The sequence below is a fragment of the Nicotiana sylvestris genome, chromosome 2 (genome assembly GCF_000393655.2).
Source record: "Nicotiana sylvestris chromosome 2, ASM39365v2, whole genome shotgun sequence".
Taxonomy (NCBI): domain Eukaryota; kingdom Viridiplantae; phylum Streptophyta; class Magnoliopsida; order Solanales; family Solanaceae; genus Nicotiana; species Nicotiana sylvestris.
Genome location: NC_091058.1, coordinates 4,062,500 through 4,134,588, shown reverse-complemented (window position 1 = coordinate 4,134,588; position 72,089 = coordinate 4,062,500). Strand labels below are relative to the sequence as shown.

Sequence of the window (72,089 nt, the reverse complement as noted above, 5' to 3'; positions counted from 1 at the left end):
ACCTGGATCATGGACAACCATCAATAAAATATGACAGCATGAACATACATAGCAGGGGATGACCAGACAATCAAAAAACTACATATAAGGTATGAGCTACCACGCTACTATGAAAGACTATACAACAAAAACTAGCCGACAAGGCATACCAAACTATACATGAGTCGACACCTGTCTATGAGCCTCTAAAGGAACATAAGTGCTGCAACATAGCCGGAACAGGGCCCCGACATACCCATAATGTCTATAACAAAAATGCATACCAAGACCAAGGCAAGTCCGGAGAAGGGATCTCGCCAATCACCGCTGAACTGGACAGCCTACTGTGGTGGGGGAGCTGCACCTGCCTATCTATCAGGACCTGCAGCATGACATGCAGCGTCCACAAATAAAAGGACGTCAGTACGAATAAAGTACTGAGTATGTAAGGCAAGGAACCATAAATACGATCAGTAATGTAAGCAAGGATAGAGAATATACAACCTGTAACATCTTAGTACCTCTGAGGGCTACTTACATGAAATGCATGATACATATGTATAAATACATAAACCTTTAAAGCATTCGCCTCTGTGGGCATCATCATCATCATATCGTACCCGGCCATAATAGGCTCGGTAGAATCGTACCCGGCCACGTGGAGCTCGGTAAAACCCAACTGATCAGTGGTTGCACAATAGGTGCCGTACCCGGCCAACTATAGCGTGGCTCGGTAGAGTAAAATAGATACATATATATAATGCATGCTCGACTCATGGAATCACATTCTAAACCTTTCAGAGTGACGTAAGGTCGGTATCCTCTGTACACGTTATTAGGACTAACTCTTCACTATGAACCTTATAAGAATCAGGAAGTACCAACAACATTGATAACATAAGAATAAGAGAAGCAACATTAACATCAATCGTTCCATAAGAGGGAAAACAATGTAAGTACTGCTAGCTTCTAAGAGTAGAGTATCTTGGAAGCTCGTTCATTACATTATGTACAATCGGAGTCGTGCAAAAGAAGGAAAGGGATAGCCTCACATACCTTGTATATACTTCCCCAATCTCAAGCTATGCAATTGTCAAAACTCCTTAGTCTACAATAAGAGAAACGATACTATCGTTATCATTTAAGCGTCATAACTATTATGTATCGACCACAACCTATTTTACGATGAAACGGACAGCACCTCCCCTATATATATGACCTCACACCATTCAAAATAGTTACCAAACAGCCCAAACAACATCAATAATAAACATATTGAGCCTCCCAAAATAGTCCACACATAGCCTAATCACTCCATACATACGACGACCACCGTAGTCGTGTCAAACAACCTGGAAATATTACGAATAACTATCAGCCCATAACCCTACATATATATGGTGTTTCTACACACCCTTCCTCCTCCAAAACTCCACAAAACAGTAGTAAAATATGCAGCCCAACAACAACACAAAACAGTCCACAAAACAATAACATTACTACCAAGCCTTTCGATATATATTTCACAAGTTCTAGCTTCAATGGCTTAGCCGTAACTTGGATAATCTTAAATACATATAGAGTAAGAGGTTACTTACCTTTATACAGAAATAACAACTCCAATTTGACCTTACATTTCCATGAAATATCCCTTCAATGCTGCCACAACAACAAAAAAGCGAAACTAGCGATCAATTAGTGTTTTTCGGCACTAGAATCACTTTAGAAGGCTTGAAATCACCTAGGATTAATATTAAGAACATGAGGGAGTATTTACAGAACATAAACCCTTTAAAACAACCTCCCACATGAGCTGGAACGACACAAAAATGAGCAACAACAAGAAGAACAAGAGACTTACTAGCACCACGGAATTCCCGACACTTGATTTGTGTTGTTTGCCCCTTTTTGGGACTTGAATATTGAGAGAACCTTGAGATGATGTTCCTAGGGTTTGAAGGTCTGAAAATAGTGAGAAGAAATGACTTAAAACGAGTTGGAGGCATCCTATATAGGTCCAAATATCTTAAACAGCCTTAGTGGGCCCCATAGAGAGGTACTTGGCGCAGTCTCGCGAATATCTCTATACACCGAGATCGTATCGATGAACGGTTTAATGCGTTGGAAACTAGACTCATAGATCTTTAATTTGGTGGGTAGATCACCCCGTAATTCCTTGTAAATTATGAGAAAAGATTAGAAACATTTGACCTAATGTTTAAGTAAAATTATGAACCTAAGTTGCGACAACTTTTGTCGACTTTTGTTTCATAACTCGTTTGACTTCAAGACTTATGATACGGATATTATATGATTAAAATACCTTAATAAATGAACTCTTGAGTGTATTAAGCACCGCTAGATTACTTGAAAATACGAGTTACAACATCCTTGATTCATTTAACTTCTAATACTTGTTAATCACCCTTATACACTCTTGTATCACTTAAGACCAATAGGATTGACTTCTTATCATCTCAAAGATAATTCCTTCTTGGATTTATGTTAACTAATATATGGCATGAACTAACACATGTGGATATGGGTTGTAACACCCTCCCCCCTTAGGAACATTCGTCCTCGAATGTAAGGGTTTATGGGGAGTTTAAATCATCGTGGATTCCAATGGAAATTTCCGATCAATTTTCCCCTATAAAATGGTCACTAGCAAAACTTGCAAGTAATTAAGCCCAACATATGGCTTCACAAGGCTACACAAAGCATTATGCGTATTTACATTATCTACATATCACCATTTTGTATTAAGGAGGAGTATTCTCAAATTATTGCTTACCTCATAGAGCCGTTTCACCTTCCAATGTATCCTGTCTTCCACCAGCATCCTTGTTATCTTCATTCTGGAATAAGTAAGGGTATTTAGACTTCATCTCCTCTTCTGCTTCCCATGTCATTTCTTCCATATTTTTGTTCCTCCACAATACTTTGACGGAAGCTACATCTTTTGTTCTCAGCTTGCGGACTTGCCAATCTAATATCGCCACTGGCACTTCTACATATGATAGGTCCTCTGTAACTTGTACATCTTTGATAGGGACGACTCGAGAAGGGTCTCCAATATATTTTCTCAACATAGATACATGGAATACCAGGTGGACAAATTCCAATTCGGATGGCAATTCTAACTCATTAAGCAACCTGTCCAATTCGTCGAAGAATTTTATACGGCCCGATATACCTTGGACTCAGCTTACCTTTCTTCCCAAAACGCATAATACCCTTTATTGGTGAGATCCTCAGGAAAACCCAATCACCAACCTCAAACTCTAGATCACGACGTCGGACATCAGAATAAGATTTTTGCCTGCTTTGTGCCGTCCTCAATCGCTCCTGTATCACTTTCACCTTCTCAATAGCTTGGTGAATCAAATCTGGCCCATATAATTCTGTTTCACCGACTTCGAACCATCCAACTGGTGATCTACATCTCCTCCCGTATAGTGCCTCGTATGGGGCCATTTTAATACTGGAATGGTAGCTATTGTTATAGGCGAATTCTATGAGTGGAAGATGATCATCCCAATTCCCCTTAAAATCTAGAACACATGCTCGTAGCATATCTTCCAGTGTCTGAATGGTACGTTCAGCCTGTCCGTCAGTCTGCGGATGAAATGCAGTGCTGAGATTTACTTGTGTGCCTAAACCCTTCTGGAAAGACCTCCAAAAGTTAGCCGTAAATTGAGCTCCTCGGTCTGATATAATAGATACGGGCACACCATGAAGCCTAACAATCTCCTTGATATACAACTTCGCATAATCTTCAGCCGTGTAAGTTGTCTTCACTGGCAGAAAATGGGCACATTTTGTAAGTCGATCAATTATCACCCAGATGGAGTCAAACTTATGATAAGAGCGAGGTAATCCAATAATGAAGTCCATATTAATCACCTCCCACTTCCAGGTCGGAATCTCTATATTTTGAAGCAATCCACCGGGTTTCTGATGTTCTATCTTTACTTGTTGACAATTGGGACACTGGGCTACAAATTCTGCAATAGACTTCTTCATATTATCCCACCAATACTGCTCCTTGACATCATGATACATCTTTGTCGAGCCGGGATGGATGGAATATCGGGATTGATGAATCTCATTCATAATCTTCTCTCGCAACCCTGCCACATTAGGCACACACAATCGGCTCTGGTATCTCAGTGCCCCGTCTTTTCCGATCCCAAAAGCCATACTTTTACACTGTTGAATGCTTTCTCTTAATCGTACTAAGATAGGATCTTCATATTGTCGTGCTTTTACCTCGGCTACCAAAGATGATTCTGATGTATTCTGTACAGTAACACCTCCGTCATCAGAGTCTAACAATCTGATTCTCATATTGGCTAGCTGATGAAGCTCTTTAATCAACCCCCATCTACCTGCCTCAATATGTACTAAGCTTCCCATTGATTTACGGCTGAGAGCGTCTGCCACAACATTGGCTTTACCGGGATGATACAATATCTCGACGTCGTAGTCTTTCAATAATTCAAGCCACCTACGCTGCCTCAAATTCAACTCTTTCTGCTTGAAGATGTATTGTAAACTCTTGTGATCTGTGTAGATGTCAACATGGACGCCGTATAAGTAGTGCCGCCATATCTTCAAAGCATATATTACTGCAGTCAATTCCAAATCATGGGTTGGATAATTCTTTTCATGCTTCTTCAATTGTCTTGATGTATAAGCAATCACATTCTCACGCTGCATCAATACGCACCCCAAACCTATACCTGAGGCATCACAATATACCACATAACCTTCTGTTCCTTCAGGAAGAGTGAGCACTGGTGCAGATGTCAATCGATTCTTCAGCTCCTGAAAACTACGTTCACAAGTGTCAGACCACTGGAATTTGGTAGCTTTTTGTGTTAACTTAGTCAATGGTGATGATATAGAGGAAAATCCTTCTACAAACCGCCTATAATATCCTGCTAGCCCTAGGAAGCTGCGGACTTCTGATGGTGTTGTAGGTCTCGGCCAATTCTTTACTGCATCGATCTTCTGAGTGTCGACACTAATACCCTCATCAGATATCACATGGCCAAGGAATGCTACTGAGTTCAGCCAGAATTCACATTTGGAGAGCTTAGCATATAACTTACGATCCTGAAGCGTCTGTAATACTATCCGCAAGTGGCCCGCATGTTCCGCCTCCGAACGAGAATACACTAGAATGTCATCAATGAATACAATCACGAACACATCAAGATAGGGCCTGAATATAGTATTCATGAGATCCATAAAAGCTGCTGGGGCATTTGTTAGCCCGAACGACATCACCAAGAACTCAAAGTGCCCATATCTTGTCCGGAAGGCCGTCTTTGGAATATCCTTCTCCCTAACCCTCACCTGATGATACCCTGAACGTAAATCAATCTTAGAGAAATACTTGGCACCCTGGAGTTGGTCAAACAGGTCATCAATTCTTGGAAGTGGATACTTGTTCTTTATAGTAGACTTATTCAACTGTCGATAGTCGATACACATCCGTAACGACCCGTCTTTCTTCCGCACGAATAGGACTGGTGCACCCCAAGGTGAAGTGCTAGGCCTAATAAAGCCCTTATCCAGCAAGTCCTTCAACTGCACCTTCAACTCTCGCAACTCTGCCGGGGCCATTCTGTATGGAGGAATAGAGATCGGTTGAGTGTCAGGCAACACATCAATGCAACTCAATCTCCCTTTCAGGAGGAAGGCCTGGGAGTTCATCTGGGAAAACATCTGGGAATTCGTTGACCACAGGGATTGATTGTAAAGTAGGCGGTTTCGCCTCCGCATCCCTAACGCGAACGAGATGATAAATGTAACCTTTTGAGATCATTTTCCTTGCCTTAAGATAGGAAATAAACCTACCTTTCGGTGTAGCAATGTTCCCTTTCCATTCAATGACGGGTTCACCCGGAAATTGGAACCTAACCATCTTCGTACGACAGTCAACATTTGCATAGCATGAGGCCAACCAGTCCATTCCCATTATCACATCAAAATCAACCATTTCTAACTCAAATAAATTTGCCGAGGTTTGACGACTACAAATCATCACAGTGCAACCTCTATATACCCTTCTAGCAATCACAGAATCTCCTATCGGAGTAGATACCGCAAGGGGTTTACTTATCAATTCAGGTTCAATGCCAAACTTATTAGCCACAAAGGGTGTAACATATGATAATGTAGATCCCGGATCAATCAGCGCATATACATCATAAGAAAACACAGATATAATACCTGTAACAACATCTGGAGATGACTCGAGATCCTGTCGACCTACTAGAGCATAGGTTCGATTTTGAGCACCACTCGAACTCGGCACTGCATCTCTACCCCTACTACGACCTGTCGACTGCTGAAAACCCTGTGCTGGAGGTCGAACTGATGAGGAAGAACCAGACACAGATCCAGTCGGCTGAGCCATACCATCACCTCCTCTATTAGGACAATCCCGCATCATATGGCCAGGCTGTCCGCACGAATAGCATGCATCAGAACCTCGACGACACAGTCCAAAGTGGGCCTTGCCGCACTGATCACAATGTGGTGTTGGGGGTCTCATCTGACTAGTATCCCTATGATGTTGCGAGCCAGATGCCCGCGAACTCTGACCTGGACCAGAATAGGATCGATCATATCGAGGCCTCTGAAACTGTGGAGGAGCACTAGCTACAGGTGGCGCCGAACTCCTCGAAAACTGTGGCCTGATGCGGCCTCTGAAGTCATCAGAATACCCTGCAAATCTCGCCCTCTTATGCTGGCCCCTATCCTGCTCCCTAACTGCCCTCTGCTGGCGCTTACGATCCTCTAGGGTCTGGGCATAAGCTTGAATACGGGAAATATCCATGCCCTCCACCAAGGAGGCTGTCGTACACTCATTTATCAGATGTGGTCCCAACCCATTCACGAACATATGCACCCTATCACTCATCTCGGCCACCATATGGGGAGCATACCTTGCCAAAGAATCAAACTGCATATTGTACTCTCGCACACTCATATTACCTTGTCTAAGGTTCAAGAACTTATCAGCTCTAGCTCGTCGTATCTCAACTGGCAAGTAGTGACGAAGAAAGGCCTCAGAAAATTCCTTCCACACAGCTGGAGGAGGGTTTGGACCCCTGGATCTCTCCCAACTATCATACCAGAGAACCGCTAAATCCCGTAGCCGATAAGAAGCCAACTCTACTGCCTCTGTATCACTAACATGCATAAGTGTACGATGAACCTGGTCAATAAAAGTTTGTGGGTCCTCCTTGGGGTCTGATCCGGTAAACACTGGAGGGTCTAAATTAATAAAATCACGAACTCTTGTACTAATTGGTTTCTCAGCAGCACCTGTATTCTGCCTCTGAGCCTGAGCAGCTACCAAGCTAGTCAATAACTGCAAAGCACTCCGCATATCCTGGTTTGGAGTGCCAGACGGAGGAACTGGAGGCGCTGGGTGCCTTCTAATATCCTCTGTAGGAGATGGAGTAGATGAGGTATGAGAGAGCATCTCACTCGGAGCCTCACTTTGTCCTACTCTGACTTGGGGCACCTGACTGGTACCCTCTCCCGCTGCTGTATCAAGCCGTCTACTAATCGTTTGCTTCCTAGTCGAAGGCATCACTGAAAAAAACAAGGTGAATATTAGAGACGAACACTTACGACTCAACTCTACGCACGATCTAGATTCAGGAAGAAGGTAACAACCCTAGATGTCATGTAGCCTCCTGATTATAAATGTGGCGCGCTACACATCCATAATCAAGAATCTACTAGACACGGCTCATAGACAACCCCTAGGACAGACTTGCTCTGATACCAAGTTTGTCACGACCCAAACTGGAGGGCCATGACTAGCACCCGACCACACTTGCCGAGCACCAACGTACATTTCATCTAACCTTCATTATTATCTTTTAGGGCTGACGAGATCAATATAAATGGTAGACCTAGATCATGGACAACCAGCAATAAAATATGACGGCATGAACATACATAGCAGGGGATGACCAGACAATCAAGAAACTACATATAAGGTATGAGCTACCACGCTACTATGAAAGACTATACAACAAAAACTAGCCGACAAGGCATACCAAACTATACATGAGTCGACACCTGTCTATGAGCCTCTAAAGGAACATAAGTGCTGCAACATAGCCGGAACAGGGCCCCGACATACCCATAATGTCTATAACAAAAATGCATACCAAGACCAAGGCAAGTCCGGAGAAGGGATCTCGCCAATCACCGCTGAACTGGACAGCCTACTGTGGTGGGGGAGCTGCACCTGCCTGTCTATCAGGACCTGCAGCACGACATGCAGCGTCCACAAATAAAAGGACGTCAGTACGAATAAAGTACTGAGTATGTAAGGCAGGGAACCATAAATACGATCAGTAATGTAAGCAAGGATAGAGAATATACAACCTGTAACATCTTAGTACCTCTGAGGGCTACTTACATGAAATGCATGATACATATGTATAAATACATAAACCCTTAAAACATTCGCCTCTGTGGGCATCATCATCATCATATCGTACCCGGCCATAATAGGCTCATCATATCGTACCCGGCCATAATAGGCTCGGTAGAATCGTACCCGGCCACGTGGAGCTCGGTAAAACCCAACTGATCAGTGGTTGCACAATAGGTGCCGTACCCGGCCAACTATAGTGTGGCTCGGTAGAGTAAAATAGATACATATATATAATGCATGCTCGACTCATGGAATCACATTCTAAACCTTTCGGAGTGACGTAAGGTCGGTATCCTCTGTACACGTTATTAGGACTAACTCTTCACTATGAACCTTATAAGAATCAGGAAGTACCAACAACATTGATAACATAAGAATAAGAGAAGCAACATTAACATCAATCATTCCATAAGAGGGAAAACAATGTAAGTACTGCTAGCTTCTAAGAGTAGAGTATCTTGGAAGCTCGTTCATTACATTATGTACAATCGGAGTCGTGCAAAAGAAGGAAAGGGATAGCCTCACATACCTTGTATATACTGCCCCAATCTCAAGCTATGCAATTGTCAAAACTCCTTAGTCTACAATAAGAGAAACGATACTATCGTTATCATTTAAGCGTCATAACTATTATGTATCGACCACAACCTATTTTACGATGAAACGGACAGCACCTCCCCTATATATATGACCTCACACCATTCAAAACAGTCACCAAACAGCCCAAACAACATCAATAATAAACATATTGAGCCTCCCAAAATAGTCCACACACAGCCTAATCACTCCATACATACGACGACCACCGTAGTCGTGTCAAACAACCTGGAAATGTTACGAATAACTATCAGCCCATAACCCTACATATATATGGTGTTTCTCCACACCCTTCCTCCTCCAAAACTCCACAAGATAGTAGTAAAATACGCAGCCCAACAACAACGCAAAACAGTCCACAAAACAATAACATTACTACCAAGCCTTTCGATATATATCTCACAAGTTCTAGCTTCAATGGCTTAGCCGCAACTTGGATAATCTTAAATACATATAGAGTAAGAGGTTCCTTACCTTTATACAGAAATAAAAACTCCAATTTTACCTTAAATTTCCATGAAATATCCCTCCAATGCTGCCACAACAACAAAAAAGCGAAACTAGCGATCAATTAGTGTTTTTCGGCACTAGAATCACTTTAGAAGACTTGAAATCACCTAGGATTGATATTAAGAACATGAGGGAGTATTTACAGAACATAAACCCTTTAAAAAAACCTCCCACATGAGCTGGAACGACACAAAAATGAGCAACAACAAGAAGAACAAGAGACTTACTAGCGCCACGGAATTCCCGACACTTGATTTGTGTTGTTTGCCCTTTTTTGGGTCTTGAATCTTGAGAGAACCTTGAGAGGATGTTCCTAGGGTTCTAAGGTCTGAAAATAGTGAGAATAAATGACTTAAAACGGGTTGGAGGCATCCTATATAGGTCCAAATATCTTAAATAGCCTTAGTGGGCCCCATAGAGAGGTGCTTGGCGCAGTCTCGCGAATATCTCTCTACTCTGAGATTGTATCGATGAACGGTTTAATGCGTTGGAAACTAGACTCATAGATATTTAGTTTGGTTGGTATATCACCCATTAATTCCTTGTAGATTAGGAGAAAAGATTAGAAACATTTGACCTAATGTTTAAGTAAAATTATGAACCTAAGTTGCGACAACTTTTGTCGACTTTTGTTTCATAACTCGTTTGACTTCAAGACTTATGATACGGATATTATATGATTAAAATACCTTAATAAATTACCTCTTGAGTGTATTAAGCACCGCTAGATTACCTGAAAATACGAGTTACAACATCCTTGATTCGTTTAACTTCTAATACTGGTTAATCACCCTTATACACTCTTGTATCACTTAAGACCAATAGGATTGACTTCTTATCATCTCAAAGATAATTCCTTATTGGATTTATGTTAACTAATATATGGCATGAACTAACACATGTGGATATGGGTTGTAACAGGCTGGTTCTGATTGATGTTGTGCTCGAGGAGCGGTTTATGATACATATCTTGCCCGAGGGGCTATTAATGATTTTCATCATTTTTACAATAAACTTCATTGAATCTTTGTTGAAACTGCTAGAAAGACATTTTTCAAAAGAATTTTACTGAAATTGGATTTTAACGGGATGATTTGATTTATGTACTATTTCAGAAACATACTATACTTATTGTGGTATTATGACGTGGATTATGTGTTTTCTTACTGCTAAGTCTTTATTTACTTTTATTACTTACTGAGTTAGCGTACTCACATTACTCTCTGCACCTTGTGTTCAGATCCAAGATTTGCGGGTCATGATAGTGAGTGCTGATCTTTCATCTAGTGGGTCATTTGGAGTCGGCAAGGTAGCTGCATGGCCTTCGCAGCCTTGCTCTTCTCCCTCTTATCTTCCTTAGATTATATTAGTGCTTTACAGACTGTGATAGTCTTGGTTGTATTCAAACAGTGCTTAGTAGATGCTCGTAACTTGTGACACCCCGATGTTGGGCTTATGTTTCTTCCGCACTTGTTATTTAGACTCATGTTATGGGATTTTATTTAATTAATAGCTTAAAACATCCTTATTTTGAAATATTGGTTTGATTTGGGATTGTGTCGGCTGGTCTAGTTTCACGATAGGCGCCATTACGACCGAGTTGGTTTTGGGGTCGTGATAAGTTGGTATCAGAGCCTAGGTTACATAGGTCTCACGAGTCATGAGCGGGTTTAGTAGAGTCTTGCGGACCGGTACGGAGACGTCTGTACTTATCTTCGAGAGGCTGCAGAACCTTTAGGAAAAACTTCGCATTTTTGAATTCTTATCGTGCGAATCTGTTGAATTGGTAACTAAACTTCCGTTATTCTATTCTCTCACAGATGGTGAGGACACGTGCTACCGATCAGGATAGACGACTACCAGTACCACCAGTTAGGGCCACTAGAGGCCGTGGTCGCGGTCGAGGCCGTGGTAGAGGCAGGGGTGTAGCCCACGCAGCAGCTAGGGCAGCATCTGCAGATCCACCAGCCGCCCAGTTCATGATCAGGTCCCAGTTGTGCAAGCTCCAGCAGGACTAGCTCAAGCACCGCCACTCGCACACCTGAGCAGGTTGTACAGGGACTTTAGACACTGGGGGCACCTCAAGCCCAGCCGGTTGCAGGTGCTTAGGACTATGTAGCTCCTATTATGCCAGAGGACGAGCAACACAGATTGGAGAGATTTGGGAGACTCCATCCTCCGTCATTTAGTGGTGTTGAGGGTGAGGATGCATAGGGTTTCTTGGATAAGTGTCAGAGGATGCTTCGAACCGTAGGTATTCTGTAGACCAGTGGGGTCTCATTCACTAATTTCCAGTTCTCCGGAGATGCACTTAGTTGGTGGGAGGCTTACGAGAGGCGTAGGCTGGTTGGCGCAGTGCCCCTTTCATGGAAGCAATTCTCCGTTCTCTTCCTGGAGAAGTCTATACCTGAGTCTCGCCGAGAGGAGCTACGCAGGTAGTTCGAGCATCTTCCTCGGAGTGATAGGTCTGTTACACAGTATGAGATGCGGTTCTATGAGTTGCCTCATCATGCGTCTGGTTGGTTCCCACAAACTGAGAGAGGATCAGGAGGTTTATAGATGGCCTTGGTTTTCAGCTTCGGTTGCTTATGACCAGAGAGAGGGTGTCTGGTTCCACTTTTGATAAGGTTGTTGACATAGCTCGATAGATTGAGATGGTTCATGGTCAGGATAGGGTTGAGAGGGAGGCTAAGAGGCCTCATGGCCAGGGTGGATTCAGTGGTGCTCCTTATGAGGGCCAGTTTCAGCACGGTAGAGGTCGTCCATTCAAGCATGCTCAGTCAGCTCGCCCAGTTTATTGTGGGGCTTCATCAGGCCATGGTTCCCACAGTTCTCATCAGGGCCATTCATCAGTTAGTGCCCTTCCAGCCCAGAGTTCGTCTCTTGCTCCATCAGTTCAGGGCTCTTCCATGCCAGGTTCTTCTGCTAGTCATCCCGGTGCTAGGGGTTCCCTTCAGTCCCCGTCTCCAGCACCATGGAGCTGCTATGAGTGTGTAGAGTTAGGTTGGAGGCAGTGTCCTCGTCGTCATAGGGGTCCACCTTAGCATAGGAGTCAACTATCGACTTCAGCACCAGTTACTTCACCACCCACCCAGTTAGCTAGAGGTGGAGGACAGTCAGCTAGGGGTTGCCTTAGAGGGGGAGGTCGATCAGGTGGTATCAGGCCCGTTTCTATGCACTCCCAGCCAGACCAGATGTTATTGCTTAAGATGCTGTGATTATAGGTATTGCCTCAATTTTCCACAGAGATGCCTCTGTGTTATTTGATCCTAGTTCCACTTTTCATATGTGTCATCATATTTTGCTCGTTATTTGGATATGACCCGTGAGTCTCTTGTTTCATCTGTTCGTGTATCTACTCCGGTGGGTGATATTATTATTGTAGACCGCGTATATTGGCCGTGTGTGGTGACTATTAGGGGTTTGGAGACTCGAGTGGACCTTCTGTTACTTTGTATGGTGAATTTTGATGTGATATTGGGCATGGATTGGTTATCTCTATGTCGTGCTATTTTGGACTGTCATGTTAAGATAGTGACGTTGGCTATGTTGGGTATGACACGGATTGAGTGGCGAGGTTCGACTAATTTTGTTCTTAGTAGGGTGATTTCATTTTTGAAGGCCCAGTGGATGGTTAGGAAGGGGTTTTTCTTACTTAGCCTTTGTGAGGGATGGCAATGTAGAGACTCCTAGTATCGATTCTATTCCAATAGTGAGGGGCTTTCTGGATATGTTTCCTGCAGACCTGTCGGGCATGCCACCGGACAGGGATATTGACTTTGGTATTGATTTGGTGTCGGGTACTCAGCCCATTTCTATTCCACCGTATCGTATGGCACCGATAGAGTTAAAGGAATAACTTCAAGAACTCTTCTATAAGGGGTTTATTCGGCCTAGTATGCCGCCTTGGGGTGCGCTTGTTCTATTTCTGAAGAAGAAGGATAGCACGATGAGGATGTGCATTGACTATATGCAGTTGAACAAAGTCACAATCAAGAACAAGTATCCTTTGCCTCGTATTGATAATTTATTTGACTAGCTTCAGGGAGCGAGAGTGTTCTCCAAAATTAATCTCAGGTTAGGGTGTCACCAATTGAAGATCAGGGATTTGGATATTCTTAAGACAGCTATCAAGACACGATATGGTAATTATGAGTTCCTTGTGATGTCTTTTGGGCTGACCATTGCCCCAACATCGTTCATGTATTTAATGAACAACGTGTTTCGGCCTTATCTCGACTCGTTAGTTATTGTATTCATTGATGATATTCTGGTGTACTCACGTAGTCAAGAGGATCACGCTGAGCATTTGAGGGTTGTATTGCAGCGGTTGAGGGAGGAAAAGCTTTATGCAAAGTTCTCCAAATGTGAGTTTTGGTTTAGTTTAGTGGCTTTCTTGGGGCACGTGGTGTCCAATGAGGGTATTCAGGTTGATCCGAAGAAGATAGAGGTGGTTCAGAGTAGGCCCAGACCGTCTTCAGCCACAGAGATTCGTAGCTTTCTTGATTTGGCGGGTTATTACCATCGGTTTGTTCAGGGATTTTCATCTATTGCATTACCCTTGATCAAATTGACTCAAAAGGGTGCTCTTTTCAGCTGGTCGGATGGGTATGAGGCGAGCTTTCAGAAGCTCAAGACTGTCTTGACCACAACTCCAGTGTTAGTGTTGCCATCAGCTTTAGGTTCATATACAATATACTGCAATGCTTCTAGAGTTGGTATTGGGTGTGTGTTGATGCAGGAGGGTAGAGTGATTGCTTATGCTTCTCGTCAGTTGAAGCCCTATGAGAAGAACTACCATGTTCATGATTTGGAGTTGGCTGCGATTGTTCACCCATTGAAGATTTGGAGGCATTATCTCTATGGTGTGTCTTGTGAGGTGTTTACTGATCATCATAGCCTCCAGCACTTGTTCAAGTAGAAGGATCTTAATTTGAGACATCGAAGATGGTTGGAGCTGCTAAAGGATTATGATATCACTATTTTGTACCATCCGGGGAAGGCCAATGTAATGGCCGATGCCTTTAGTAGGAAGGCGGTGAGCATGGGCAGTTTGGCGTATATTCCTATTGGGGAGAGACCTCTCGCAGTTGATGTTCAGGCCTTAGCCAATTGGTTTGTGAAGTTGCATATTTTAGAGCCCAGTCGGATCTTAGCTTGTGTGATTTCTCGGTCTTCCTTACTCGATCGCATTAGAGAGTGCCAGTATGATAATCCACATTTGCTTTCCTCAAGGACATGGTTCAACATGATGATGCCAGAGATATGACTATTGGTGATGATGGGGTATTGAGGATGCAGGGCCGAATATGTGTGCCCAATGTAGATGGGCTTCAGGCGTTGATTCTAGAGGAGGCCCATAGCTCGCGGTATTCCATCCATCCGGGTGCCGTGAAGATGTATCAGGATTTGAGACAACACTATCGGTCAAGAAGAATGAAGAAAGATATAATGGGATTTGTAGCTCGGTGTGTCAATTGCCAGCAGGTGAAATATGAGCATCGGAGACCGGGTGGCTCGCTTCAGCAAATAGATATTCCAGAGTGGAAGTGGGAGCAGATCACCATAGATTTTGCAGTTGGACTCCCACGGACTTTGAGGAAGTTCGATGCTATTTGGGTGATTGTGGATCGACTGACCAAGTCCGCACACTTCATTCATGTGTGTACTACCTATTCTTCATAATAGTTAGCGGAGATTTATATCTGAGAGATTGTTCGCCTGCATGGTGTCCTAATTTTCATCATTTTAGACAGAGGTACTCAGTTTACATCACAGTTTTGGAGGGCCGTGCAACGAGAGTTGGGTACTCAGTTTGAGATGAGCAGAGCTTTTCACCCTCAGATGGACGAGCAGTCCGAGCACACTATTCAGATATTGAAGGACACGTTGCGCGCTTGTCTCATCGATTTTGGGGCTCATGGGATCAGTTTCTACCGCTCGCGGAGTTTGCATATAACAACAGTTATCAATTGAGTATTCAGATGGCTCCATATGAGGCTTTATATGGGAGATGGTATAGATCTCCAGTAGAATGGTTTAAGCCGGGCGAGGCCAGGCTTTTGGGTACAGAATTGGGGCAGGATGCTTTGGACAAGGTGAAAGTGATTCAGGAGCGGCTTCATACAGCACAGTCAAGACAAAAGAGTTATGCTAACAGGAAGGTTCGTGATGTGTCTTACATGGTCGGAGAGAAGGTTCTACTGAAGGTTTCACCCATGAAGGGTGTTATGAGATTTGGAAAGAAGGGTAAATTAAGTTCTCAGTTCATTGGGCCTTTTGAGGTGCTTCAGAGGATTGAGGAGGTGGCTTATGAGCTGGCTTTGCCACCTAGCTTGTTGAGTGTGCATCCAGTATTTCATGTTTCTATGCTTTGGAAGTATATTGGCGACCCGTCTCATGTGTTGGATTTCAGCATGGTTCAGTTAGACGGTGATCTATTTTGGGGCGGCAGGTCCGAAAGTTGAGATCAAAGGATATAGCTTCAGTGAAAGTACAGTGGAGAGGTCGGCCCGTGGAGGAAGCTACTTGGCAGACCGAGCAAGAGATGCGGAACAGATATCCACACTTGTTTAAGGCTTCAGGTATGTTTCTTGACTCGTTTGAGGATGAACGTTTGTTTAAGAGGGGGAGGATGTAACGACCTAGCCGGTAGTTTCCTGAGTTACAACCCCGTTTTCCCCATTTCTGCTTCCTTGTGTGTTGTTCAGCTATATTTTATCATATCGTGTTGGTTGTGTTATGTTCGGAGTGGTCTTAGGATGGAATGAGACACTTAGTCTCTTAAGTTGGTTATTTAGTTGAAAAAGTCATCCGGAAGTTGACTTGTGGGTAAATGATCTCGGAATGGGGATTTTATGGTTCGAATAGCTTCGTTAGGTGATTTGGGACTTAGGAGCATGTTTGGAATGTAATTTAGAGGTCTGTGGTAGATTTAGGCTTGAATTGGCAAAATTGGAAATTTGACATTTTTCGGTCGGCAGTGAAAATCTTGATATCGTGGTCGGAATGGAATTCCGAAAATTTGAGTAGGTCCGTTGTGTCATTTGTGATATGTGTGCAAAATTTTAGGTCATTCGGATGAGTTTTGATATGTTTTGGCATCATTTGTGAAATTCGGAAGTTTGAAAATCCTTAGGCTCGAATCCGAGGGTGATTTGGTGTTTCGATGTTGTTTTGGGTGTTTCAAAGGTTGAAATAAGTTTTAATGGTGTTAGGTGACTTGTTAGCATGTTTTGTTGAGGTCCCGAGGGCCTCGGGATGAATTTGGGTGGTTGACGAAAAGTTTGGCTTTGAGATGATGTTGCTGATTTTTGCTACTTCTATCATTTCCGCACCTGCGGATTGGGACTGCAGGTGCGAAGCCGCAGAAGCGATATGGAGATAGCAGATGCGGAGTTTTGGCCTTCAGGAGAAGAACCGCAGATGCGGTTATTTGGACGCATCTGCGGCATCACAAGTGCGGTGCTTGGGGCGCAGATACGGTCCTGAACGTTTAAGTGGAAACCGCAGGTATGGTTGCTTGGACTGCAGAAACGGTTGCGCAGGTGCGAGATTTGGACCGCGGATGCGGAAGTTCTGGGCAGAAAGTATATAAGCTCCCCTTCGCGAATTTCAGTCATTCTTCCACCATTTTTGAACGATTTTGGAGCTCCAAGCCATGATTTCAAGAGGGAATCGAGGATTTCGGTGAGGTAAGCTACTTGGACCTTGTATTTCGTGTTTATAATGATTTTTCCACTACTTAATCATGAAATCAGTGGGGAATTCGGGGTGAAGTTTAAGGATTAGGGCTTGAGTTTTGGAGAGCTTTGATTGGGGATTTGATGGGCCATTTGAGGTCCGATTTTGATGATTTTGGTATGAATAGAATCGGAAGTGAAAGGAGTTTCTAGTTTTGCGATTTTTGTTGGATTCCGACACGTGAGCCCGGGGACCGGGTTTGAGTCGAATTCAGGATTTTTGATCTAATTTGATTATTTTCATATGGAATTCATTCCTTTAGCGTATATTGATGATAATATATTATTTTTGGTTAGATTCGAAGCATTTGGAAGCTGAGTCGAGAGGCAAGGGCATCGCGGGTTAGAGTTTTTGTCCGGTTTGAGGTAAGTAATGATTATAAATCTTGTCATGAGGGTATGAAACCCCAGATTCACATCGTTTCACTATTTTGAGGTGACGCACACGCTTGATATCGAGCGTGGGGGCGTGAACCGTTAGAGATTGTGACTTGGTTCGTCCCGTAGCGACTATTAAGTTGCGTATTTGACTGAAAATTATTTGATACTATTGTTCTTTGGAAAGTATTACTATGTTTTGGGTTGAATGCCATGTTTGGACCCTTAGGGGCTTTTTACTACTGTTTCCTTACTGTTTTGGTTTAATATCTGTACTCAGACATGCTATATTTTACTGATTTCATAACTCAGCCTTATTTACTCCGTTTTGATACTATAAATGATATTTTGGGCTGGGCACCCTGTTTTACTGTTAGCCCGAGTGGCTTGAGAGGTTTCTGATTGAGTAAGGCCAAGGGCCTGTGTTGTGAGGATATTATGGGATCGGGCTGCACGCCGCAGCATGTTATACTGTTTTATGATATATGAGAGGCCGAGGGCCTGATTTATTATGCCGCGAGATGGCTTGCTGTAGGATCCCCTACGGAGTCTGTACACCTCTAGTGAGTGCGGGTACCAAGAGTGAGTGATATAATGTTGCCCGAGGGGCTGTTCTTGATTCATGTTGTGCCCGAGGGGCTGATTACGAGTTATTGTGAGGTAGCCCGAGGAGCTGGTTCTGATTGATGTTGTGCCCGATGGGCGATTTATGATACATGTCTTGCCCGGGGGGCTATTTATGACTTTCATCATTTTTACGCTAAACTTCATTGAATCTTTGTTGAAACTGCTAGAAAGACATTTTTCAAAGGATTTTTACTGAAACTGGATTTTAACGAGATGATTTGATTTATATACTGTTTTGGAAACATAATGTACTTACTGTGGTGTTATGACATAGATTATGTGTTTTCTTAGTACTCAGTCTTTATTTACTTTTATTACTTACTGAGTTGGCGTACTCACATTATTCCCTGCACTTTTTGCGCAGATCCAGGAGTTGCGGGTCGTGATAGCGAGTGCTGATCTTTCATCTAACGGGTCATTTGGAGTCGGCAAGGTAGCTGCATGGCGTTCGCAGCCTTGCTCTTCTCCCTCTTATCTTTCTTATATTATATTAGTGCTTTCCAGACTGTGATAGTCTTGGTTGTATTCATACAGTCCTTAGTAGATACTCGTGACTTGTGACACCCCGATGTCGGGCTTATGTTTCTTCCGCACTTGTTATTTAGACTTATGTTATGAGATTTTATTTAATTAATAGCTTAAAACGTCCTTATTTTGAAATATTGGTTTGATTTGGGAATGTGTCGGCTGGCCTAGTTTCACGATAGGTGCCATTACGACCGGATTGGTTTTGGGGTCATGACATTCTCGCACCTGCGCTTCTAGCCCAAACCACTCCTGCCCGCATCTGCGAGCCTTTATCCGCTTCTACGGGCCTCACACCTGCGGTTCCCACTCCACAGGTGCGGTTAAGACAGAATCAGCAGCTTCAGCTGCACTTTCCAAATTCCAAACTCTCCTCTAACCATTCGAAATCATCCCGAGCCCGTTGGGATCTCAACCAAACATACTAACAAATCATATATCAACATACGAACTTAGTCGGACCTTCAGAGCACTCAAAACAACATCAAAGCACCAAATTACCCTCGGATTCAAGCATAAGAACTTCTAAACTTCCAAATTCCGCAAACGACGCCGAAACTTATCAAATCATCTTCGAATGACCTGAAATTTTGCACACACGTCAAAAATGACACCACGAACCTACTCCAACTTCCGGAATTCTATTCCGACCGCGATATCAAATTTTTCACTGCCTACCAAAATCGGCAAATTTCCAACTTTCGCCAATTCAAGCCTAATTCTACCACGGACCCCCAAATCACATTCCGGACGCGCTCCTAAGTCCAAAATCACCTAACGGAGCTAATGGAACCATTAGAATTCACATCCGAGATCGTTCACACATAAATCAACATCCGGTCAACTTTTCCGAACTTAAACCTTCACAAAAGAGACTAAGTGTCTCAAATCCTCTCTGAAACCACTCCAGACTCGAACCAACTAACCCAACACATCGTAATATAGTTGAAGAACACAAAAAAAAAGCAGAAGTGGGAAACGGAGCTATAACTCTCGAAACGACCGGCCGGGTCGTTACATCCTCCCCACTCATGAGATCACTGAGTATGTTATTATTGTTGTTGTTGTTGTTGTAGTATAGAGTTTGAGGCTTTAATCCCTTCTATCAGGAAGAAGAAATAATATGGTAATGCTACATCTGTAAATAGTTTTAATTCTTTTTCTTCTATGATAGTAATGTTCGAGTCAACTTGTAATCGCGTACCTTATTTTCCACCGACACAATTAACAAGTAACTTTGTCAAACAAAATTTATGCAGATTAGACTAAATAATCTAGTATTTTGTTGCTTTCGCTAGGAATCTTTAATTGCTTTTCCTTTTTAGAAGAAAAAGATGGATTATTAATTATGGTTAATGAGGTTGACATAAGTGAAAAAGGGTGAGGCGTCAAAGCCTCGAAATCTCACATTCAATTCTATTTTGGAGCTGGTTAATCTTATAAAGCATTTTATCCATTGTTAAAAGGAAACAAAGTTTTAAATAAGAGATTTAATGCATATGACAACATTTCTGAGGTAAAATATTTAAAAGTTTTGCAGTAAACAAAACTTTGTTTAACTCTTCAAATACTTAGGACATAATTAATTTTTTATAACTATGATCTCTTGGTACTCCCTCCGATCTACTTTAATTGATTTTTTAGCATTTTTTTTTGTGGTCCACACTTTTTCAGATATCAAAAATGAATTAGTTTCTCTTTTCTGAAACTTCCCTTGAAGTAAAAAACTAGGAATATTTGTTACATTTCTAATGTTCTAAAGTTAATATAACCAATTTCACTGTTAATTAATGTTAAAAATGTGAATTTCTTAATATGTGAAAATAGTCAAAAAATTAATTAAAGTGGACCGAAGGAGATAGTAGTTAATTAAATCATCAAAGCTTTCCAAAAAAATCCTGAAATTTAAGTTTAAGTTAAAAATAATTTAAGTTGAAGTATAAAATAATGTGGCTTTGGTTAATGATTAGGGCCAATGAAATAGACAGGAGTGAAAAAAATAAAAAATAAAAATAGACAGGAGTGTAGGTGGGTTTATCTACACATGGGGCGGTTGAAATAGACCTCATCATCGATTAGTTGATTTTGGGCTCAAAATTGGAGAAAATTCATGCTACATTTTCCAACAAAAGGTCTTCATAATTTTCAGTTGTGGGGTTGTGAATTTTTTTATATTTTACTCGGATCAGCCTGCGTATATATCGATTATTGCTCATCATTACATGTATCTTATCCCCATTAAGACTTACATGGTATTTTTTTTTACCTAATGTTATTGTTTTCTGCACCCATTTTATTAACGGCTAAGTCACCCTCAAGTGCAGTCGTAAGGTTGTAAAATTAATTTAACTCTTTCTTTTTCTAATATGGCTTCATGCTCCTTTGAACAAACCTTTAAATCTTGTATGAAAAATAAGAATTAATTAGTTGCAACATTCAAGTGGTATGTAAGTCATATGATTTAGCTTTGAATGGTAAATTTTAGATTTTATTAACCTACGAATGAAGAAGATTTTCAACTTAAACTAGCTCAAGAAATTCACCCCTTGAGGGTGTGGTAAAATAGTAAAAATTTATCTGTACTCCATAAAAAGTTCTCGAGCTTGAAAATGAAAAATATTATATTCAGCTTAGTAAGGACATTGCTCTTGATAGGAGGGTATGGAAGTCAAGAATTAGGATAAAACGGTAATAAGTAGTCAAACATTTTTCTGACCCTTGCCGGTTGTTTAGGACTAGTTTGTTAGTATCTTGTCGTTGTTCTTAGATTGCTACAATTATGGCTGTTTTCTTATTATCTCCCACTTCAATTTTCTAATATCTTATCGCGATTACTACTTATTGCTATTACTATCGCTATTGCTAGTGCTATTACTTTCTTTCATTTATTTGTTTGGTTCTTACATTATTATTATTATTATTATTATTATTATTATTATTTTGGCTATTATTGTTGATATTTGATTATTTTTTATTTATACTCTTGAGCTTAGAGTCTTTTAAAAATAGCCTTTTTATAGAAATAAATTTTGCATACTCACTGTACTCATCAGATCCACTTATGTAATTTTATTGGTTTTTGTTGTTGATGTTGTATATGTCAAAATGGAATAAGTAGATATGGCTAGACACTATATTTTGAACCGAAAAAATAAAAAAACAGAAACAAATTCCTTAAACCCTCAAGAACAAGACCACAGAATAACAAAACCCTCCAAATCAAACCTGAAACTCAAAAATCAACAAAAAACATCAAAACTGGTGAAAGATCCTCAAAACCCGTCTTAATCGTCCATTATTATGGCACCTCTATCGTTCTCTTCACGAAATCTACAAACCCTCTTCTACAAACCCAGAGGTTATTTCTCTCTCTTTAGCTCTGTAAACAAATTTTCCATTCTTTTCTATTAATTTTCTTTTTATACTTAGAATTTCTTCAAGATTTTCTGAAACTTACATAATTTTATCCTCAGTGACTCCTTTTGAATTTTTGGGTCAGCACTCTTCAGCTTTGTTCTCTACTCACATTGTTGGGGACACACCAATTCTTGTAATTTCTCTAATTCTCTTTATTACTTTGTTGTTTATAATATATATTTGCATTTGGTATGCTGGAAAATATTTGTTTTTTGGAAAATGGTTTCATTACTCTCACTATATTTGTAAAGAAAATAACTTTGCTAATAAGTGAAAATGTTCATATTTGTAAAAGGAAATGACCTTATTTTGGAGAAATACACGTTTTCAGTGTTCAAGTTAACAAACAGTGGAAAATTATTTCGTCGAGGAATTAAACAACAAAAACAATAACTATGCCTCAGTCCTAAACAAATTGGGTCGGCTATATGAGTCCTCACTTCTTTCTGATTTCGCGAAAGAATTATTTAAAGAAAACATTTTTTCTGGCATACCAAACACACCCTTTAGTTTTATTTATTTATTGGCTTATGTTCATTTCTTGGTGATTTGAAGGTTAGGGATTTTATTCACAAGGCATTGTATGATCCAAATGTAGGGTATTTCTCCCAGAAATCGGCATCAGTTGGAGTGCTTGATAGAAGCATTAAGTTCAATCAGCTCCAAGGTAATTGGTGTTTCTTTTACTTTACTATTTTTTCATCTATTTGTGAATTCATTGGGATTTCTTGAGCAGTACTCCTATGTAAGTTCTCAGTAATACAAGGCAGATGCTGGATGACTGCCTAATATGAAGTGCAGTCAATCAATAACTACACCTTAATCCTAAATTAGTTGGAGTCAGTTATATAAATTCTATGCATCCATTTTGCCCTATTCAAGTGCAACAACAACAACAACAACCCAGTAAAATCTCACAAGTGGGGTATGGGGAGGGTAGTGTGAACACATAACTTACCCCTACCCCAGAGGGGAAGAGAAGGTTGTTTCCGATAGATACTCGGTTCATGAAGACGAAAAGAGACAATAGATCAGTAACAACAACAGAAGCCAGGAAGATAATACGAGCATCGTAAGAGCCAGATGGTAAAGCAATAACAGTAACTAGTAATAATGGCACGGTATTATGAAAATGGAAAAATAGTACGAACACAACATTAATCATTAGCAGTCTAAGACAAAACACTATCAGACTAGCACGAAACTATTCAAGTGCAATGAAGAGATTTTGTCATAGTTTAATTATTTTTTGCACTTTGTCATCCTAGAATACTCCTCCTTTATCCGAGCTTGTACTAGATATGGATGAATCATCTCAGGCTTTTACTGTTATAGCAGTCTAGACTTTGTCTAGCTGAAAAAACATTTCATCATACTTGTGTGCAAACTGAAAATAAGGAAGCAGGAGATATGAAATAGTATGATGCACCCAAGGGTGTGGTTTAGTCGTCAATGAAGTGGGTTGAGAACCTGGAGTCTCAGGTTCAAATCCCAGCGGAGGCGAAACTACTAGGTGTTTTCTTCCTATTGTCGAAGCTTTGGTGGATGGAGTTACCTGGTACCTGTTACTGGAAAGGTAGCGGATATCTCATTTAATTAATCGAGATGCGTATAAGCTGATCCCGACACCATGGTTATAAGAAAAAAAGATATGAAATATTATGATACTTTCAGTGGCATGATTGTAGAATAAAAAAAAAGTTGTCCTTAGAAGATGGAAAATATGATTTTTGAATATTTTAGGTAGGAAAGCATACATGAAGCATTTGGATAAGATTTACAAGCAGAGCGATGTTTCATGGTTTACTCCAGTGGAGCTTTTTAAGGTAATATTACTTTCTTTTGTTCTTCTAAATATAATTGCTCACCATATGTGAGAAAATTATGTAGACTATTTCTTAGGATATTCTTGGAATAATTACTTATCATGATGTAAGCAAAGAATAGTTACTTACCCTTATTACATAGACCTAGACTCCAATGTGAGGAGCCACTCTGTATATTGCCAACAACCGAAGAGTTTTTCTCTCTTTCTTCTTGTTTCACTGTTAAGCAAGTTATGGACTTAAACTCTCTTGTCATGCATTCATTTGTTATGTTCCCCAGAGAACTTTATTTTTATTTTGTAGGCACTTTTAGTTCAAGTAACCAGAAGTCAGAACATTCATCAATATGGTTTTTTTTTTCACCGCCTTTGTATTAGTTTCTATTCTGTATTCCAATTTACTTGTTAGACGCAATCATGTTATATGGAATTCTCTGCAGCCTTGGTATGCTCATGGGATTGCTGAAGCCATTTTGCGTACTACAAACCTATCTGTTCCACTGAAAGTAAGTTCATTAATGCCTAGAGAATGTAGCTTCTTAGCTGCATACAATCTGTTATTGTCCATTGGAACTTATTAATAGTGATTTTCTCTATTTTTCTTCTTAAAGTTTGACTTAGTTGATGAATCATTCACTTGCTTTACATTTTGGCTGTCTTTTGGATGTAGATATATGAGATAGGTGGTGGATCAGGAACCTGTGCGAAAGGCATCCTGGATTACATAAAGTTAAATGCACCGACAAGAGTTTATGATAATATCAGTTACATGTATGTGATAATGCTCGCAGTGCTTTACCTAATTGAGAATGCCGCACATGATGAACTTGTTTGCATGGCCATAGAGCTACAGAGTAAAGCATTTGTGCAAATTAGTTATGAAATAGAGGAACAATAATTTTATTGAGGTACCTTAGCTAATTGATAATGTTTCATATTTGAAGTAAAAGTGCTTATAAAAGTCTTGCACTACTCCATTCACGGTTTTAAGGTTTTGTCGAATGCTCAGATTCTTTCACATGGTGTTAGAGCAGACCTTTAGCAAGCACTTCTACATGTAATTCTAAAATTCAACATTACTTATTTGATTTACTAGGTTTTTTGAAGTAATTATTGCCATTAAAAAAATCCACATTGAAGTTTGCGGATGAATTTTAGAATCGATTTAACACATGCGGGAAGGTGTTGATTACATTATATGATGTCCCACATTGTATAAAAGGGAAATTGAAGGGGTATAATGGTCTTTGTACCACTCCACCTGTTGGCCTTAAGGTGGGGTAGATGCCATATTTTCTCAAAGTTCTCTAGACTAAGGGGAACATAGGGAAAAAGTAGCTCATTGATCTCCGCTTTAATTGTCTAATGCAAGATTTTCTTTTAGACTAAATACATGCATTATTTTCCTGGGCATTTAGTGCCATTCTTTTCTATTTTTTTTGTTTTTTGACAAAGTAATAAAATATTATTAATGGTCATTTTTTCTATTCTTTTCATGAGTACGATTTTATACCCTCTTTCTTCAAAGACACTTTTTTTTTTAATTAAATGGTATTTTGCTTTTTTAAATCAAAATCTCTATGCCATATTTTGTTATTAAAAGTATGCAATGTTGTGTTCTAACTGCTTGGAAGGTCTAAAAAATATAACTTAGAAGTGTAACTCCTTAGATTTTGAGAAGATGATAGCAGGTCCAAGCTTAGGTCCAAGCTTGGGTGCTATCAGTTCATGCCTTTTGTAAAACATATTACAGTCAACTTTAGAGTTAAGCAAGAAATGGCACCCAAGGGTGTAGCCAAATGGTACTGGTCAATAAAGTGGGTTGGAGAACCGTGAGGTCTCAGGTTCAAATCACAATGGAGACAAAAACGCTAGGTTATTTCGTGCCATCTGTCTAAGCCTTGGTAGACAAAGTTATCCGGTACTTGTGTTGGTGGTAGGTAGCAGGTACCTAGTGAAATTGGTCGAGGTATGCTCAAACTGGCCTGGACAGTACCATTATTTAAAAAAAACAATTAAGCAAGAACTGATGCATCTCAAGTACTTGAATATCATATTAAACTGAAAGGTTAAAGTTCTTTCTATTTTCCTGATGTAAGCATGACAGAACAAAGTAAAGTACATGTTATATATGTTTTCATAAATTAAGAAATTTCAAAAACCCCAGTACATTGAATAAGTAATGCTGAATATTTATCAAAAGTGTAAACAAAAAATGATTATGTCTTCTTATCGTTACAACAAGAAATGACTTATAGAAAGTTATAATTCTGATCAATATTAACCTTACACGTTGCTCTAAAGTTTCAAAAGGGTGTCCGTGAGTTTCAAACACATCTTGAGCAAATTGTTTTGCTTCAGAAGTGTCAGATAGCTATTCCTCTTCTTTTATCATTGTTTTCTGTGCAGGCTCTTCATTCAATCATTTCATAAAGAATTACTAAAGCTCTTTTCTCTTGAGTACAGTTCGGTTGAAATCAGTTCCTCACTCGCAGCGAAACAGATTCAAACTGTTGGCGAAGTTGATAGCCACTCATCCAAGTTTAGAGTAGAGTGTCGTGATGCTGCGGACAGGAGTGGATGGGGTCTGATGCTTTTAATTATCTGACCCTGTTCTTTATCTTTGCATTAACGCATAGCAGTTTAATAGATTTTGCACACTGAAGTTTTCTTGTTGAAGCAGGAGATGTGAATGAACAACCTTGTTGGGTTATCATGTTAGAGGTATGGCTACTTTCTCTATTTCTTTTGTCTGTAATGTTCTTCTCTAGGAAGATATGGTGTGCATTGAAAGTGACGACTGGCTTCCTTACTTGGTTAATGAAGTTCAATCATGATGAGGGAAATTGGGTAGTTGGTGAAAAATTGACTCCTCTTAAAATGCCGATTACAAATATATGGCATGCTTCAAATGAGCACTTTACAAATTCTACAGGAACAGAATGTCAATTCTTGTATCTTGGTTTCTGCAATACCATTAAACTCTGAGCCTGAAAGGTTCTGTCATAAACTTTATTCATTGATCTTATTAACGATCGAGTAATCTTTTAGGTGCTTGACAATCTTCCACATGATCTCATTTACTCTGAGAATCAAATTTCTCCATGGACAGAAGTGTGGGTTGAAAGCAAAGAAGGGTAATTCACTTTATACTGTTGAAACAGCATAATGATGTTTGTACTCTGGAATTTTTTTTTCTGCTAAGGAAATTTTACATTTTTGACTGAGATGTTTCTTCGACAGTATATGGGTGGATAGCCTTATGAATGTTGCTAACAATGTAGTTATCTTTGCCTTTTGGTTGATAAATCCTGAGAACTAGTAATAGAAGTAGCAGTAAGTATTGCTTCTTTTTCATAAGGATCTCTTATGCCACTCCACTCCATAAAAATATGGAAAAAAAGGGAACTACACAAAGAAGTAAGAGAAGATAAGAGAGATATTTTTGCTTTATAGCGGGATGTAGCCTGATATTGAATCATTTCGGATTGGTGATTTTGTCCATTTGTAGTAGGTATGATGGCCAAGCAAGATTGCCAAATCTGCATATAACGCTAAAACACGTCTTTGTCTTCTTTTAACAGGGAAAAACTCTCGGAGTTGTATAGGCCAATTCAAGACTCCTTAATCAAGTCTTGCATGGAGATCATAGATATGCCTGATGCTACAACGGGTGGGAGCAGGGTTTCTTCAGCAATGAAAAGTATATGGGCAAAAGTGTTTCCTAAGCCAAGGTGGTGTTGGCTTCCCACTGGTTGCTTGGTAATAATTCTGCAATGTTGGTTGAGCTCTTTCCTCGGTTTAGGTTAACATATTAAATGCTCATACTTGGGAAAAAATATCATATACTCATGCAGTGCTACTTCCTAAAATTCAGAAACTTCTAGAAGTTTTACATGGAGCTTTACCGAAGATGTCTTTAATTGCTTCCGATTTCAGTTATCTACCTGATGTTAAAATTCCTGGTGAAAGAGCTCCTCTGGTTTCAACCAAGGTACATTTCACTTATTCTCCTTATGCCATTGATTTTCTGCCCTTCATTGTAGCCTCTCTCGATCTTTGATTAATACTCGTGCTGCTAAAACATCTTACTCAAATTAGTTTATCAAACAAGACAAGCGTGTATTTTTTGGACTCCTAAATCCTCTAACAATTAAAAAAAGAAGAAAAATTACTAGAGGTAGAAGAAACTGTACATACCCTCATATATGAATACATAGCATAGTTTTATTTTGGAAATTGGAGAGAATTATGAGCAATAAAGTTGTGTTTTGGAATCCAAATTAAGGGTAGCGTGATGCCAAGAATACATGACAGCAGAAGTGATGCAAGAATAAACAGGAAACCATGGTAGGAGAAGGAGCGTGTAGATCCACCATTTCTCCTGTTCTATAGGCTTGATAACTCAGAAATTTCCGAGGGATAGTTGCGCCCTGGTTGGAACTCGGTGAATAATGGGCCCCACCCTTCTACACTTCTCCTCTTAAATACTAGGGTTTTTGGCTGTGGTGGGGTTCGAACCTTTGACATGCGCCCAACATACGCATCACAAGCTATGCTCTTACCATTAGACCAAAGCCCCGGAGCAACTTGGTTTTATCATTAAATTTAAATCGACTAGCTGGTCCGGTCTATAAATATCCTTTTGCAGAACCTGGATATTCTTTAAAACCTTAAAACTGACAAAAAAGTCATGCTCTTACATTTTTGAGTGTCTAGTGGTTAAATTAGTGAGTCGCAAGGCAAGTTTGGTTGGGTGGTGGTTGTTGTGTTAGAACTGTTTCACTATTCTTCAGACCTTCTGAAAGCATGTAGGTTACAAATTTATCTGTTGAGTATCGGGATTGAAAAGGAAAAGATTGGTATCAGAAGAACCAATGTGAGTGTTGATTGCAATGTTTTTCATTTATGTGCATCTCCACTTGATTTATTTTTTGGCACTTACCCTTTTCTTGCAAAATGTCACATGGAATAATATAATCCTCTGTCATCTTAAATGGCAAGAGCTTGCTTTATGTATTTTCTCCTTTTAGGCTTTTTTATGATAACAAGTTAACATAATTCTTATAAATTCATTTGCCTTTTTGATATTAAATGAATGCAGAAAGATGGTAGCAGCTCTGATTACAACAGTTATTTGGATGCAAAGGTGATCTGATCCTTATCTTCTGTATTCCTCCCAGGATTTTATCATGAAATGTTGTTTATAAGAGGTATTTGTATGTTGGACTTCCACTCCAGGAGAGAGAGAGACAGAGTACTGTGTTTTTTTATTATTTCAGCCTAGATTGTATATAAATGCTCTTGGGGCAATATTTTCTACATACTTACCAAACACCGGAAAGTAAGTAAGAAACCATTTATTTTCCAGGAAAATGTGAGTGGAAAACACTTCCCTTCATAGCAAACACGCCCTAAGCCACTGCTGCACGTACTTGTTATCTTAATAATCTTTTAATTAACTTATGTAGGACTGGTGTATTCACTCGATGTTTCAATCATTATGCTCCTGAACATGCGAAACTTTGAATGTCTATTGTGTTATAACATCTGTACTTGGCTGCAATGTTTTATATTTTTTTATTTGCAGGGGGACGCCGACATATTCTTTCCAACAGATTTTTTGCTCTTGGAACAGATGGATCATTACTGCTCTGGGTGGATGAAGCAGCAAAAAGATGACACGTCATTGAAGCGGGGAAAGAAAAGACGTACTCTTTCGGTAATTCCTGCTCTTCAGCTGTGAGAAACCAAAGTTCTCCTCTATTTCTCATTGGTTTACATTCATTCATGTAAACGTTTGTTATAGCTCGATACAGCAGCATTCATGGAAGAATTTGGTCTCCCAACAAAGACGAGAACTAAAGATGGATATAACCCTCTCCTGGATGACTTCAAGAACACCAAATTTTATTTGAGTGTTCCTACGCACAACATCAAATAGACTATTCCCTTTTCCTCTTCTATAGCAAGGGCGTCGAAGAGGCACGTTAGACAGTGTAGAGAAGACACTTCTCAGTGTGGCTTAAATTGATAAAACATATCGTACAAGCTTGAGTTGAGCATCTGTAACAAAGTCTAAAGAGGTTGGAGTTACAAAGTTCTTGATGTTCTTTTATAGCAAAGGGAGCATGTTTGATCAGATTAAGAATGTTTGTGGTTCTTGGTTCTGGGTAGGGGTGTCAAATGGGACCGGCCCAACCTTGAGCTGGTTGAACAGCTTAAATGGTTTGGGCTCAAATTGCCACCCCTAGTTTCGGACGTGTTAACGATGGTATCAAGAGCTGAGAATTGTAGAAGACATTGATATTCTTTATGCTTCAGACTCTTTAGGGTTACTGCTACATTATTGTGATAAGAGTTGGGGTAAGTTCTTTAGTCAAAATAAATTTGATGAAAGTATGATAAATTTAAAACTTCACTACACATCAGAGAGTTCTTTGTAACAACCAGAATTCTAACACTGGCAATGTGTTTTTTTTGTTCGCACTTACCTATATGGCCCTATCTACAGGAAATAATGAGAATCTTGTGGTTTCTGTGTTACGTTCTTTTATTTTTCAAAGATTTTGTTTTATAGGACCCTTTCAGGCTGGTCTTATCAATTTTGTTATAGATTTTGGTCTATCAAACCAGTTGCTTAATGAGAGCATTGTGGAAACATATAGGACCCTTTCAGGCTGGTCTTATCAATTTTGTTATAGATTTTGGTCTATCAAACCAGTTGCTTAATGAGAGCATTGTGGAAACATAAGTCCCAATCACGCGTTGTAATTTTTATATTTTAAATATTTTTAACTTTAAACAGAGGAATAAAAAAAAAGAATTCCTCTAACATCAATCAGAAGGAAGATTCATTAAATCTCTAGAACTATCAAATCATTGTTAAGCATGTGCTTTTTAATGGATAGTCCGGTGCACTAAGCTTCCGCTATGCACGGAGTTCAACGAAAGGCCACAAGGATCTATTATATGTAGTCTTACCCTAAATTTCTGCCAGAGGCTGTTTTCATATCTCGAATCAACAACTTTAGTAGTTACACCAACACTCCCCTTTCTTGAAAAAAAAGAAGAAGCTAATCTAATTATGATAAATTCAAATTTTGCCAACTTGAGATTAAAATAAAATGAAGTATATTGGTTTTTTTATTGGTCATTTTCGAGAAGAAAAAGTGTCATAACTAGTGAGTTTACTTATTATTTTGTTAATTTTAAAATTAATTTAAATGAGCAATCAAGAAGTAAATTAGACCATTTTTTCTTTCAAAAAAATGGAGCACATAAAAGATATTGTACAATTGTGATGGGCGGTAAGTATCCAGAGGTTTCGGGTTTAAACTATAATAATAGAGGACCTTTGGCAAGAAGCACTATACCTCATGAGATTTTTCAATGCGAATTCGAATAAATTGTGGCTCAAAATAGGTATTATAAATAAAAAGCCTAATAAATAAATAAATACAATAAGAGATATTGTTTTTTTCTTTTGAGGGGATAAAAAGAATCTTCTTGCGGAAATGACCATTGAGTTATAGTCCCTCTCTTATTCGAATATAAAAACTGCGCTACTAATTGAGTGTGTGAGATTGAAAATACTGAGAGTATACTCTCTCACTGGCGCCGAAAATTATATTCAACGGTGAATAGGAAAAAAGAGGTAAAAAAGACTTCTCAAGTCTTGTGGAAGAATATTGAACAAAAGGAGTTCGGGGGTCAAATTAAAAATAATAAAAGTTGTGAGTAATTTTGAACATCTCCCGTGATGTTTCAAACATCCCGAAGATGTTTCAAACATCCATCGGGGTGGAGGAGTAAGGGGACGTTTTGTAAATAAGAAAACTTTGGGGGTTTTGAAGTGTCCCTTCTACTCCATTCTTAACAATTTTGTCTTAAAAACTTATATAAGTTTTGAAGTGTCTTAAATATTTAAATCCTCCTGGTGAATAGGTGGTTTCGAGTCTATTTTTTGCAGATAAGGACCTCAAGTCAAGGACGGCTCCATAAAATTAGTGGCCTAAAGCTAAATTTTATTAAGAGACCTTATACTTTTTTTATTAGTATATATACACACATATGCAGAAAAAAGTCAGTGTTGCCATTTTTCTCATACTTATTATTTATAGTATCACATTTTTAAATGATAAAACGTTTAACTATTATTATTATTATTATTATATTAGTAAGAAGTAATTTAATAAATAAGATATTAGACTTGTATCTAAATATTGTACCTTTGATAGTGTTGTAAAAATATATATTTACTAATATGAAGATTTAAATTATTTAATTCAAAGTTCTAAAATATTTTTTAGTGTTAAAGAGCAGACAATTTTCTTTCTTTCTTTTGTCCAAGGTTTTTTATACTTCTTTTTATATGCCGTCTTTAATATTGTCTAACTTAAAATCATAAAATTCATTACTAAAAATTTTTGGGGACCTAAATCAAAACTTTACTAGTTTCCTACTTGAGACACATGTCCACCCCTGACATTCTCAATCAAATTCTATAGAGTTTCAATTAAGATAAGGCAACAATCAGTGAATGTGTTATTTTAGTTACCAAATGTGAATGAAGCTGGTTGAACAACACGTTCATGGGAAAATGATCTATAAATATATGTTAATCATTAATCAGGACGGCTCAATAGAATTGGTGGTTTAAAACTAAAATATATAAAAATTCCCTGAAATTTCTTTCATAAAATCTATATAATATTGCCAAAAAAAAGAAGTCTATATGGCTTTGATCTAGTGGTGAAAGAGCAACGTATAATGTGTTAGCTAGGCGCACAATACATAGTGTTGGACTCTCCCCTATACAAAATATAACATCATGTAAAAATGGTAAAAGGGTTGAGCCTATTATCCAACGTGTTTTGAACCTTACGACACTTGTCTCGAGAGTTAATTTAGAGAATTTGAGTTGAAATTAGAAAGCAAAATAGTAAAAAATATAAAAAAAGAAAGAAAAAAAAATAGAATTGATGAGAAGATAAATATATCATTTAATTTAGTGAGAGAAAAGTTTTAGAGCCTGTTTGGATTAGTTGATTTGAAGTAGCTTATAAGCATTAGGTGTTGAAAACACTTTTAAGTGGTGAAACTGATTTAATAAATAAGCAGTTACGCGTTTGGATGCAAGTTGAAATTGATAATAAGTTGTTGCAGTATTTGATAAAAAAATGCTGATAAGCTCTTTTTCTGTTAAAATGACTTAAATAACCTTAGAGCTTGAAACAATACTTGAGGCAGTGAATATCGATGTAAGAGTTTTGTTCTAAAAAAATATTTTAAGGATAAAATAGTAAAAATCTTAGTCAAACTTAAAGTGCTTATAAGCTAAAAATTAATAAGCTGGAGGTGACCATCTTATGGCTTTTGACTTATTTTTGACTTATAATCACTTGGCTTATAAGCACTTTTAACTTTACTAAATGCGTAGATAAGCCGAAAAGTGCTTGTAAGCTAGTTTGAACAGCTTATAAGCTTAGTCAAACACCCTCTTATTTTATTAACTCATTCAATCTTACCTCATTTTAATAAAATATTAAAATTTAAAATATTTTATTATAAATTGTATAAATATAAATTACATATATTATATACTGATATAGTACTACTTTATATTTTTTGGGCGTTAAATATTGGGGGCTAAGGCAAGAGCTTCACTTGCCTTACCCTATCAAGTTTCTTGAAGTGTCAAATTTCGCTCGTCTTCTCTGGCGAAGTTGATACTACTTGCTGCCCCTTTTTCATCGGCAGTGATTTCTCCGGCGTAATTGACTTGTAAGCACTCTCTCTTTCTCTCTCTCTCTTCATTTGGTATTTTGCAATTTTAGTTTATTTATCAGGTTACTAGTTGATTTATGCTTAAAATGAACGACTATGAATATCCAAATCTTTTAGAAATGAATATATGATTTATGTACTGAAATTATTGATAGTGTCAATGTATAACTTAAATGCTTTAGAAATTTGAAAGGTGAAAAGTATAAACATGAAATGTTAGGGAGCTGCCACTTCCTAACCGCTCTTGCAAGTTCTGACGGTAGTACAAGCTGAGGTGATAACGTTTACTCTAGATAAAGGTGCAGGGGAGCTAGAAATTTTTTGTTTCAATATGTATTAATGGTGAAAAAGTGAGCATAGGTGATTTTTGATGAAATGTGATTTTCTACAATGTTACATCTGATGTTCTAAACCAACTTGGTTGTATTCAAGGGACAACAACAACGACCTAGTATAGTCCCACAAGTGGGATCCGGGGAGGGTAGTGTGTACGCAGACCTATTACATCTACCGCGATGGGGGTAGAGGAGCTGTTTCCGATAGACCCTCGGCTTAAGAAGACGACGTTGTATTCAAGGGACGTAGCTCATAAATTCTATGTGCCAAAGTAACTTCGACATGTAAGGAGATGAAAATATTTAGCGAATGAAGTTGAGTTAAGAATAATGAAGTGAAAAACAGCCTTCAAACTTTAGCTTGGTGACTCTAATTTGTGGCGTCTTGGGTGTCCACTCTCAAGCTTCACACTTTTGTTATTTTTCAAATGACATCATTTTAACTAAGGTAAAATACCAATTTAACACTCAGTGTGTTTCGTTTCCTTCTATTGTTTCTATTTCTTCATTCTAGCATTTTATTTTTTTTATCTTTGTCGTTTACTTTTCTCCTCCCTCGCCCCAATTGGCACCCATCAAATGTGTGTTTGGGGTAGAAATTTGACAAAGACGAGGACAAAAAAGGAGGGAGATTAACAAAACACTATTATGGTTCGGCGTGGGACTTTTAAGCTGCAATGTTGATTGGAAGTTGGACAGTGGGAGCTAAGTTGAAGTTGTCTGAGTGGGATGACATAATGGGATAATAAAGCTAGACGATGAGGAAAGAGGAAGAGGAGAAAAAAGAGAAGTAGCAGCAGCAGAACAAAAAGAGATCATAGAAACACGAGGAGGAAACCAAAAGAAAACATATTTACAAATGAAACAAGAATAGAAGAAAATATGAGCTGTTTAGTTGGCTTGTGAGATGGTAGACTGCCAGCTGTAATGGCAGTTGGGAGTTGATGGGAAGACCTGAAGGTACTTGAAGGAGAAGAAGAAGAGGAAGAAAAGGAGATGAATTGAGTCAGAAATAAAGAGGAAAAAGAAGAAAGAATAAAATATAACTTCCTCTTTATCCTAAATTTTTGCAGAATGTTAGTGCCAATGAATAGAGGAGTGAAGTGGCATATTATTTTTATTATTTCAGTTTGCAGATAGTTGATTCAAATTTTGTTTCAGAAAAATGGCGAAGGGGTGAAAGTTTAAGGTTTCCAGTTTACTCCAAAAGACTAACGAAGTTCAGTGTATGTCTAATTTGTGATTTACATTCATACTGTCGTCTTATTTTAACTTTGTTTCTCAGGGAAAATGCCTCAGTAGTGTTGGTTTAAGTTTGTTTATCACTGTAAAAGACTAAACAAAGTTCATTGTTTGTCTTAATTTTTTGTTTTGTACATATTTTTTTAAAATCTTATCTTAGTGTAGCTGTGTTGTCTTTTGGCTGTTTTCAGATCGCTTGTGTTTCGGGGTTCGTGATCGTGCACCATAGACTAGATCTCGCTACTATGGCATCTCTCTCATGGTGGAGTCCTGCTCCTGCCACGACAGCAATGACAGCTTGTTCTCCAACTCCGACGTCCTGTAAAACCTCTAACTCATTAGCACTGCCACGCCCCGTGTTTGTCAGCAAGCAGGCAAAGTTAATGAAACAAGCCAAGGGTCTTTTGGTTAAAACAAGGCAACAGTCAAATAAAAAGAATCATTCATTCACCAATTCCAGAAGTAATACCAGCATTCAGTGTCTCTCACAGGAACAGAAATGGACTCATGAAGGTTCCATTACCGAGTCTCTCCCTAATGGCATGTTTAGGGTCAAGTTGGATAATGCAGATGTGGTTCTGGGATACATTTCTGGGAAGATACGAAAGAATTTCATACGATTGCTACCAGGAGACAGAGTCAAAATTGAAGTAAGTCGGTATGATTCCACTAAGGGACGCATCATTTATCGTCTCCGTGGTGGTCGAGAAGGCTAGGAGTCAGTGGTGGTGGAAGGCTGTTTTGTAAGTGTCCATCTTGGCTGATGAACCACCATTCACCTGTTCCTGCCCTTGCTTATGAGAAGAGAACCGAGAATGTATATTCATATACTTGGATATTCATAGGCATTTACTTTTGTTCTTGATGTTTATGTTTTGATAGTAAACTAAGTCTGGAAAAGAAAAACTTGTGTATCTTCTGGCTATTCTCTTGATTGTTTATTGGCAATTTAGGAATCATCTTGCATGGAAATAACTGAATGTTAGTATATGTTATTATAGTAGCAGACTTTTGTTGCCTATTTTGAGTTCATTCAATAGTAAACAACAAAGTTCACTTTGCAATTCATTTCTCAGAAAGATATTAAACTCAACAAACTCTTTGTTCTCGTTTCCATTGGCTAAAGGCTAACGACATGTCGCAACCACCAAATGTTAACGTGAACTAGGACTAGCCAAGTGACAATTTGTGGAAGGCAAGAAGGAAATAAGCGAGCGAATCAAATTACATTGACTAACAACTACGCCCTAGTCCCAAAGAAGTTTGGGTCGGCAATATGAATCCTCATTCATATCTTTAAGCTTAACTCATATCATTATCATTGCCAAAATCAAATTACATTCAATGCATCGATAAAACAAGAAGTCATTTCAATATATGATGAACATGTTTGGAGTCCTGCCATTTTTTGGGTCAATACCTGCAATTTGGCTTGTACGAATACTACTCTTCAACTGTAGCCTCATCTAATGACTTCCTGAGAATCATAAATCCTGCAAAACATCCACAAGCATCAGTATTTGCTGTGCTAAGATGAATTACACTCAAATGAGAAAGGACTTTAGCAAGAGCTTTTCTTTTTCAAAAACATGAACTCATTATAGTACAACAAGATCTTGTGAGCATCTATGCCTGCTGTCATGGTTCAGTAGATTGCAGAAAAGAACTCCCAATAGATTAGATCACTTGATAAAATTGGATCGATACAGAGAATAGATATGTTCGCTTAATACACAAATTTGATCCTCAAGGGAACAGTATAAGGATTAAAAGTGTAGGGGGCACATGTATGCATCTTTTCCAGAACTGAAGCAATTTCCAGAAAGAAAAAAAATTAAGTCATGTAATAAAAGTTGTATGGCAGTAGTACTTCAAAAGCAATTACAACATTGACTAAGAAGAAGATGATATAGAGGAAAGTTAGTTACTCACAGATTTGTGCAGTACTTCAGCGTGGAATTACACTCTGGTAGTTAATCTGAACAATAGGTATGTGCGCGACTCTGGACAGTTGTCAAGTGTGCATCTTCTATCCTATCTCCAGTTCGCGTAAATTGGTCCCATTTGTCTTGATTCTCATTCCAAACATCATCGAGCACGAGCAAATATCTCTGCCCCTTAAGGTATCCTTGCATGCAGTTTCTTTACTATAGCCTCCCTATTACCTGAGCAACAAGTTTACACCATGCGAGGCTAGATACACTTTGTCGCTATGACTTGAATCGCTCAGCTCAGAAGTTAAGGCACTACTTGGTCTGTGTAACAGATTGGAACATCTCACTTACAAGTCTTTCCACCATGAGATCATCAGATACACAGAGCCATAATAAATGCCTCGTCACTTTTTCATTTTTATTGAAAAAATTGTGCAAGTGTTGTCTTTCCTTGGCCTGGCATTCCAACTATGCTTATTACAGATAAACTTGTTTCATTATTTGAGCTTAGTTAACATGCTTATTATCTCTGATATGTCATTATTCCTCCCTATAATCTCTGAATTATATTTCTGAGAAATGATGAGAAGATACAACAACTATAACGGTGACACAATCCCAAGCAAGTTGGAGTCATCTATATGAATCACGTTGCTCTATATAAGCTCGTCTTAGACCAATATTATTATATAAAATAAAAATGAAAATAGAAAGTACTAGATGTACACTATATCTTCTACTGGTAGATTATTAAAAGCCAGTGGTAATATAATATAACACAAAGAAAGTCAAATGATGTGGCAAAATGCATATTATATAATGCAAATAGAGAAGAGAACGCAATTAATAGAGCAATGTATAATTTTCAGAAGGTAGTGATAATTCACTAAACAGAAAGAAAGCGATCGAATTAGAATATTTCCAAGAAACAATAACACATATTGGCAAAATGCATATTATATTTGACAGAGTTGAAGTCTGCAACATAACTAGTCATGATAGATGGAGGATAGAGGATTTTTTTTTCTAAAATTAAACTACCCTGTATATTAGAAAACAAGGCAATTACAAAAAAAAGAGAAATATCTCTTGAATATTTTAGTTATTGGTAAATTTTCAAGAAATTCACATGACAATGATATGCAACTTGTACAAATTAAGCAAGTCCTTTAATATTAGCTCAGGTAAACTACATGATATTTTCTTTGATTAAACTTATTTAACCAAAGAAGATGGTGTAGTAGGCATTATATTCTCGGGGTATGATTGGTTTAGTCTGTGAGCAATAGTGAAGTTGTCTTTTTGCATTGGTCATGGGTTCGAGCCGTGGAAACAATCATTAATACTTACATTAGGGTAAGCTGTCTACATTACAATTCATATCCCTTTGAGATGAACGGACTGCGAAATACTTCGTGCAGCGGGCTGTCATTTATAGGATTGGTCTAGTTGAAGGTCAAATATGCTAAGTTGAATAACACAAGAAGCAGAATAAAGCAATACCTCAAATATTGCTATTTTCCCCAAATATAAATAAATTGCTGTCAAATATATGACAAACTGACACTGTGTTGTAAATTGTTCATGGCAGTTAAGCCACCAAGAGTACAGAAAAGGATCATGGATTGCTTAAATTATAATGATCACTAGCTCTTTCTATTAAATAATTACGTAGATAGTAACTTCTAGTGAATCATAAGGCAGAATAATTAGAAGAAAAAGATTTTTTTGGGATATCGGCCTAAGATCGTGTAAGTAATCTCATATTCTATATATATTTGTATGAATCATCACATGGAATAATTACTTCACATTTGTTCCTAATTATATGCTCAAAATAAGGATGTTATTATTAGTCCAATATAGTGGTAGCAAAATGGTTAAAAGAAAACAGTTAATCACCATATTATCCATTAAAAAATGGGTTGAATAATGAACTTTTTAAAAAACGGATCAAGTATGGATAAGAACCATATTATCCATTTAGAAAATGGATAACCAATGGATAACTTATGTGTTTAACTTTTACATTTGTAAAATCTCAAATAGGGGGTTCCTCAAAATTCTCCCAAAAGTGATCATATTCAAAAAACCATGGATAATATGACTATCCATATTATCCGCCGATTAAGCCATTTTTATCCGTATTAAATATGGGTTGGGTCGATAATTTATCCGTTTTTTCATTATTCGTTTTCGACCAATCCCATATCCGTCCCGACCCGACCGCTTGGCATCCGTAGTCGACTAGTACAAGAAAATGGTCACTTTATTAACACTATATATAGCTTGCCCAGAGAAGTGCATTCTCCCATATTCTCCCCTGCTTCTTATTTACATTAACTATTTTCTCACTTCCTCTTCTTCATAATTAGTATTCTTTACTTATATTCTCAGCTCGTTTTCTTGGAGTTGTTGTGTTGGTTGTTCTTGTCATAAGTGGGGCTATAGCTTTTGCTAACACTGAGCATCTGTCTGGTATGTTTGCCGGTAGGCAGTTGCTCGCTGACGGTGGCTCAGCCGGTGACGGTGTTGTTGGGGGAGGACTGCATAGCAGATGCTGAAAGTACAACAGGGGACGGGTGAATTGTACGCCTATTAAAAAATTGCTCGACTATGGTGCAAGCTTAGTCGACTGATACAGTGACAGCATGCACAGAACTGCTAGTCCTTTCTATTTAAACAAGTGTAATCACAACAAACAGTAAAGGAACATAATATAATATTAGAGCGATAAAGTAAATGATACCAGGAATTTTTATATTGGTTCAGAACCAATATAGTATCCTAATCCAATCCTCTTGGGTTGCAAGAGTGTTGTCTTTTAGAGCTCTTTGTAAATTGGGTTGAGTACAACTTTTGTGGTTTCTAACGTTCACCATCAACATTAACAAGGGTTGGTTTTCACTCGCTCACCAACAAACGACAAAGGGTTGGTTTTTACTCGCTCACCAACAACGACACTTTGGTTTTCACTCACTCACCAAAGAAATGAACAATGATACAACCTCTCAGTATTTTTCACTTTCTCTTTAACTTTTATAACACTTGTAAACTTAAGAATACAGTGCATAATCTAAGAGAGTTTTGAAGATTCTTCCTCAATCTTTCTTGTAGCCGTTTTCTGATTTCTTCCTTGAATCTTGGAACAATATTTTTTCTTGATTTCTTGACCATTGGATAACTTTCCATCTAAATGTACAAAGGGATGCAGTCAAAGATCCTTGAGTAATTTTGATTGTCTTTCCTTGTTGTTGCATATTTCTAGTGTCTTTTTTTGTCGAACTTTCCTTTTTGAATATCGTACCTCTGCGCTGATGGCCTCCTCTCGTTGAATGGGACTAGAATGATTGTCTAGGTTCATATATCCTTCTTGCAAGATTCAGCATTAATTATTTTCCATAAGAAAATAGTCTCCCCTTGAGTCACATAATGGAAATCGTAATACTACAACAACAACAACAACAACAACAATGACAACAACCCAATATAATCTCGCTAGTGGGGTTTGGGGAGGATAGTGTGTACACAGACCTTACCTCTACCCTGGGGTAGAGAGGCTGTTTCCGATACTCTCGGCATCCCTCCCTCGAAGAACTCCACACCTTGCTCTTGAGGTGACTCGAACTCACAACCCTTCGGTTGGAAGTGGAAGGTGCTCACCACTAGAGTAATCCACTCTTGTCTATGAAATCGATTCCACGTATAATCCTTTTGCCTATAAAAAAGTGTATTCTCTTTATTAAACAACTCCTTTTGGATTCTTGCCCTTTCTTTGGCAGATCTTGTCCAAAACTTTAGGAAGCATTCTTCCATAATTTTCTAATATTCCTTTAGTAGGTCTTGAAAAATAATCTCTTTCCATAATATGGATTGTACTATATTCATAATATATTTTCTTTCCATAGAGAATATATGCTTCCTTCGCCTTGTCGTATCTTTTCCAAATAGTATCTTCCTTGCACAAAATAATAGATCTTCTTTAGGATTTTAGCAATTTTCCTTTCAAGATATTTAAAAACTTTCCTTCCAAAATTTTCGTAGAGTCTTCTTCTGATATTGTAATAAGCCATTCAATATTTGAAATTTCACTTTCAAATATTAATCCTTCTATGACGCTTGAATATTAAATCTCTGAAAATAATCTTCATTGATAAATTCTTTACAAGATATTCTCTATCCCATATTTATTTGGATCTTTACCAGCTTCTTCTTTCTTAAATAAATTTGTGCAAAAATAAGATTACCACAAATAAAGGTTCTTTGATTAATAATTATGTTGGTTTGTTATCATCAAAATTAATACGTGAAAACTTGAAGCTAACAGATCCTTTCGGTCTTACTGGAAATTTGTTGAAAGTTCTTATTGGAAAGGATGGTGGAAACTAATTTAATTTATATATATATATAATCCTTGTAAAAGATTTCTTTAATTAGGTTGCTAGCTGCTAGCATGCAGTAATTAATAACTGGATTTGTACGTCTTTTTCTTTTGAATAATTGGCTCTTGAGCTTCTTGCTTTTCTCATTTAAACTATGTATTAGTGAACTAGTCGCGCTTCACGTGATTGTAAAAGATATAAATTTAGGAATTACTTTTTATAAAAATTAATATCTAAAAACTTAGCGGCATTTTTAAAAATGAAACTTTTTACACGTTTATTATATGAAAAATGTATATGGTAAAGCAAATAGTACCAAAACAATTATTATCACAGAATCATGTATGAGTTACTTTATTAAATTCATTCGATTGTTGCCTTTTCAATTTGATTTGTATTTCTTTGGCAGACTCCAATTTTCTTCTTCTTATTCTTACCTATTCTTTTTTTAATTATTAAAAAAATATGTGTGTTTGAGATGGTGTATATTCTTATCTATATATATATATATATATATATATATATATATATATACATACATACATGATGTACATTGTTAGATAAGGCAATAAAAGGTTAATATGGAATCGAATCGTGCTAACTAATTTTAAGATAGTGAAAATCTGAATGAACTTACTTCAATTTTTTTTTTATTAATCAAAGAAGGAAAATAAATTTTTGATATAACAAGTTTAGATCATGTTTTTAAATATAAAAATAATAAATATAATTATAGGAGTAAATAAAATTTTGATATACAAAGAATGAAAATAAATATTTGATATACATTCTATGTGTTATACACTGCGATATACAAATAATATAATTGTTGTAATATATATTGATCAAAGGCTGTATAAATGTTTAATAACTATATATATGATTTCATATTTTAGATATACAAAGAAAGAAAATAAATTTTTAATATTAATATACTCAAGGAAGAAGAAAAGCTTGTGATATACACATTATTATTATTATTGTGATATACATTTATCGGCTATTTGGTACTAATATCTATAGGGCTATTTTCTGGGCCAAAATCCCACCATATATCTCGTTTCAAAAGGAGTAGTTAGCCCAATATCATCGCTCATATCAACCCGTCTTTCAGATCTTCGCCCAAGTTTTTTCTCTGTCCTCTGTGTTCTCGCTGAAAGAATAGCCTGTAAACGAGACCCAAACAATTGGTTCGTCCATTTTCTTCAACAAACCAAGGTACACCCCATTATTTTTCTTCTTTTATTTTTATGTGGTTTCCATTTTCCGGCTGTTCCCAGTTTCTAAAACTTTTGTGCAAGTCATCAGCAACTGGTTGTTAGCTTTTGAAATTGCTATGTCACTTTTTGTTTTAGGAGTCATGTCATTTGTTAGTTTTATTTTAATTATCTGAATGTTAACAACATCTAACATACCCAGTATTATCCGACACTGTATGGTATGGGGAAATAGTGTGTACGCATACCTTACCCCTTGTGAGGATAGAGAGTCTGGTTCCAATAAACCCTCGGAAGTATCTGAATGTTGTGTTGAGTAAAGTTTCAAACTTGGTGGGTCATGCACTGTTTTCTGCATTTGCTTCCAGTGGTTGATCTTATTGGATTCTAGGTTTATTAAGGGTATCCTACACAATTTGCCTTTGAAATGCCTTGATTAATTTTTTTTGTGGGCAAGAATCTTATGCTAGTGAGTTGTCTAGGAAATTGAGTGTTGATACTAAAAATGTTGTACTCTTTGGGTATATATTACTACATCAGTTTTTCGCATTTTTCTGTTGGTTCTTTTTAGTGCTAGTTGATGTTCTCCAATTGGTTTCTTATATTCTTTCTCATTGTCCTTTGCATAGTCCTAAAATTTCTGCTTCATGCTAATTGAATCATTTATATATTTGTTCAATGAGCAATTTTTCGTATTCAATTTATTAATGTAATAGTTTGAATTTTCGCCGTTACCTTTTACAAAAAAGAAGTTTGAATTTGTGAAGTCTTCTCCTCTTTCATAGGTGTGTGTGCTTATTCCTCTCTAACTCTCTCTTGGAAAAGGATGTTGTTCTTTCAGTAGTATATTAATATTGTGTTTCATTGCTAAATTTTTTTGTTGACCATATGTTTTTTTTTTCCTACCATTTCTAGTTTTTCAACCTTGGTGTTTGAAGATGTTACAGAATGTTCAACACCAACTTTTGCAATCGCCGGCCCGGCTTGGCCTGCCAACTCCCAGTTCACCTTCTCTTCAAAACCCAACCGCTCCTCCTAAGTTCTCCTCGCAAGTGTCGCAACATCTTCAACCCCATCAACAGGCAAATATATTAACTACCACTACCACCTCATCAACGTTGCTTCCTCTACTCCCACCTCTCTCTAGAGCTCAGTCTCTTCTTATTCAAATGGCATCTCTTTCTTCAAGACTCTTTGAAGTCTCACCTAACCGATCTCATTGGCTTAGTGCTTTTCGAGGCTCTTTCCCTTCATTTCTGCCTTCTGCAGCACCGGTTCCTCAAGATTCCTACCCATCATCCTCAAAAGAAACCCTTTCTGTGTTTACTTCTCTTCAGACACAGCTGTTTGAAGCAGTTGCCGAATTGCAAGAAATTCTTGATCTTCAAGATGAGAAGCAAAAAGTCACCCGTGAAATTAGGTCAAATGATTCTGCAATTCTTGCTTTCGCCAATAAACTCAAAGGAGCTGAGCGTGTTCTTGACAATCTTGTTGACGATTACTCTGATTATCGCCGCCCCAAACGGGTGAAGTTGGAAAATGATATTGATGAATCTTCAGTAACAACTGTGGCAACTCAGTTGAAATTATCTGACATATTGTCATATGCTCATAGGATAAGCTACACTACTTTTGCACCACCTGAATTTGGTGCTGGACAGGCTCCTCTTCGGGGAGCACTCCCACCTGCTCCACAGGACGAGCAAATGCGTGCATCTCAATTATATAATTTTGCCAATCTCGATGTTGGTTTACCTAAAACAGATGATGACAAAGAGAAGATCATTGAGCCGCTCATTGAACCTTCAGCAGATATAACCAATCTTTCAGCAATTCCAGGCCTCATCCCTCCAAATATCATAGTGCCATCTGGATGGAAACCTGGTATGCCTGTCGAGTTGCCCACTGACCTCCCACTTCCTCCACCTGGGTGGAAGCCTGGTGACCCAATTGCTCTCCCTCCAGTGGATTCTCTTCCACTTCCTCCAAAAGTGGAGGAAGCGCCAGCACGACCAGTACCTCCTCCAGGACTGCCAAGAATGCCCGAGCCAATACAGGTTCGGCATGTGCAGCTTGATATTGAGGACGATAGTAGCGATTATAGTTCTGAGGCCAGCTCTGATAGTGAAGATTGATGTTATTAGCTGTTTTGAGTAGCTAAAACATGTTAGCCATATGCAGTTTGCCTCTCCTAGTACAAAACAGCGGTACCCCTTTTTGCCTCCCTACTGGAGTTATTTTCTCTCAAACAACAGGTACCCCTGCTCTCTTCTGTCTGTATAATTGGGGGACATGTGAGTTTCAGTTTCATGTTCTTGAGCTTTCTCTACAATGTGCGTAGTTTAGTTTTTTTTATCAGTTTCCCTACGCCTGTTGACCATGATATCCCCAAGAAATAAAGAGAGCTAGTGTAAAGGTGATAACATGTATTATGTGGTCTCCCACTAACTATGTGGCACGTTTTGTCCCAACAGTGTTCTGAAGAGTCGAGATCAAACTGTGAGCTTGTTTCTTTGTTTGTTTATATTTGTAACCTGTAAAAGCTGTCATAATTATGCTCTCTGTAGAGTAAGATCATTCCATTATTCAGAGAATATTTGAAGACAAAACAAAAGTAATGCATTTCCAACATTGATTCTATCGAAATTGACAGATAGTGAACTTGAAATTCAGTGCAATCACTAAGGATAAGGATTTCATTTTGTGAAGTCTTGATTTTGAGGTGTTAATTTAGGCTTAGGGAGCCAAGTTTATTTTAGTCATATTGGTAATACTTCGGGCATTCTGCTTGACTGCAGTTGAGCAGTTTGAGTCCCATCTACTTTTCACCTTGTTTGACAACATTTCCCAAATGTTCAATTAGCGTGCCCCTGCTTCACTTTTGGTTCGTCCCTCTTGGTGGCAATGTCTTCCGACTAGTCATATCCTAATGTTATACATGGAATTCATGCTTTCCTACACGTAGTCTCAAACTAAGATCCAGTCCACAGATATTTTTTCCATCTTATAACAACTTTGCTAATTCTGTTCCTCTTGTAATTACAAGCCATGTGGTACATTTTGCTGCGCACAGAATCAGACTGTTCTTCTTTTGAGGAGCCTGAATCAGTTCCGAAACTTTGTTTTGAGTCGCCCAGAGACATCTTTCTTGATTAATTCTATGAGGCATGAGCAGGTACTAGAATGTCTCAAGTGTAGGTGAGATTTATGGGACTTCACAGCTGAGTGATTCCAGAGTGGATCACCTTCAAGCAGGGATGATTTTACTGGTAGCAAATTGGATATATGATGGACAGCTTAAACAAAGCTAAATCCCTAAATGGCAAGCAAGGGCAGCTGACATTACCTAAAGGAAATGAATAGGAAACCAATTTCCAGAAAGCATATAACAGATTGATAAAAGCTGGAAGCTTCCTGGTCAATTGTCCTAAAATCTCTTATGTTTCTTAACTTCATGCATATGTGTAGGGGTGGCAAACGGGCTCGTCGGGTCAGATATGGGATGGGTCGAAAGCGGGTAATGAAAAACGGATAAATTATCCGACCTGACCCATATTTAATATGATCACTTTTGGGAAAATTCTAGTCTCCCAAAGTTGAGGAACCCCCAATTTGAGGCTTTACAAATATAAAAGTTAAACCCATTAGTTATCCATTGGTTATCTATTTTCTAAATGGATAATATGGTTCTTATCCATATTTGACCCATTTTTAAAAAGTTCATTATCCAACCCATTTTTTAGCAGATAATATGGGTGGTTAACTGCTTTCTTTTAACCATTTTGCTACCACTACATATGTATATCCAATAGCAGCATAGTAGCACATGAGTTCTCTCAAAATTTTGGAGAAAAGGGTGGAAGGTTGTTCTTAAAGAAAATTATTGCATTTTATCCCGATAAGAAGCTAATGAAATGAAAAAGATATGACTTATTTTGAGTCGTGAATGAAGGTGTCTATGACTTTATAGAAAACGGAGTTCAGGAAGCAGAGTTGAGGTAAAAACAGAAAAGAAAGTTTCAAGCACCTCTAAACCTCACTGAGTGCTGGAAAAGAATGGTTGAAGATGTAGAGAAAAAGCCACAAAAAGAGCAGGTGTCTTGTCTCATTCAATGGCTGTATGCAGGGACAAACTATAGGACAGTTAAGCCGTTTGATACAGCGAATGAAAAGCAGCAGAGACTATGTAAGCCGAGTAGATCTTAAAACTACAAATTATTGGAGAAATTGTTGAATGAAGACAGAATGGTTGGATATGCTGATGGGAGAAGTTAGCCCTCTCAGGATTCTTGCTTTTGGGCGCATGTGGAGGATGTCATTTTTAGTTCCAAAGAATAGAAAGAAGCCCAAAAAGCAGTTCAGAGGAGGGAATTCTCGAAGAATTTGGTTAAATTTGGGTATTGGAACATGTAATAAGCTATTCAGTATCCCCTGAAATTTTTCTCTTCAGTTAAACTGACTAATCAGAATAGGAGCCTTGACATAACTGGTAAAGTTGTTGTCATGTGACTAGGAGGTCACGAGCTCGAGCCGTGGTAATAGTCTCCTGCAGAAATGCAGGGTAAGACTGCATATGATACACATTTGTGGTCTAGCGCTTCCCCGGACCCCGCGTACAGCAGTAGCTTAGTGCACTGAATTGCCCTTTAGTTAAACTGAGTAATCAATTTGGAAGTGGGGAGGAAATTTCCAATTCTAAATTAAAAGATGTGACACAACGCTTATATTCTAGTGGAATGGTGGTACAAATGGGAATCTCTTAGAAATAGGTGTGAGTCTCATTGTCATGAATTTGATTACAGATTTTAGTTCTCAAAATAACGTACTTGAAAAATGAATTTAGAACTAGTCAAAACTCTCGGAAGAAACTAAATTTAACTTCTCGCTGACTATAAACCATAGCTTATATTATGCAGGGAGTCGAGTAAGACGTATAAATGGGAAAAAGTAAGGGGAAAAAACAAATTTAAATGTGATGAGGTTGTTGTTCCTTCTGTACTTGTAAATAATGATTCTGGAAATTAGAACGTTAGCTTATAAACGTAAATATAAATAAAACAGAAATTAATTCGAGCCCACTGAATTCACAGTGTTTCCTTAAGGAATTTAATCCCCTCATAGTACCCAAGGTTATGGATTATTTTCTCCCAGGATAGAACGAATTACACACTGGTGTAGCGGTACTTCAAACCCCAGTGTTTCAGCGAACGCAAAGTTCAGCAGCAAATCACACTTACGTATGTTTTTTTTGTAGTTTAAAACAATGCAGAATAAGGAGGACAACTCAGAAGTCGAATGAAAATTCTGAGAGGAAGGAATGCAAAGTATAGCCAATGTTGAATTCTTACTGAAGAGAATATCAGATTGTAATTCGTTTTTCCAGTGTATACGCAGTGTATACAGAGTTGTATACGCAGTGTATACAGAGTGTATATCTAGTATATATAGAGTGTATATTAAGTGTATACAAAGTGTATATTAAGTGTATACAGAGTGTTTCGAGTGTTTTTTCTGATGTTTTTTTCTTTCTCTCCAACTTATGCTCTATTTATAGCAGTTATTTGAGAGAAATCCGCCCCCTCCATGGTGCAACAAGCACTAGGCTATCATGGAGGAAACACTTACATGGTGGAATGTACACTTGCTTGGTGGGAGGAGCACTTGCACCATTGTGGGAGGTGCACTAGGTTGCTTATTGCTTAGTGTTGCAACACAATATACGAATTGGAAAACATCCGTTACAAATACGGATTATATCACGTTAATATTCACTATTAACAAATAAATTTGGTCCAAAAAATTAATCAATCGATCGATCATTTGACCAAATCTGAATCCAAATCCAAATCCCATTTCCTATTTACTCTAATTTTAAGACTATTTCATCTTAAACAAAAACTCAACAGAGGTATCCCTGCTGCAATATACATGTGCCTGTATTTGGGGAAAAGCAATCCATAGTTTCACATTCACACTCTATTATCTAAACTCTGAAGTTTGTTAGAAGGCCTAAATAATGTGCTTGTATTTGAGCAAAATGATTTTGTGAAAATAGCACGGGCTAGTCTGTTTTCGGATTGGTAATTAAAAAATAGTCAGTATTTGCAAAGTTATTAAAAAATAGTTACTATTTTGCTGTAACACGAAAAATTTCAGGAGATTGGTACACATGTGTATGAACTTCCAGCATATTATGCTGGAACTCTAGTATATTATGTTGGAACTTCACATATAAAAAATTCGATATACTAGAATATTTTCTGAATTTTAAACAGTGTTTTCGTTCAAATTTATTTTTACGTAAAAAGTGGTTAAATTTCGATTACTTTTGAACCTATGGTTATTTTCCAATTACCAGTTGTGAATATGACTATTTTTGAATTTCATCCAACGGTTTCGGCTTTGCTGTGGCCCAAAAAGGGACAAAAACAGAAAGATGACTGAAAAGGAAATTTATCGAGTTAAAGGACAATGAGACAAGTAAGAGGTGTACCTATCATATAGAAGGGCCATAAGAGAAAACCGCGCATGAGCTGTTAGATAACTGTCACTACTCACTACCAAAATGGACGTTTCCATTTCTCGTCTCATGACATGGGACCAGCTTCTGCCTGCGCTTTCCTTTACTCTCTCCTTTTCTTTTTGAAATATCTATTGTGTAATTTTGCTTATTAAAATCACCTAATATTTTTTGTTTTATTGAGGTTTGAACATGTTTTTCGAGGTTTGCACTCACTTCATTGACTGCTAGGTCATATCTTCCGATGCCATGCTTTCCTATTTTCTTTCCTATCGCCTTATCGTTTACTTCATCTGTTTCAGTTTATGTATCTTATTTTATTTTTAGTTTGTGTCAAAAAAAATGTCTCTCTCTATATTTAGTGCGATCTCTTTAACTCTAACTTTTCACATGGCATATCTAATACTATAAGATTCAAAGATATTTCGGTACATTATCCACATCTTTAGTTTAAGACCATAAAATTTAAAAATTTACTTACTTTCTTAAATCTCGTGCTTAGTCAAACTAACACATATAATTGAAATGGAAAGAGTATTATTTTGTTCCCTACCGTCCTATCGTCGACACTCTTGTCTGTTATACCCCTTCGACAATGAATACATGTACTGTAATTTTTATATGAATTCTTACATTAACTCTTATTTATCAAAAATAAATTTGCATTTTCAGAAACTAATTTTTTATTTCAACAGAAACAAAATAGTTAAAACTATTGAAACGATGCTTTTGATTCTCTATGTAATAATAATGTTTTTTTTTTGGGGGGGGGGGGGGGGGGAGGGTATTCTCCAATTCTCCTGGTATCTCCCATGTAGATGCCTGTTAAACCCTCTTCCTTTCCTCTTTGTCCTTTCATTAATAGATTACTCTATCATTTAGGGTACGTAAGAAAAAGACGAAAGTAGGTACAATAAGTTCACTAAATATAAATACGCTACGAATAAGTTGGAGCCTATTTGCTGAATCATATACCACTTGATATGTAATAAGTAACAACTAAGAGCCATACTATCAAGAATTATAGTGGGATAGATAAAATTTCTCTATTCAAATATATTCGGTTCGAACTTTAAAAATAAAAAAACTTCTAATTTAATGAGCTTATGCCGGCGGCACTGCCCATTAATTTACCAAAAGAGAACAGCCAAGAGCCGCTCAAAGTAAATTGGTAGTAATATGATTAGCTTCAAACTAATCTGAGGATAGGGGCACCAAACAAAAACAAAATTGGGAAAGAGAACTATTAATACTCCGAGGGAGATAATTGAACATTAAATTGATACTCCGAATTTTTTTTATGCCCCCCCCCCCCCCAAACAACACAAACGATTGATCAGTATTAAAGAAATTTGGATAATAATGTCACAGCGAACAAATTAAAATTTCCTACTCCCCACCCCAAAATAAAGAATATTTAATGTATGAAACTTTGAACTATGATAATGAAGCTCAATAATTAAAGTGGGAAAAGCAATACAATCATGTGATTAAGGACACAACATACGCCGCCGATTCCGTCCTTAATTTCTCCTATGTATACTCTGTCCCGTATTTTGTAGAGAAAAAAAACATTTAAAATTCCTACTGTTTTTTCTCACAAATTTCCGAAAGAGTACAACTCGAAAGTCACAAATCACATGCTCATCAACTTTAATTAGAGCTTAACCCTTGGATTACATCCTGCTAATGACACGCATCCCTATCTTCACCCTGTCCATGTGGTACTTGTACTGCCGCTAAACCCTAAAAAGGTTAGATCTCTTTTTTGGAACTTAAATTACAATTAAAATTACAACGTATTTCATTGTTTAACTTTGCCGCGAAGTGTAAGCAGCGTCGATTTTGAATAAGAAATGAGCGTTGAAATAAGTTTACCGTCTGCTTAAAAATAATTAAATTATAATAATGTTTGATCCTCTCTTGTCATAATTTATGTGAAGGAACTCGGAGAACAGGATCGATACACTAAATTTTTTCCATGTGAATTCGAATATAAATTCTTCAATAATTTTTGAAAATGAAATATAATTGTTTACCGTAAAATCGGATAACAATTGATTTTATACGCGGTTTAAGGACATGTGATATAATTTGATACAAATTAAGAAGAATAAATTCGTATTGAAATTGACGATAAAATATTAAATGCAAACAACACAAATTGAATAGCCTTTGACCCTTGAGTTCAGTCACCCTTGAATCAAAGACATTTCAACTGGCTTATGAACAGAATAACAAGATAATAAAAGTTAGAAAATGATAGTATATTACTTTGTATTGCGTGAATATGATGCTCTTTTCCAAATGATCACACCCCCTTTATATAGTAGGGGAGTCCTACTCTTGGTAATGAGGCAAGAAATCTCATGATTATGTAATTAATCGGCCTCTTCTTGATACGTGCCGGGATTTTCGCCGTGATCCTTGCCCGATTGCTGATATTTCGGCTTTCGATTATTCGGTTCGGTAAGCTTTCCTCGATCTCTATCCTGCTCGGTCTCGATCTTGGTCGATCTCAATCTCGATCGGTCTCTGGGTCACGAACTCGACAATCTAACTTTGCATCATGGTTCGATATAACATGAGGTTGAAACTTGGCCTGTCATGTTTCGGTCTCAATTAGTAATACAAAAGGGCAAGCCCGATTTTGACCGTATATAGATAGTCCCCTTGTTTCTCCGAGAGAAGATGACGAGAAACGACATGAATTTCCCAGCTCCGCCTCGATAGGCCATGACGTAAACGGCGAACGTCACTGATACACCCAATCATGACATAAGCAACAACTCGAAACGTCCCGTCGGTCCAGTTACCAAGGTATTAAATGCCTCTCAGTTGCTGGTCGGCCACCATGAGTTCTGAACCGTCGTTCTGAACCGTCGCCGACAAACTAAACGTACTGTGACCTTCCTCTATTCAGACTTTATGTTCAAAGCTTCTCCCATTCTTGCTTCTCTTCAAAAAAAATCTCTCTGTTTTACAATTCTTGTACCCAAATTTCTTGATCTTTTATCAAACCGCATATCATCCTAATTCCCTTTTCTTTTGCTCTATAATGACAAAGACTTCTAAAATTATACCACAAAAGGAGGCTGCCTCTTCTTCACGGCCTGCCGGCGATAGAGCTACGACAGAACATCCCCTTGAGGATTTCGTTCTAGGAGGGTGCCCTACTGTCACCGATTTTAAGATTGAAAAGACCTCCTCAGTACCTGGTCGATGTGAACCGGTCTTGAGGTACATATGCATGATAACCGATGATCTCCTTCCCAAAGTTAAAGAGAATTGCCACTGGGTTGATAAACATGTTGTGGTACCTTCGCCCGATGAGTCGGATCACTACCCACGTGGAGAGTTTACTAAGTGTTTACACTTACCCTTTCACATTGGGTCCCTTATACCGTGTCATCATCGCCTTCCGCAAGAGGTACAACATGACCATTGGCCAGATCCATCCTTCCTTCTGGAGAATAGTAATTCTCCTCCGATTTTTTCGTGAGCAAACTTGAGGGATGTCCTTTCACCCTCAATCACCTTATGCGCCTTTACAGTCCCCGACTCTATCGAGGAGGGCTGATCAAGCTTGCCCGCCAGGCCAGCAAGGCCCCGTTTCGAGCATAGACGAGGCTAGTGACCAAGGTTGGATGGGTTGATTTGTCCGAATAAGGAATTCAGACTTGATTCCTACTGAAGACATGCCGTTTCCTTAGAAATAGAACACAAATAGTGAGTATTACTTGACCTTGAATGTCCAATTTCGCCGTTTTACTTCTTATCTTCTTTCCTCATCTATGTTTTTGGTGTTGCAACTGTGGCCCAGGTGCCGGAAGTAGTCCCCGAACTCAAGCAATGGGTCGAGGGTCTGGTATCGCAGAGACCATACTCCGAGGGTGCTTGGATGGAGTTATCGAAGGGTCGATGGGAGACCAGCAATCATGGTAGTTTTCTTTCTTAGAATGGTTATCATTCGGGCTTCTTCTCGAGCTTACTCATCTTTTTCCTTTTTAGGTCTCGAGAAGGATTTTGCAATGAGGCCCCCATTTGGTGGTGAAGAAGTCCTTCCCCGACCACCTGCTCCGAAGTAGGCCAAAGAGAAGAAAAGGAAATGGGCTCGGAGTTCCTCAGGCTCGAAAAAGAAGAAACTGGCGAAGAGGTCGCGCAAGCCTAAGGGAGACATCGGTGCTATATCCTCAGACTCAATCCGTCGATTAAGGGATGAGTCCAAAGAAGAAGATAAATCAAAACTGGTGGCCCGCGTGTGAGCTGGTGTCATCGTACAAAAAGTTCTCGAACCGGCGGGCACTGAAGCTGAAACATCCCGACATGAGGAGGTCAGTGAGAGAGCTCTGGCTGAAGCTTCCGAGCCAGAAAGGGTCAAGCCTATTATGACCCAAGTTAGGGGGATTGAGAGAGAGACCATGGGAGATGGTTCTCAAGCTTCTAAAAGTGCCCCGATAGACGAACTTGGAGTGATCGACATCAATGGGTCTCCTTAGATTTTGGACACCATGCTTCATGAGGCCAGTATGTTGAGTCCTCAGGGGGTGATTGATATCCATGGCTTCTTGGATGGGGTCGAAGCCTCTACTTTGGAAGACGTCACCAGGCTCGCTGACCTACCGGTGCCAAGAAAAGAGCCATCGTCGGGTGCTACCGGGTCTTCATCGATCATAAAACTGGTGGATCGATTCCCAGCCCCAAGTGTTAATCCTGACCGAAGAAGGTCAATATCATTTCTATCTCGGAGGATGCTTGGGTTTTCTCTGCCCCATGGGGTCGCCAGTTACCTTCGGTGTTTAGTTACCGAAGAAGATTAGGCGGTAATGGACGAGGTGGAAACCCCATGCCTATTCAATGAAGCTCAACAAGCATTAAATCGAGTAAATTCGCGTGTCTTTCCTTCTCATATATTCTAACTTTTAAAGTTGTAAATAACATCTTCCCTTACGCTTGCTGGCTTCGGTGCTGCATCACGAGGCTTTTCTCCGATATCGGGAGGAATTAACGCATCATGAGGCCGAGGTCTAGAACCTCACTGAGAAAAGTGATACCTACAAGCTTTTTCATGTCGATCTAGTAACGGCTTGGAATGAGCATGCGGAGATGGCCGAGCAGGTATTTCGAGTGCTTCACGATAATGAAGACGAAATGGAGATAATGACTAACTATCCGATTATGTAGGTCTGATAGAGGCTTGAACAGATTGGGAAGCTTCAGAAACAAGTAGATACTATTCGAGCTGAGGCTGAGGAGTTCAAGAAAAATATGGACATCTTAGCCTTGAAAAGGGAAGCTGCCCAAGCACAATTAGAGTCGGCCGAGATCCAGCTCCGAGCTGCAAGAGAGAAGGCCTCAGTGCAGGTCAAGAAAATTGAGGAGCTTCAGTCCCAATTAGCAAACTTGGCCTATGAGCTCGAGGTGGCCGCAGTCAATGCCAAAGACAATGCTAATGTGGCCCAATATAAGGTCGACATCGAGGCCATCCAGCCACATGCCAAAGACATGGTGTATCATGCAAAGTGGCAAGCTCGATGGGAAGCCCTTGAGAGAGTCCATGCTCAGGGATTAGATATACAAACTGAACTCGAGAACACCAAAGCAGAGGAAGCAGGAACTTGAAAGCTGGCTTTTCCTGAGGAAGACTCGGATAGTTTAAGTAAGTCGGAAGGAGGGGAAGCTCCCGAGGGCGGAGATGTTGCCTCTGATGAAGCCTTTATATTTTTTGCTTTTCTTTTGTGTCTTTTTGATGCCATTTCGGCCATTGTAAATTTTTTAATTAAGCCATTTTGGCTTCTGTAAAAGACTATTGTGTAAACATATACAAGGCTTTCTTTTCCCTTTTGGCATTTGAATATTCCTTTGCTTTATTACTTGTATTCACAAAGGTTGGAACGAAATGGCTTAGGTTGTGTAAATTCTTACAATACCGCCTTCACATTATTTTTATTTTTGAGTCATCTTGGAGGCTCGAGGTTACCGGGAACCTTCTCCCAAAGTAATTAACTCAGACCGTAGTTTGCCGAGGGTAGCCTTTAAAACCAGTTATGAAATTTTGAAGGCCTAATTTTTGTTACGGCTCTCGGACGTCTCCGAGCCGTATTAATGCCATTGTAGCCTTTTAATTCGGGTGTAGCCCAGTGATCTTGCTTTCCCGAGTTATCTAGGCTTTCCTAAAATAATAGTCTCCGAGTGGGTATGGTCGTGGCCTTTAAAATCGGGGTTTGCTTGAGAGGTCTTGTGCCCTAGATAATTAATAGTTTGATTTGTTCGAGTTTATTTTTCGGAAGACAGTCCCCGAGTGTGGAGGTGATCATCCGAACATTGGTTATAATCGGCCCTTGAGCTCGTTTTCTTAATAGATCAAATGTACGAAATTGTAAAGTAGAAATTTTTTCTAAGACATAAGATAATTTCAAGGAATGTACTTCTCTTTATTCTTGTGAAAAATGGTTACACATGCATACATGTTTTATTCCAGGGCTCGAGCAACCTATGTGGTCATGGTTAGTTTGACCGTTTGGCCCTTACAACAAATCTTACCTATCGAGACCCTGTTATTACGAAGTAATTTCCTCGCAAAAAGTTGACATCCGAGGGTAATGCCCCCAGTATTAGAGGTTGATTGTAGAGGAACCTTGGATACTGTTAGTGCTGTCTTTGACACCAATTCGTGATCGGCTTTCGATTCTAAGTTAGCACGATCCACTGTTTTCTCGTTAAAAGCCTTGCCGAAAAACCCAATTGGGATAAAAACAGTTCAAGGAATAAAAAAAATGCAACGCATGCTTTTAGACCTAAAGGCTTCGTGTCGCTCCTTGTCGATCACCTGCAAGTGTTAGTCTAAAAATAGAAAGAATTGAAATGAGGCTGTACCTTAACAGTAATATCGTTTAAGATGAGTTACGTTCCAATTGTTCGGTAGTCGTTCTCTGTTTATCATTTCGAGCTTATAGGACCCTTTCCCTGTGATCTCGAGAATCTGGTATGGCCCTTCCCAGTTCGGACCTAATTTCCCTTTGTTTGGATTCCGGGTGTTTAATGTGACCTTCCTTAGTACTAAGTCCCTGACATTGAAGTATCGAAGATTGTCCCTTCGATTGTAGTACCTTTTGATCCGTTGCTTTTGGGCGGCCAATCGAATAAGGGCAGCTTCACGCCTTTCATCCAATAGCTTCAAACTTGTATTCATAGCCTCGTCATTTGATTCCTTCGTTGCATATTGTAATCTGATTCTCGGCTCCCCAACTTCGGCCGGTATTAGATCTTCGGTGCCATAAGCCAGTAAGAATGGGGTAGCCCCGGTACTGGACTTTGAAGTTGTGCAATATGCCTAAAGAACTTCGGGCAGGATTTCTTTCCATTTTTCCTTAGCGCCAGGTAACCTTTTCTTAAGGTTTTGGATTATAGTTTTGTTGGTCGATTCGGCTTGTTCGTTCCCACTAGGGTGATAAGGTGTTGACAAGATCCTTTTGATTTTATGGTCTTCAAGAAATTTGGTCACTTTATTGCCAATAAACTATTTTTCATTATCATATGCAGTTTCGGATGGTATCCCGAACTGACATATGATGTGGTCCCAAATGAAGTCAATGAATTCCTTCTCCTTGACCTTCTTGTATGCATGTGATGAAACCCATTTAGAGAAATAGCCAGTGATAAATAAGACAAATTGAGCCTTACCTGGTGCCGATGGAAGAAGTCCGACGATGTCCATCCCCCACTTTTCTTGATTAGATGTTAGACCGACTTGCTAGGCGTGCCTTATACTATTTCTTGGATGGGTATTCTGGATATAATCAAATTTTGATTGCTCCGAAAGATAAGTAGAAGACCACATTCACTTGTCCATATGACATCTTTGCCTTTTCTCGGATGCCTTGTGGGTTGTGTAATGCACCGACTACATTTCAGCGGTGTATGATGGCCATTTTCACCGATATGGTGGAAAATATTCTATAGGTGTTCATGGACGACTTTAGTGTTGTGGGTGACTCATTTGAGGAGTATTTGAAAAATCTTGATAGAGTTTTGGCCCGTTGTGAAGAAACCAATCTTGTTCTTAATTGGGAGAAATGCCACTTCATGGTGGAAGAGGGCATAGTTCTTGGGCATAAAATTTCAAAGCATGGTATTGAGGTAGACAAAGCAAAAATTGATGTGATTTCAAGGCTCCCTCCCTACCTCTGTCAAGGGAGTTAGAAGTTTTCTTGGGTATGCGGGGTTCTACCGGAGATTTATCAAAGACTTTTCGAAGGTAGTGAACCCCTTATACAAGCTATTGGAAAAGGATGCCAAGTTTATGTTCGATGAGAGATGTATTCAAGCCTTTGAACTTCTCAAGCACAAGTTGACCACCACTCATATCATTACCGCACCTAATTGGAGCTTGCCCTTTGAGCTCATGTGTGATGCGAGCGATGTTGTAGTTAGGGCGGTTTTGGGTCAAAGAGTGAACAAAATGTTTCATTTGGTGTACTACGTGAGCAAGACAATGAATGATGCTCAAGTGAACTACACGGTGACCAAGAAAGAACTTTTGGCTATTGTGTTCGCAATGGAGAAATTTTGGCCGTATCTTATGGGTGCCAAGGTCATAGTCCATAGCGATCATGCCGCACTCTGGTACTTGATGATGAAGAAGGATTCCTAAGCTAGATTGATGCGATGGGTCTTGTTACTTCAAGAGTTTTGATTTGGAGATTATGGACTGGAAGGGTAGTGAAAACCAAGTGGCGGACCACTTGTCCCGCTTGGAGGAGGAGGGGAGGCCTCGTGATGGCCTAGAGATCAATGATTCATTTCCCGACGAATAACTCCTTTCAGTGTCGGTGAATGATATGCCATGGTTTGCGGATGTTGCTAATTTCCTTGTGACTGGTATAATCCCATATGAGCTCTCTTCTAACCAAAAGAAGAAGCTCAAAATGAATAGTTTGGATTTCTATTGGGATGAGCCGTATTTGTTCAAGATTTGCACGGATGGTGTGATCCGAAGGTGTATCCCGGAGGAAGAGCAATTGAATATCTTGGAGTCTTGTCATTCATCTCCTTATGGTAGCCATCATGACGAGGCAATGACGACTTTTAAAGTTCTTAGTTGTGGGTTTTATTGGCCAACTTTGTGTAAAGATGCAAGTGAACTTGTAAAGAGGTGTGACGAATGTCAAAGAGCGGGTGGAATTTCGAAGAAAGACGAGATGCCTTTCAATACCATTCTTGAGGTTGATATTTTTTATGTATGGGACATTGATTTTATGGGCCCGTTGGTAAGCTCGTGTGGGAACAGATACATTCTTGTGGCGGTTGACTATGTTTCAAAGTGGGTTGAAGCCGTGGCTTTACCCAACAATGAGGCACAGAGTGTTGTTGCGTTTCTGATGAAGAGCATTTTTACAAAGTTTGGCACTCCTCGTGCAATCATAAGTGATGGAGGTCTCATTTTTGTAATAGAGCTTTTGATACTTTGTTTGCAAAGTATGGAGTCAACCACAAAGTTTCTACTCCTTATCACCCTCAAGTGAGTGGCCAAGTTGAAGTCTCAAATAGGGAAATCAAGAGTATATTGTCAAAGACGATCAATGCAAATAGGACCGATTGGTCAAACAAGTTGGATGATGCTCTATGGGCTTATAGGACTGCTTACAAGACTTTGATTGGTATGTCTCTGTATCGGTTGGTGTTTGGGAAAGAGTGCCATCTACCGATTGAGTTAGAACACAAGGCCATGTGGGCTTTGAGGAAGTTAAATCTTGAATGGGATGTGGCAACAAATCTTCGTGTGGAGCAGCTTAATGAACTTGATGAATTCCGCTTCCATGTCTACTCCAGTTCATCCTTATACAAGGACAAGATGAAGTACCTTTATGATAAATATGCTCGTGGCAAAGAGTTCAAAGTGGGTGATTTGGTTCTCTTGTTCAACTCTCGGCTACGTCTGTTTCCGGGAAAGCTTAAGTTAAAATGGAGTGGACCTTTTGAAGTGGTGTTTGTGACCCCGCTTGGTGCACTTGACTTAAAGAACAAAAATGGGGAAGTTTTTAGAGTAAATGGGCATAGGGTCAAGCACTACCTGGGAAAAATTGATGACAGCCATGTGGTGGCACTTCTTCATCTGAAATGATTTGATGGTAACCTGCGTCATGCCGCGACGTTAAATCTAACGCTTCTTGGGAGGCAACCCATGTGTTTTTCTTCTTGATTTTTTTGATTTTCATTGTAGTGTAGGATTTATTTTTGGACTGACTGGTTGTGAGATGTTGTAGGATTGTGTTGATGCAGTGCAGGAACAAATGAAAAAAATGACCACTCTCTGAAGTTGGCAATGTGGACCGCACTCATTTTGTGTGGCCGCAAAGACCTTTGTGCTGGGGAAAGAAATCAATGTGGACCGCACTGGTGATTTGACAAAAGTTAGGACTCTCTGAAGTTTTCTACCGCGGTCGCATTGCATTTTGTACGGTCCGCGGTGGTCCACTGCGGCCACTTTGCATTTTGTGCTGTCCGTAGTGGTCAACTTGTCTGTGCCTCATGATTCTGAGCACCTCAGACCGCGATGCCATTTTGTGCGGTCCGCGGTAGGTAGGTAAGCTGGGCCCCAGGACCTTTTTCTATAAATAGAACCTGAGGCCCTACATTTGAACTTTCGACCCTTTTCATCTCAGAGGCACAAAAGTTACTGCTCATCTCTCTAATCTGCATGCTATTAACTACTAAAGTTCACTAATCAACTCTGCATCTCATTTCTGGTAACGTTAACTTCTTTTTAATAGTTCAATTTTATTATTTTCTTTGAATTTTTGTTTTTCTTATTTCTTCTTCTTTCCCTGTCCGTATTTCTTTCAAGCTTTTAGCATATGTTAGTTAATTTTTGTTTTAAGTAGGGCTAGGTAGTTAAAACATTGAGCCAACACTTAGGAAATCATTAATAGGTGCATAATTGGACAAAAATCGAAAAAAGCATGAACCATAGGTTGGTATTGCTGCTGGGCACTCAGTGCGGACCGCGGTGGATTTTATGCGGTCCGCAATGCTATTTTGTGCCGACCGCAATGATCAAAGTTCTGAATGTTGACATTTGAGGACCGCGGCTGCATTGGATTTTGTGCGGTTCGCGGTGCCTCAATGCGGACCGTATTGGCATTTTGTGCGGTCCGCGGTGCATAGATTCAGAGAGTAGGCAGTCTGAACCCCACCTCTATGTGGACCGCGATGGAGTTTGTGCGGTCCGCGATGGCCTCTTTGTGGTCACACTACATTTTGTGCGGTCCGCACACGGCAATATTTCAACCGTCTGCAACATATTTTTTCTGCAACTTTGAATTTCATGGTTTCTATTGATACCAACAAAGCATGACTGAATGTTGTTTGCAGACAATGGTAAAATCTCGAGGCAAATATGGTAAACAATCTGGAAGAGGAGAGTCCTCCTGGGGTAGGGGACAAGGAATGATCAAATTGACCCCACAAGTCGAACAAAACATAAAGAACATAAGGAGGATCATAAGAGCTGTTGACAGAGCCATTGACCAATCGGGGAGTAAGTATGAGCCTTCCCGGGAGGCATCTTTAGGCTCCGTGCCAGAGTATGTTCCTGAATGGCCAGAGAGAAACAGGTTGAGAGATACACCTCCAACCTCCCCCATTGCCCAAACCTCAGTCCATATATCTTCTGAGTCGTCTAAGGGCTCAGCTGAAGGTAGTGGAGATGAGTACTCCACCTCTCCTACTGCTTCATTATCTGGAGAGGGTACAGTAGCAGAAGAAGGGGAATAAGTAGAAGGGGGTGAGCCCCAAGTAGGTGGGGTGGAGAGGACTAGGAAATCGGAGGCATGGGGGGACCGTTTTATCAGTGAGATTGCCTACCACAAATTCAGAGAGTGGTGGCCCGAGAAGAGATTGATACCTGAGCGAAAAATCATCACCCGGGACCTTCTGCCTCACAACCCCAATGTGTTGAGTCAATTCAGAGATAGAGTTGGATAGGACTACTTCAAAGGCCATGTGGATGACGCAAATGAGCACTTGGTGAAAGAGTTCTACAACAATGTGTCCCACATCAAAAAGGGTACCATAGTTACCAAAGTGCAGAATTTAAAGGTGAAGTTTGGTGGCAAGACCATCAATGACTACTTAGACTTTACGGAGGAGGATGAGTCCCTATACTTGGAAAAGATGAAGTTGGGTGAAGAAGCCCGTCTGTGGTTGGCGGAATACTTGGCAATCCCAGGTACCACCCCGAGTGGTTGACTACAGGGGTGAAGATATTGAGGAGAACATTGAACTTTGAGGCTAAGGGGTGGGAGACATTTGTGTGCAGCAGGCTAGACCCTATCGCCCATGACAACTCACTCCCAATTCACTGGGCGATCTTGGTAGCATCCATCATGGCGGGGTACCCGATCAATGTCGGGAATGTGATGTCCTGGATTATTACACGGGTAGTGAATGAGGGTGACAGGTCTTACCCATTCCGCAACTTCCTGATGATGTACTTAGAGGACCTAAATGTGGAGAAACGCAAATTTGATGTGAAAGTGAAGGCAAAAGCATATTTCTCATGGTACAACCTACAAAGTGATGACAACCTTAAGGGAAAGCACTTCAAAGGCAAATCCACTACTTCAACTGGCAGTCTGAAGAGCAAGTAGTGGTAGTGACTACTCCGTAGCCTCCTTCCACTTTAGCAGACATTGCCCCAGGTCCATCCATTTCCACAGCTCTAGAGATACCCTCCACCACTGCCTATCCATTGACTGCCCACTGTCTAAGCCAGGCCCTCACCAGCATCAATAGCTGGATGCAGACAGCTACTTCTAAGCTGTCTGTATTATCTACTACAGTGGCAGCTCAGTCAACACCTCCTCCTCCATAGGTCCCAAAGTCCATTGAGGACACTCTCAAGGATCTTCTGGACAACCAGAAGAAGATCCTTGAGAACCAGAAATTGCTTAAAGACGACGTTGATTCACATGGAGCTTGCTAGGGAGGCAAAGAAGATGAGGAAGACTCGGGCTTCCAAAGAGTCGGTGAAGGAGTTACGGTTCGAGGTTGAGAGATTGAAGGCGGATCACCTGCCTTTAGATTTGCTACTGCATGACCCAGCACCAACAATCCAGTCCCAGCCAGAGCAGTCCGAGAGGCCTCCCATGAGGAAGAGGGTGATCCCCCAGTCTGATGATGCAGTTATTTAATTGGAGGACCCACCGGGAGATCCCTCTAGCCAGCCCCAGGAGGCAGACCAGGAGCCAATCCAAGTCCAAGCCCAGGTCCGAGCAGATCCACATATCACATGGAGCTAGTCTCAGGTTCCCGAGCAGACAAATGACCTAGGGACCCAGACTCAGGATCCCATGCGGACAGATAGCCCATAGGGAGTTTCTTTTTCCTCTTTCCTCTATTTTTTGTGCTTATTTTGGTTAGTTGGCATTGAGGAAAATGCCAACTTTCATTTGAGGGGATAGCCCTATTTGGATTTGGATGACTGTACATATGACAGATTTTATGATTTCTTTCTTTCTTTTTTATCTTTGGTATGTATATAATTTCAGCATTTCATTGCATTTTTCGTACTTTTTTACCTTGAGTATGTATATAAAATTTACGTTCTTATGTATATATTCATCTCCCCTATTGTATATTCGATTAAATCCCCTCTTGTACATATTCATTTTACTTTCCGCATTTTTCATTTTCTTAGCTTCTTATTTTATGTTCGTAGCTTCTTGTTTTGAGTTTTTGCAATAAGCCTTTGGTATTCTTAATGCCACATGTCATGACCCAAACCGATAGGTCGCGATGGGTACCTGAGTCCTATTTGTCAAACACCTTTAAGCATGCGTCTAAGATATGAACCTGTATAATATCTGTTGTGTTATGAAAATAACATACGTGAAGGAAACCTGCCATCAAGGTATATATACGTATACGTGTAGAATACAGTGGGCGAGCCGACAAGGCTACTATAGATAATTATATATCCAAAACTGAAAGCCGACAAGGCCACATACAACACAATTAGACATACTGTCTACAGACCTCTAATAGAAATATAACTGTATAAAGATGGGACTGAGCCACGTCATACCCATATACATATATATGTACAAACGTATCATACCAATATTAAAAGCAGCTCCGGATCAAATGGAGCACGCCAACTCTAGCTGATCAGGGATTCTAAGAAGGGGGATCGTATCTTTCCTGCATGCACCTGCGGGCATGAAATGTAGGCCCCGTGAAATAGGGCATCAGTACGAAAAATGTACTGAGTATGTAAGACATGGAAATTAGTACGTAAAAGACATAGATGAAACATGGAACACTGAAACACATCTTTAAATCTGAATAACTTTGTAAATTCTGAAATGTTTATAACGTCATGCACGTGCGTTTAAATGTCATGTCATGCATAGGTATAGGTGTACATAATATCATCAAGTCTCTGAGGGCATCCCATCATATCATCTCGGCCACTGTGGGCAATATCATCAACATATACCAGCTGATCATGTGGTGGTGCGTATATAATGCCGTAACCTTTTCCATATCTCATATACGTATACATACATATATACGCATATGTAACACCGTTTGAATCATATTTCATCCACTGTGGGCAACATCATCATCATATACCAGCTGATCAGGTGGTGGTGCGTATATAACGCCGTAACCTTTTTCCATATCCCATATACATATATTTACATATATACGTATATATAACGCCATCTTATCATGGGTCAATGCACATGTATAAATGAGTGAAATGCATGAAAAATACATAATAATCTCGATATTCCTTCCGTATAAACTTTTTCAACTGCGTATTATTCTGAGACCCATGAACAGAAGATAATAATAATTCTCATGGGGAATCAAGAATATAGACACCCCTACTATTTCTGTGAATAGAGTAACTTATAGAAAACTATGTATTTGCTCGTTTCTTCAGTATAATTTGGACCATGCCAAAAAAAAGAAGGAAGGACCTTAACATACCTGTTCCTGGAATTACTTGAACGAATCTACTTCTACGAATTACACTGAATTTCTTTGAAATTAGACGAACTTTGCTTGGTCTTGAAATTTTGGACAAATTTTGATTTCCATTCTGTTCTTGAATGATTTTTTTGTTCTTAAAGACAAATTGTCTTTTAAATATTACCAAGGATCAGAAGTCCCTAACATTGAAAAGAGAAAAAACTTTTCAAGTCTTTATCTTTGTTAACCTTTGGCTTGGAATCAGTGGCTTTAACGTTTTAAAGTTTGCTTTTTATAAATTCTTGGTTTTCAAGTCTTATTCAACATTTTATGGATAAGACTTCATAAATCTTTCTTATGACTTACCTTGAAGACATCTATAAATGTATATTATGAATCATCCTCCCTAATTAGTGGCTTTGTGCCACGTTGGAGGGTGGTATAGTTTATAGTTTTTATCCATTTATTAGTTAACTAGGTAATGTCCTGTTATCCGGTAATTAATCAATACCCGCATAATTTAAAAATTGCCACAAATTACTTAAAATTCTATTTATTTTTAAAATACATCATATATACTTTATATATTATACTACCGTGGTCATATGGTACCTTGCATGGTACTAGTTAATAATTATCGGGTATTATCGCTCGACCCGTATTTTATTCCAAATTGGCCACTTTCAACGAAACTCGTTTCCTTTAATCCGTGTACCCCTTTATCCTTCATAACACTTATTTATCACTTGTTATAAATAGCATAAGTACGTTAACGTCAAGATGATCTCATCCCCGAGTCTACGTCAGTTAACTTGAAGACGAAATTTTACGTGCGAAAATACAAGATGCAACATCCTTCCTCCCTTAGAAACATTCATCCTCGAATGTTCAACTCCCCATGATCTATATAACTTTGGGAGGGTCGCCTTTGTAACAACACTACTACCAACTCTCCCTGTAGAAGTTTAATAATCCAACGCCACACCGGATCACAGTTATTAATAACGACAATGGCCTCACATAACCAATGATAATAATCAACACAATAGTTTATACACGTACCTTATAATTATGACGTCTCAGGCGGACCCTTCTTTGGAGGAGGAAATAAGTAGGGATATCTAGACTTCATATTTTCCTCGGCCTCCCAAGTCATCTCTTCCACATTGTTGTTTCTCCAAAGCACTTTCACGGAGGCTAACTCCTTATTTCGCAGCTTGCGGATTTGTCAGTCTAGGATGGCAATCGGAATTTTCTAGTATGATAAGTTCTCTGTAATCTGTATATCATTCATGGGCACCACTTGGGTAGGATCGCCAATGCACTTTCGTAACATATATACGTAAAAATTTGGATGGACAGACTCCAATTCTGAGGGCAATTCAAATTCATAAGCTACTCGGTCCACTCTCCGAATGATCCTATAAGGCCCAATATACCGTGGACTAAGTTTTCCTTTCTTGCCAAACTTCATCACACCCTTCATAGGCGACACCTTTAAGAATACCCAGTCATCAACCCTGAACTCTAAATCTCATCGCCGCATGTCAAAATATGATTTTTAACGACTCTGAGCTGTCAACAGTCGATCCTAAATCATCTTTACTTTTCTATGGCTTGCTAAACCATGTCTGGCCTGTGTAATCCAGATTCTCCAATGTCGAACCACCCTATAGGCGACCTACACTTTTGTCCGTAAAGAGCTTCGTATGGAGCTATCTGAATGATGGAATGTAGCTATTATTATACGCAAACTCAATAAGCGGCAGATGATCATCCTAACTACCTTTGAAGTCTATTACACAAGCTCGCAACATGTCCTCCAGTGTTTAAATAGTACGCTCAGCCTGTCCGTCTGTATGGGGATGAAATGTTGTACTAAGACTTACTTGAGTCCCCAATCCCTTTTGGAAGGACCTACAAAAGTTAGCTGTAAATTGGACTCCTCTATCCAAGATATTAGACACCATGCAGTCGTACTATCTCCTTGATATAAAGCCTCGCATAATCTTTTGAGAAATATGTAGTTCTAATGGGCAGAAAATGGGTTGACTTTGTGAGCCTGTCAACAATCACCCATATCGAATCGAACTTACGCTGGGTACGAGGTAAGCCTACGATGAAGTCTATATTGATTATTTCCTATTTCCAAGTCGGAATCTCCATAGTCTGCAATGATACACCGGGTTTTTGATGCTCAATCTTAACCTACTGACAGTTAGGGCACTGAGCAACAAATTCTGCTATATCTTTTTGCATTCTGTCCCACCAATATATTTCCCTGATGTCATGATACATCTTTGTCGCTCCTGGATGGATAGAATAACGGGAATAATGAGTTTCTCACATAACCTACCGACGCAGCCCTGCAATATTAGGCACACATAATCGCCCTTGATATCTGAGAACCCCATTTTCGCTAATTTCAAATGGTGTCTTCTCCTTCTGAAGAGTGGTATCTCTATAATGAACTAGCACAGGATCCTCGTACTGACGCTCCTTTACTTCAGTTACTAAAGAGGATGTTGCCGTATCTTGAAGACTAATTCCAATGTCACCAGAGTCTAGTAACCGAACTCCAAGACTAGCTAGCTGATGAACCTCATGGGCTATTCCCCTCTTTTCTGGCCGTAAATACGACAGACTACCCATAAATCTACGGCTGAGGGCGTCGGCTACTATGTTCGCCTTCCCCGAATGGTATAAAATATCAATGTCATAGTCTTTAAGTAGCTCCAACCATCTTCTTTGACGAAGATTCAATTCCTTTTGATTGAAGATGTACTAGAGGCTCTTATGATCCGTATAGTTTTCAACATGAATGTCATAAAAGTAGTGCCTCCACATCTTTAGTGCATGAATCACCACAACTAACTCTAAATCGTGGGTCGGGTAGTTCTTCTCGTGCTTCCTTAGTTGTCTAGAAGCATAAGCCACAACCTTACCATGTTGCATCAGCACACAACCCAATCCAATGCCTGAAGCGTCGCAATAGATAACATACCCATCGATCCCTTTTGGGAGCATTAGAACCATTTCTAAAGTTAACCCGTCCTTTAATGCCTGGAAACTCCATTCATAAGCATCAGTCTATTGAATTTTGCTCCCTTCTGAGTCAACTTTGTTAAAGGTGCTGAAAGCGAAAAAAATCCTTCCACAAATCTCCTGTAATAACCTGCCAACCCAAGAAAGTTACGTACCTCCGTCGGTGTTGTGGGACTAGGCCAAGTCTTTACTGCCTCAATCTTTTATGTATCCACCCGGATGCCTTCACCCGAAATGATATGCCCAAGGAAAGTTACAGAGTTCAACCAGAATTCACACTTAGAAAATTTTGCATACAACTTCCTTTCTTGTAGAACTTTGAGCACAGTACGCAGATACCAACATGCTCATCCTCTGAGCGAGAATATACCAATATCGTCAATAAATACAATTACAAAGATCTAAGAAAGTCCTGAACACACGGTTCATCAAATCCATGAATACTGCCGGGGCATTGGTCACACCGAACGACATAACCCAAAACTCAAAGTGCCCACATCTAGTCTTGAATGTTGTTTTCGGAATATCTTCATCCTTAACCCTTACCTAATGGTACCCGGACCTCAAGTCCATCTTTGAAAAGCACTTGGAATCTTGCAACTGATCAAATAAGTCGTCAATCCTCGGGTGAGTATCTGGTAGTAGGTCAATAGAAAACTTAATTTTTTGCTCTGGCGGGAGACCCGGAAGTTCATCAGGGAAGATATCTGGAAACTCATTTACCACAGGGATGGACTGAATAGTTGGTGACTCTACTTCCACATCCTGAACCCGAACTAAGTGATAAATACAACCCTTTTTTATCATCTTCCTTGACTTGAGATAGGAAATAAATCTACCTCTCGGAGATGCCGTGTTACCTTTCCACTCCAAAATAGGCTCCCCTGAAAATTGAAATTGGACTATCTTTGATTTACAATCAACGTTGGCATGACAAGAAGCCAACCAATCCATACCCATTATAACATCAAATTCTACCATATCTAACTCGATTAAGTCTGCTACGGTAGGTCGACCATGAACTATTATTATACAACCCCTATATACCTGCTTAGCTATCACCGAGTCCCAACAGGTGTAGACACCTTAAAAGGTTTATCCAATTCAGGTTTTATTTCAAACTTACTAGCAATTAACGGAGTAACGTATGATAAGATGGAACCTGGATCAATCAGTGCATATACATCGTAGGAGGAGACTGATAATATAGTTGTAACAACATCAAGTGATGACTCTTGGTCCTGTCGTCCTGCCAACGCATAAATGCGGTTCTGAGGGTTGCTCGAGCTAGATGCTCCACCTCTGCCTCTACCACGACTCATTGGTGCTTGGGGACCTTGCCTAGGGGGGCATACTGATGATGATGATGATCCAGCTACAGATCCCGCTGGCTGAGCTATGCTTGCATCACCTCTCATTGGACAATCCTTCATAACGTGGCCCGGATAACCACAAGTATAACAAACACCTAATCCCATACGGCACTGCCCGATATGTTGCTTACAACATTGAGTACATCGTGGCAAGGGTGGCCTTATCTGATTTGACTCACCCCTATATGTCGCACCCCCTTTTCCCCTTCCGCAGAAATCAGGTTCATGGCATTTTGGGTATGGGACAACTCATTCCTTTTGGGAATTGGGTATTGTGTTTTTTAAAAGAGTCGCCACCTAATGATTTTGAAGGTGCGTTAGGGCACCTATAGAGTTTATCTACAACTACGTTTGATAACCAGAGATATGGTAAGAGCTTGAAATTATCCTAAAGGGAAGGTGTTAGGCACCCCTCAAGATCCACTAGTGTGGTTCCCAGCCAGATAGTTTTTTGTGAATTTGTGTAACTAGCAAGTAAAACTCAAGTAATCGGGTATTTAAGTTTAAATACACAAGTGTTTGAAAAACGATTAATAAAAGCAAGGTTTGAAAAATGTTAATCTAAGCAGGCTTCTAAAGGGGTGTCCTAGGTTTGCTTGTAATATAGATCACATCAATGCAATGCCCGGTATGACATTCCTCAGAAGAGGGGATACACGTGGTATTAGCGCACCAGTCATCATATCCATATCTACCCTTTCCCGCCCCTTGAAGGTAATTAAAGCAAGGGTTGGTCTCAACTCTTATTTCATGTTGTTACCTGTCCCTTCCTATCAGTCCCGGAGGAATTTTAGGACTCATATCCTATAAGGAGGTTCTAGACGGACCCTCAGGTTTAAAGGCAAAATACTAAGGTGACATACAAAACAAGTAGAACTGCATTTAAAGGGTAAAAACATAGAAAGACAAGAAGAAGGCTCGGTTATACCTTCGCAAATAACGCACATAGATGACATGACTCATACACAATTAAGGTCTGAATTTAAAATCCTAAAGTAGGGTGTTTAAGTTGTTGTAGCAGAACCAGAGTTATTACATGACTCAGATAAGAAGTCCGAATCAGGCTTGCCTACTGGTTGTAACAGTTGATAATTAAACAAAGGCAATTTCAGTTTTATTTAAGTTATTACCTAAGGCTTGCCTAGGCGCAAAGCGAGATGCAGTAGTTATTCAGAATTATTAAAAGATGGTTTGGAGTTTGCTTTTATTACCTAAAACATGGTGTCCTAGTTGCAAAGATTATTACTAGTTATTCAGAAACTTCACAATGTGAAAATTGCTACTTTACTACCCTCTTCATGAATCAGTAATTAACTAGGTGTTTTAAACAAAATGCAAACAGAATCCTAGAACATGATATCTAGTATGCACATGCAAATGGCAGGGTTGTTGAAAACAGAATCCCTAAGGCATGATTTCTAAACGTACACGAGAATTTCAGAATTGTTGAAATACGACTTCATGAGTAACAGTTTTGATGCTACTGTTGTTATTTGCCCTAGGAGCAGGATTTCTAAGTGATAGACATAAAACATGGATTAATGAATGAGATGTTGAAGCAGGAAACATGAATCCTAAGAACATGATTTCTAATGCATTGTATGAATCCTAAACATGATTTTTATTGCACAACTTGGAATATAAACCTAATAACATGTTTTCTACCCTTTAACAACTATAGCATGCATATTTTCTCATCCCTTTTCACTAGCTACCCCAATATTTGTTTACAAATTATTACAGACCATGTGATTGAAATACCTATGAAGTGTAAAAATAAGAAGTTACAACCATAGGAAGCCTGATTCTGACTTCCTCTCTGAGTTATGTAATAAACCACTTCAAAAGCCACTATAGTTCCACAGCCTTTCTCATATCTGGGCGTGTCAGAGTTTCCTAAGGACCTCACGGGATCCCGGGTAGTAATCATACCCAGATTGCATAACCAAGAGTAAGTGCAGTGTGGAAGGGCCATCTCTTATGTGTCCAGGTTCAGAGGGAGCTCAAGGGTCCCAAAGCAAGGCTCACACAAGAGGGGTAGAACCTAATGATCTAAGAGTATAGTGGAAGTGCTTGACATAGATTCTAGAGAGTTAGGTTGGAAAACAGTTTTGAAAAATGATTGGTGTGAAGTAAATTTGCAATAGCAACAGAAGAGTTGCTTAGGGAAAAACAGTTTTGAAAGGGGCAGGGAATCAACACATGTAGAATAGGTCCATAGTACAACTTCAGCAGTTACAAACAGGGAAATAGGGTGTTGGGGACATAGAGTACCCAAATTAGAAACACATAGTTAGTCATGAATTGAGTACATTAGGAGACATGCTAGTTGAGGGGCATAAATAGGAACAAGCAAACATGATGATCACATTTTGAGCAAAGGAGGGCAAGAATTTAAACATGCTGAGTAAAACAGTAAATAATAGTACAATGTAACATCATGAGCCATTAAATTAGTGTAGAAAGATACAAGGATTGACAAACAAAGGAGCACATAGAGTTGAGTTTCAAAATTTAAACAAAGAACATACCAGTTGAAGAAGAAAAGGGCAGAAAAAGGTAAAGCAATCAAAGTTCCACAGTCTAGCCTTGGCTTTCTGCCGGCTAGACAAAGCAGTAGCACAAGTAGTAGAGAAAGAAAGAGAGTTTGAATGTGTAAGTGTGTGTTTTTGAACTCAGTTGTTCGTGTGTTTAGAGAAGAGAGGGTAGCGTATTTGTAGCTTTGAAAACGAGTAAAAAATAAGGTAACAAGTAAGGGTTTAACACAAATATGGAAATAATCACAATCAGAATCCCATTAATATAAGTACTTCCCTTTAATCAAGGAATTACTACTTAACAGATACCAACAGGGATAATTAAGGAAAGAAATCAGTTTGAGAAAGATTGATTCTTACCATATAAGGGGGTAGTAAAGGTATAAAGTAAATAATTGAGTCTAAGTACAAAATATACTTAATTTTGGGAATGGATTCAGCCGGGTTAAAACATCACAGCAAAGGAAGGGAATCAATCAATTTTAACAAAATGAGTAAAACTAGGGGTTTATAAGAAAACCTTGCAATCAAACCGTAACTTAAGGAAATCAAGATCAATCAGGAATGAGTCATGATTCTGCACTTCAACATATAAATAGAAAGGAATGAACAGGCGTATCAGACATGCAGGGTCAAACATATTGACAAAAAAGAGCA

General features: G+C 39.0%; 3 protein-coding genes across 5 annotated transcripts; all 3 read left to right on the top strand.

The window, feature by feature from the left end:
• Nucleotides 1-21,984: 21,984 nt before the first annotated feature.
• LOC104218841 (protein arginine methyltransferase NDUFAF7 homolog, mitochondrial-like) lies at nucleotides 21,985-30,622 on the top strand. Of its 2 annotated transcripts, XM_009769422.2 has the most exons (14): nucleotides 21,985-22,192; nucleotides 22,308-22,384; nucleotides 22,807-22,918; nucleotides 23,995-24,077; nucleotides 24,517-24,582; nucleotides 24,747-24,847; nucleotides 26,543-26,661; nucleotides 26,760-26,800; nucleotides 27,128-27,213; nucleotides 27,661-27,838; nucleotides 27,954-28,070; nucleotides 29,181-29,225; nucleotides 29,667-29,798; nucleotides 29,886-30,622. In XM_009769422.2, exons 1-14 carry the CDS (start codon nucleotides 22,135-22,137, stop codon nucleotides 30,018-30,020), a joined length of 1,350 nt encoding a protein of 449 aa, XP_009767724.1. In that variant the 5' UTR covers nucleotides 21,985-22,134; the 3' UTR covers nucleotides 30,021-30,622. The 2 variants fall into 2 exon arrangements, with proteins under 2 accessions (XP_009767724.1, XP_009767725.1); XM_009769423.2 differs by lacking the exon at nucleotides 21,985-22,192 and having other exon boundaries at nucleotides 22,850-22,918.
• A 3,121-nt stretch (nucleotides 30,623-33,743) lies between these two features.
• Nucleotides 33,744-36,461, top strand: LOC104218840 (translation initiation factor IF-1, chloroplastic). 2 transcript variants are annotated; one of them, XM_009769421.2, is made up of 3 exons: nucleotides 33,748-33,862; nucleotides 35,362-35,426; nucleotides 35,634-36,461. In XM_009769421.2, the coding sequence occupies exon 3, from the start codon at nucleotides 35,688-35,690 to the stop codon at nucleotides 36,156-36,158; it is 471 nt and encodes a 156-aa protein (XP_009767723.1). In that variant the 5' UTR covers nucleotides 33,748-33,862; nucleotides 35,362-35,426; nucleotides 35,634-35,687; the 3' UTR covers nucleotides 36,159-36,461. The 2 variants fall into 2 exon arrangements, with proteins under 2 accessions (XP_009767722.1, XP_009767723.1); XM_009769420.2 differs by lacking the exon at nucleotides 35,362-35,426 and having other exon boundaries at nucleotides 33,744-33,862.
• Nucleotides 36,462-42,864: 6,403 nt separating this feature from the next.
• On the top strand, nucleotides 42,865-45,604 carry LOC104241644 (mediator of RNA polymerase II transcription subunit 4-like). Its single transcript, XM_070167625.1, has 2 exons — nucleotides 42,865-42,976; nucleotides 43,891-45,604. Exon 2 carries the CDS (start codon nucleotides 43,914-43,916, stop codon nucleotides 45,108-45,110), a length of 1,197 nt encoding a protein of 398 aa, XP_070023726.1. The 5' UTR covers nucleotides 42,865-42,976; nucleotides 43,891-43,913; the 3' UTR covers nucleotides 45,111-45,604.
• The last annotated feature ends 26,485 nt before the right edge of the window (nucleotides 45,605-72,089 follow it).

Excerpts from the sequence above, each read along its gene's own strand:
- LOC104218841 (XM_009769422.2), top strand. The coding sequence starts at position 22,135 with ATGGCACCTCTATCGTTCTCTTCACGAAATCTACAAACCCTCTTCTAC. Across the intron at positions 26,801-27,127 it reads GTTGGGTTATCATGTTAGAG|GTGCTTGACAATCTTCCACA; the intron begins GTATGGCTACTT and ends GTAATCTTTTAG. Across the intron at positions 29,799-29,885 it reads AGAAAAGACGTACTCTTTCG|CTCGATACAGCAGCATTCAT; the intron begins GTAATTCCTGCT and ends CGTTTGTTATAG.
- LOC104218840 (XM_009769420.2), top strand. The coding sequence starts at position 35,688 with ATGGCATCTCTCTCATGGTGGAGTCCTGCTCCTGCCACGACAGCAATG.
- LOC104241644 (XM_070167625.1), top strand. The coding sequence starts at position 43,914 with ATGTTACAGAATGTTCAACACCAACTTTTGCAATCGCCGGCCCGGCTT.